At 36.2% G+C, this 72089-nt stretch overlaps 1 pseudogene; it reads left to right on the forward strand.

Annotated features, from left to right (window-relative positions):
- The first annotated feature begins 15961 nt into the window (after positions 1-15961).
- Positions 15962-33227, forward strand: LOC115509741 (annotated as a pseudogene).
- The last annotated feature ends 38862 nt before the right edge of the window (positions 33228-72089 follow it).

The following is a 72089-nucleotide window of genomic DNA, read 5'->3' on the forward strand; positions in this document are numbered from 1 at the left end:
TAATATTTAAGGCAGTAGAATTCAGATCTGCCTCTGGAGAAATACTTTATGCATTTATTTTCTATATTTCACTAAAACAAATTATAGCTTTAGCTTTTCACTCAGAACTCCCATTGGGAACAGTGTGCTTCATAGGAAAAAAAAATCTGGATGTATTTAGAGACAAAGCAAGAGGATGAAAACAAGGTCTGACAGTACAGTGAGCCAAACCCTGCCTTCACAGGCATTGTAAAGCCACCATTGCCGTCAGCATCGATGGAGCCCACTCCAGAGCCCTTTTTCAGGCAAGGTTCCTACAGAGGAGCATCTCCAAGGGAGGTTTGGGGAGCCTGCCCATGGCTTTTAGGAAGCCTGCAGCTTCTTTGTGCGATCTGAATAAAACTAAGGCTATCTAATTATGGAGTCAAATGTTTTGGTTAAATGACACACTCCTTGTTCTAATTATCACTTATCTCAAAGGGGAGAGCTTCACTTTACAAAGGGCAGGAAGAACAAGGTTAACTTCCCCTCCTAAAACTCTCCCTCCATTGATGAGAAAACACACAGCTGGAGTCTGTACCTCAGAAACTGGCACTTAAGGGCAGTGTTTATCAATGTAATTTGTTGCTTTTCTTAATCGAAATTCACTCAAAACTAATGGTTGAACTCAGAAAAAAGGAAAACCACGTAGTCAATAAAATTTAGATGATTTGTATGCTGGATGTTTGAGTTCTGGACCTAAGATACCTAGAAAGAAATTGTTAGTGAATCCCAAATTGGTCAGAGATTAAATACGAAAAAAAAATTGTTTTAAAAATGGAAAAACTGTTTAATACTTAATTAAATTATTTCTTATATGTCCTGATACAAATTAAGGCAGTAACACCTTAATGACTGTCTCTCACATGCTAATAAACATTACAGCTTCTATGAATAGATCCAAGGGCAGGCTGTACTTTTAATTCCAACCTTCAGCTAAGTAGCACCTTAAATGCTTTCCTGCATTATAATGATCTCCAATTCTTAAAAGTATTCTCTCCACCGCCAGCATGATTTTCACAAAGCTTATCTTCTATTCTAATTTGGCCAGGAGCAATAGGTTTCCTGTTTGAGTAGATTCTCCACTGCTTCCTCATTTTTAATTTTTTTCTGTAAACCTTCTGCAATTTTGAATTGGTTAAAACGTTTTTCTGAGACATCTCCTGATTCATTGCTTTATGAATCCTCATGACTTCTCCTGGATCAATGCATTATAAGCTTGGTAAAATTTTTGCCTTCTCTAAAAATAGATAATTACATCAATGTGCTATTTTCATATATAATTGGATGCTGTTAATATCCATTATTGCACCCCAGAGCCTATCTATCCTCGAGAAGTCTGCAAATCTACTCTCAACACAACAGCTTTTGCTCACATAGACCCAAGTGCTTACTAAATAGAGTCATTTTAATGTCCCCCCATCACTGCCAACTCATCATATTTGGAATCATTGTTGGATTCCATCATGTCATTAAATGTTCCTAATAATTATAGATTGTTTCATTTCTTTCAATGTTCATATCTCAATCTACGACAAATCATGTCTGTTTTGCTATAAGTGACCTTGATTGGCAAGGTCACAATTCAAAGCAGAGAAAGACAGTATGGAAAGTAGATAGGTCTGCCAGGATGGGACAGACACTTGAACACAAACAACTAGGGGTGAGAAGGAGGTCTAAGAGATGGTAGTATGTGGTATTCCGGAGTGTCTGGTGGCAGAAAATAAGCACGAATCCATGCAGGCATCAGCAAAACTCGCTAGGGAATCATATGGAGATGCCAAAGGATAAAGATAGTAATTGGCTATAGAGAGGCTGATAAGAAAAATGCCAAAAACAGTGCATATAGACTTCCTTCTAAAGAATATAGTATGAGAAGTGGGAGGGAGAATGATTTTCTAGTGGAGATAACTGACAAACACTGCATTAGCCATTTGATGAAGGTCAACAGTAATAAGTTGTTTTGATTTATGTACCCTTGATGTTTGTGCTTTTTCTCCTCGAGACTCTTTTTTTTTAATGTTTATTTATTTTGAAAGACAGAGAAAGAGTGCTCACACAAGTGAGTGGGGGAGGGGCAGAGAGAGAGGGAGAGAGGGAGAGAGAATTCCAAGCAGTTCTCCTCACTGTCAGTGTAGAGCCCAACACGGGGCTTGAACCCACAAACTGTGAGATCATGACCTGAGCTGAAATCAAGAGTCGGATGCTTCACCGAATGAGCCAACCAGGCACCCCTCTCCTCAAAATTTGTAACCCCTGTCTAACCATGAGGAAAACATCACACAAACCCAAATTGAACATTCTATAAAATATGTGACCAGTATTCCTCAAAACTTACAAAGTTATCAAAAAAAAACCCAAAAAACAAAAAGAATAAGAAACTATCATAGGGTAAAGGATCCAAAGGAGAGATGAAGACCAAATATAATGTGGTATTTTGGATGGAATCCTGGAACAGAGAAAGAACATTAGACAAAGGCTAAGGAAATCAATCTGAATTAATTATAGGTTTTAGTTAATAATAATGTGTCAATATTTCTTCATTAGTCATGATAAATGTATCAGGGGAAAAGTGAATGCAAAAATGCAGAAACTCTCTGTAATATTGGTGCAACTTTTCCATAAACCTTTAATTATCCCCAAATTTTTTAAAAATTAAAAATTATGTCGAGTTGAAAAATGCAGAGGAAATTGAGAAAAATATTCAAATAGATATCAGATGCACAGATCACAGAACAAAGATAAGAACATTGGGCTGAATGTTGGGGCAGTTGGCATAAGGTTGAGCAAGGGTTTTGGTTAGAGGACAGGAACCTTTTTTCAGCAATGGGCCAGACAATACTTTCAGCTTTGCAGAGCACATAGTGTCCTTCACATCTATGGAACTCTGCTGTTAGTAACATAATAGTAGCCTCATACAATTCATAAACAAATGGGCATGGGATGCCTGGATGGTTCTGTTGGTTAAGCGTTCAACTCTTGATTTTGGCTCAGGTCATGTTCTCACTCTCACGGTTTGTGAGTTCAAGCCCCGCATTGGGCTCTGTGCTGACTGCATGGAGCCTACTGGGGATTCTCTCTCTCCCTCTCTCTCTGCCCTCCCCCATTCAGTCTCTCTCTCTCTCTCTCTCTCTCTCTCTCTCAAAATAAATGAATAAACTTAAAAAATGGACATAACTGTTTAATAAAACTTTACTTACAAAAATAATAAGTGGGCTGGATTTCATTACCGGGTTGTGGTTTATTAGCCCCTGGTCTGTAAAGACAAAGGTAATTAAGGGTAGTAATTAATTGGGATAACAACAGAGAAAACAGGACAAGAACTTTGTCACTGGAACTGGAATTTAAAACAGGGCTTGATTAAATGAACACATGATCCTAATTACCTGAGCAGTGGTATGATTCAGAGTGATTTAAGAAACTACCTTTATTGTGGGTTGTCAGAGTTGTTGAATCGAACTCTTTAAATTCCCATGAAGACATGATCTGCTCCAGAGGCTGTACTAAGAGGACTAACAGGTGCAAAGTCTAGACCATTCTCTCTGACCAGTAGCCAGAAAACAGATTGCTCTATTTTGCTGACCAGGCTCAGTCCCACTTCCAGTCTATAGTCAACCACATTGATAAAACGCCATTATTTTCTACAAAATCTTTTTGGTTTATTTCTCAGAAATCACAACTCATTCTTTCCTGAAGGACACAAGACAGACAAGTGTTTGTCTTGTTTGCTTCTACAATTTAAGGATCTAAGAATGGGTCAATGCTCCCTCAAAGATTGAGTTGGTCTTTGCTCATTTTGTCTGAAAATGAAGGATTTATAGATTAAAAGCATCAACTTTTCTTTGGATTCCACAATCTCGAAAAAATAATAGACGTAAACATTCTTGCTACATTTCCTAGAAGTTTGACATACTTCAGGGCCAAGGTGGATAGAATTGAATGAGAACTGACAAAGATCAGAGAATGTTATTTCAGGGAAATAAAACAAATTGATTGAAGGTCAACATGTTGTCAGAACCCAGATAAATTCAGGCTGAACCCACAGTTTAGGATGTATTGGTCTGATTATTTTACCAAAAAGTTTTTAAAATTTTTATCCCCATGGTTTGCTTTTCATTTGCCCTTTTTGTTGTATTATACTCTCCTTTAAGGGCACTTGTAGACTTCTCCCCTCATCACTCTATCTGAGAAAACAGACAGTTGTTGTTATTTAGTATTACAAGACTGTACTGGAAAGGAGGGGCACTCACATGGTTTACGATCAGGAACTCTTTTTATTCCTCAAATGTCTTAAGGTTAAAATGGGAAAAGCTTACAGTGGTGGAAGGGTGGAGGGTTCAAAATAAAATGCATCTAGTAGAAGAAGGAAAGGTTACTAAATCCCGGAAAATATCAAGAAGTGGGTCATAGCACTTTCAGTGGGGTCAGCAATCTCCCAGGGTGTCTGCAAAACACTGGTAGAAACTTTCTAAAGAAAAGTTCGAAACTAGAATTCTAGCTGCTTTGCCAGGCTCTCAGCATTCTTATATCTATTTCTGAAAAACTCACTGGCCAGAGTTAGGGGGATGTGGATTCTAATTACAGATTAATTTCCAAGAAGCTGAGCATCCTTGTTTAAACCAATTTACACATTCTAGAGTTATCTTGCTTTATTAAGACATTTAAAAGTTTAAACTATATCAGTGATTTCTAATTGGACAGCATACTAGTATTAGTTAACATATCATGTAGTCAACAGCAGAAATCAAAACTTCAGCAAAAAATAAGATTTACTGGGTGAATATTAGAGTTGATCAACATTGCTGCAAAAGATACACAAACCATGGGAGGCGCATGAATAAGAGCAGCTCTGAGATTCTCACTAGCTGGAGTTTATGGATATTTTTTCCCCAACTCGCTGCAAATAGGATGACAGCCTCAGGCATCTTCAGTTTTTGGTTTATTCCATTCAGACTTCAAATTCTAGAGAATGAGAATCTAAATGGCCTCAGTAGGTCAATAGTCTACCATTAATTGAGTCAGCTATGACCAAAGGTACAGGATCGTGGTCCAGCCCTGCGAGAACCCAAATAAACTATTCTTCCCTACACTTAAAGATTCCTAAATTAACATGATTCTAGTATGATCCATCATCATGTACAACCATACATGCACTCACATCCCTTCTACTGGAGACAAGCCATTTTTTACTCCCAGTTCCTGAATTCACATTTGATGTTCTGCAGTCTCTGTTGTCGTCTACATTGCTGATAAACCATTTCAGATCTGTCTCCTTTTCATCCTTTTCAGCACCACTGCAGTTTTAATTCATGTATTTTATTTTTCTTCATACACAAACACATATGCTCCCAGGGTGACCATACCCCCAGCTTTACTGACCTATGTGTAAAGCATCTTCTTTGTCAGAGGTGAATTAGGATTAGATCTGTGTCTTAATTGTGGCTAGTGAGTGATGTGAAGACAAGTCCCAGAGGTTCCTTGGAAAAGTATCCTGCCTTTAGATACAGTGAATAAGTTATTTTATCTTTTACTCTGAGTGTTCCAGTGCCTAGATGTGAGGTTCAATGTGCTGAAAGCCATTGGCTTCCACCTGAATAGAAAGCTGATGTAGAGAGGTGAGAGAAGCAAGATGACCCAAGGGAAATGAAGCAAAGCCTGCTCTACTTCAAACTTTCCATTATGTGATTTACTTAAAATCATTTTATGTGACTTGCAGCTGAACAGATTCTAATTTGTACTCTAGTTTCTGACTCCAAAATATTTTAGTAATGCTTTTTCTTCCTCTATCTGTTTTGATCAAATTTACGTTTTCTGGATCTATGAAGAAAATAATATTTTCCTTTTATAAATATACCCTACAGATGATAGAGGAATACAAGAAACATGAATATTAACATATGTAATCTGTTTTTTTATGACAACCCTGAAGTTACAGTGTCCTTGAATTTGCAACCTGAGGTATGGATGTGATTTAATATCTCCACTACCCTTTCTATATTACACATGGATTCACGTGGCAACTTTACTTGCATGGAGAAGCCAGGGAAGACCTTAATATGAAGAATATGAAGTCTTGACTATTGAGATGGTAGAACAGGAGACAGCCAACAGGAACCACTCTTCTTCTGGATATTATTGTACGATACCCATCATATTTACTCTGGGTGGTCAGATTCAGTAACCTCAACAAATATTCCTTTTTCATGATTTCTCCATTTACATTAGGAGTTGCATAGGGGCACCTGAGTGGCTCAGTCAGTTAAGCATCCAGCTCTTGATTTCAGCTTAGGTCATGATCTCACAGTTCAAGGGTTTGAGCCTCAGGTCGGTCTTTGTGCTGAACAGTGTGGAGCCTGCTTGGAATTGTCTCTCTGTTTCCCTCTCTGTCCCTCTCCCATTTGTGTGCTCTTTCTCTTTCTCTCAAAGTAAATAAATAATAATAAAAAAGGAGTTACGTAAAGCCAAGTCACACTTTCAGTTACTCCAATTCAGAGAAACCATAATTCTCTTGCATAATAAAACCTTTAGTCTGGTACAACCCAAGGAATTTAAAATTTTCAAGGTGGACTATTAGCTATAATACTGATAGATACTTTGATCCCCTCTACCACTGCTCCTTTGTTCATAACACTGGGTTTATCTCTAGGGTATAGAAATAGATTATCTCTATGAGAAAAACAGCACCCTATCATCCAAATGTATTGTCCCCCAGCTTCCAATAGGCTTTTCTATTATTTTGAGTACCAGTTGCTTACAGCTGATGGATAGAAAATAAGACCAGTGAATCTCAGAAGCAACAGTCCCTTGTTTACTTCCTTTATTTTGAATTGGTTTCTTGGTTGGATGCAGAGTATAAAGCATTGAGTAATTTCATGGATGAATGATATTGACAGCGGCAGGGAAAGTAACTTCAAATCTAGATTAGGTGTCTATTTGGTGAGGACAAATCTTTGCTCCTTTCATGACAGAAAAGGTCACATGTAATCAACCTACTACCAGAGAGCTGCCTGGGCTCCTAATGCATGATGTCATATTATGGATTCAGACTTGGTCTCAGCAAAAGGGATGGCCAAGCCAAGCCTGGTGAGATGCAATTCCATATGGTTAAACCTACAGATCGATCCCATCTCTCCTCCTTTACCCACTTTGTTTCTTGGGCTTAATGTACCAACACTGGCCTGGTTGGGAAAGAAGGCTTATGGACATCCACAGAGGCTCATTCTGTCCTTCTGAATTTGGAGAGGCTATTTTGCAATAGTAGTCTTTTGGCTAAAGATACAAATATTTTAAAACTCTTTTCAGTACCTTTCAAGACATCTTCACTGAAAACCTTTGGTTCTGTTTTTAAGTCTTATCATTGCAAGCCAATAATTTTGTAGCACTGCTATAAGTCCATTCTTAGATCTTCAGACACATGCTCTTTCACCAAAACTCCATCTCACAAAATCCTCTAATATTGCTATTCAAAGTCCTTTATTAGATATCTGACTGAACTATCAGTCACTGTCTAAGAATCAGTATATATCTTGACCTGAGGCCATCTCAGGCAAAGTGAAAAACAAGGTGCAGTTTTTGAAGATCTGCCAATGGAAAGATTTTTTTTCTCCCTCATTTGATAACCCCTGAGAAGGGACTTAACACTGCTGCAAAACACATATGGCTAGGGCTACCATACTGTGTGATGCCATCCCTAAAGCAGGCTCAAATTTTTCATCTTCTTCAACTGGTCATTATACCATGAAGTCATAACGAATAAGAGGTGCACTGGGGTTGTGTTTGAGTAACTGTTTGAGGCTTTAGGTTCTTTTTGGAGCTATTTCTGAATGGAATGCTTTTGGGTGTGCTTAGTCAGAAGGTTCAGAAAACATCTGGTCTGTGTTGCCCTTTAAGTCCAATGGTCACATGCTCCCTTAGGACCAGGAGCTCTTTCTTAAGGAAAACAAACAAAACAAAAACAAACAAACAAGCAAACACAGGTCCTTGTTAAATAATTCCTGACCTCAGCGTTCTCAGTTTTACTACCCTGCTCTAAGTTCAGATCATGTGCCACGTAGTATTCTAGTCTGTTGCAGATATATTGAATATGAACTTACTAATACAGTACTTGGGGCAGAAAAACCAGATCAGTAGCCTATCTTAGGTGGAATATTAGTTAACTGTTTCTACATTTTAAAAAATCACCCGAAAATGTAGTGGATTAAAGCAACTACCACTTATCTCACAGTTTCTGTAGGTCAGGAACCTGGAAACAGTTTAATTGTGTCTGTTAGTTCAATGCCTTTTGTAAGACTGAATCAAGCTGTTGTTCAGGGTTACGGTCTCATCTGAAGGTTTGAATGGAGGGAGAATCTGCTTCCATGGTCACTCATGTAGTTGTTTCTAAGAGTCAGTTAATTGAAAGCTGTTGGACTATGGGTATTAGTTATTTTCTGGATGTTGGCCAGAAGCCTTCTTTAGTTCCTTGACAGGTGGATCTCTTCCAACAGCAGTTTGCAACAGTGTATCTGGCTTTATGAGAGTGAAAAGATGAGAGAGGAAGAAGAAAATCAGAAACATTTTCTGTAACTTAATCATGGGAGTGATATGCCTTCAATTTTGCAATATTCTATTTGTTAGAAGCATGTCACTAGATCCAGTACAGACTCAAGGGGATGGGATTAAAAAGGACTTAAAAAACCAGGAGGCAGGGATCATTGGGAACCATTCTAGAAGGTGTCTACCATAGATGAATGACCTCAATTAAATCATAAGACATTTTTGTTCATCTGACAAGTGGAAGAAGGGCATCTAGATATGGTTATCATCCAACTAAGCACAAGAGATATTAAGTGTTCTTTTTCATCAAAGAAGACATAGGCTGTGTCTTTCCTTTGTAGTGCATATCTCAGACCAGCCCAGATCAATATACCTCTAGGAACTTCGCTGAGGTTACTGTGTCCTATATTTGTTGTGAGATTTTTCTCCTGTCTACCATTATCCATAAATTTTTGAAAAGTCTGTCGGGAATTTACTACTCATGTTTACTTAGTTCTGTCAGGATTTCATCATTAACATAATAAACTAGTCTAATGTCTTGGAAGGCTCCAAGAGATTAACCTTTCTATAGCTTAGATTGTGGCAGTAATAAAGTGGCAAAACCTTATTGGCATAGTGTTCCCACAGCAGGTGAGAGAGCTTGGCTTTGTGTAGTCTCTATGTATTGGAAAAAAAAGAAAAATGTGTTTGCTAAGTCAATAACTGTATGCTAAGTACCAAAGGGCATATGTGGAGCAAGAGTCACAATTAAAGTCATTCCCTGCTTAAATTAATGATAAGAAGATTTATTAACTTAGACCCATCAGACTTCCCTTCAGGTCAAATCAGAAAATGCATCATTGCTGTTGAAGAAACGAGGAAAGGTAAAGCACTTTTGAAAGATTCCCTTAAGAAGGGTGGGGGGGGGGGAAATCTACTGGAGTTTAATAGTGTACAAGAATGAGATGGGAAAAATATCATATTTATAGTACAGAATTCATAAAATTTATGCCTCTTAATGTTTTTAAATTCCTTCCTTTACTTTTGGCCTTTCAGGGTCAGTTAACCTTACCCATGAGTAGCATGGAACTCAGTCTAGCATGGAACTGTAGCTGTTTCTTGAGCACAGAATATAGTATCTCAGGTGGGTTATTGTGTCTATTGTAATGTATTCTGTCTGATACAAATTTCAGACTTTTTCTTCTTCTTCAACACCTTCCAAATTGTCTGTAGATGTTGAACAACATATGAGAAAAAAATACATTTTCTTATGGATTGCTATTCAATTGCGGCAAGAGAGTTCAATATAAGATTGCAAGAAGATGCCACGTAAAGATTTTTGTAGGTGTGTTTCAGTTAATATTGCTACATGAAGAAACACTACAAGGTATTGTGGCGTAAAACAGTCACTTAATGATACGGATTCTATGGGTTAGAAATTTGTAAAAAGTCATGCTGAAGACAGAGTATCTCAACTCTCTGAGCTCTGAAGCCTCAGAAGGGCAGATTTCAAAGGCTGAATGTGATTTAAATATGGAAGCTGAAATCACCGGGATGCATCTCCACTCACCTGTTGAGAGGTTGATGATAGTTGTGGACCAGAACTTCTACACAAGGCTGTTGCATATGATCTTGCCACTTTCTCTAGTTTGAGCTTCCTTGTGACATAGTAGCAAGTTCTGAAAGCACGTATCTCAAGAGAGAGGAAGTGGAAGCTGCAGCTTTCCTAAGGCTGAGGGTTTGAGACCAGCATAGTCCAGATTTGGTGGGAGAGGATATGGACCCCATGTCTCAATGGTAGGAATGTCAAGGAGTTTGAGGGCCATATTTTTTTTAAATTTTTTTTAATGTTTATTTTTGAGACAGAGCATGAATGGGGGAGGGTCAGAGAGAGGGAGACACAGAATCTGAAGCAGGCTCCAGGTTCCGAGCTGTCAGCACAGAGCCCAACGTGGAGCTCAAACTCACAGACTGTGAGATCATGACCTGAGCCGAGGTCGGATGCTCAACAGACTGAGCCACCCAGGCACCCTGAGGGCCATATTTTTAAGCTGCTACTGGAAAGATATGATTCTTCAAATTTTCTGGCCCTTCTCTTATTTTGATTTTATTTATTTTTAAGAATCCAAAATTTCCTCAAAAATGTTCATATAAGAATCCCAGAGAATTTAATTTCTATAGTATTAACCCAACAGTTGTACTGAGTAAAGCTGTTTATTCAGCTGAGCCACATAAATTCCTTGAGTTTTCTTCATCTTGAGCTAAGAGTTTTTAGTTGTGACTTCATTGATTTCTTATTTTATCATTGTTCATAAGCCTGAACACTTCTCATCACCCCTTAGACAGGGTGCAGGGTTCAAATTTAAAATAATCTAGAAGCTGAAGCGCAAAATCAAAGTTGGAAAGAGCAGATTCTACCTATTCATAGGAAATTCCAGAGAATTGCTAATCCATACCGTAAAAATCTAAGGAAGGTGTTTCCAATGGTTCTAAACACCTACATGTTTCTGCAAAGCTTCCCTCTTTGTGGAAGAGAGGGAACAGTGAACAGAGAAGATATCATTATTGGCTAGCACCTAACTGAACCACCTACACTAGTGTGCCCTATATCAACATCTTTTATTCAAGGTATTGACAATTAGTTTCACAGGGACCCACAGAAACTGGTGCTGACTGATTTAGACAAGAGAGAATTTGTGCAATGTCATTGCAGGAGTTCATGAAATCAAAGGAAAAATGCACCAGGATCCTGGGCATCTCTGGGTTCATCAGCAGTGGAAGTGTCTGCATTTCTTCTTCTGAGGGTGCTGCCATTCAACTGACTCAGTTGCAGATACATCCAGTGGTCAAAATTCTTAAAAATTACTAGCTGTGTGTACTGTATAAAAATTACCCAGGGCATCATTTTATTTTCAGGGGAAATTCTCTTTTCCTCCCTTATTCTAAGGGTGAGAAATTACTACAGGGGCACATAAAGAACAGGAATAGAAAGTTTTGCTTGGGTTAGTAGTCAAACTTCTCTTTGGAGTTTAAAGAGCAGGAGCAAATGTCAGGCAAAGGTCCTCCTCCAGGAAAGTGGAATACTGCCAGTCCTAAGTTTAGTACCGCTGCTATCATATTTCTGCCAAATTCGGACTTGGGCTGAATCCAGAGGCTCCTTCTCTAATTGATGGGGTCTGGTGTGGTTCTTTATGTTCTTTGATTTACTTATCATCGGCTGTTCCCTAGTATGCATGCTTTTCCAGCCTCTGCTACATTGCTTATAGTGCTACCTATATACATGTAAGTGTTACATTCTCAGTGAAAAACAAATGAATTAATGGGGATAGGAAATTCAGAGAAATTAATTGCTGGGACATAATGGGGCTTTTTGTTTATTTTATTCTCTGTGTTTGTTGTAGCACCCCAAAATTAAGGGCTCCTTCAATACCAGGTTTTGTTACCTACATTAGGTTTCTGCCTCAGGACAGTATCCTTTATGTTTAATGGGTCAGCCAATGTAAGGACACCTGGAAGACAAAATACTGACCTTTCTATTGATAGGCCAATTTAATTAGTTCAGACTCTGCTTTCTTTTCATTTTAACTTCTTACTTACTTTAAAAGTTTATTTATTTATTTTGAAAGAGAGAGAGTAGGAGCAGGGGGGTGGGTGGTGGGCAGAGAAAACAGGAGAGAAAGAATCCCAAGCAGGCTCTGCACTGGCAGCTGAAGAGCCTGACTCAGGGCTCAGACTCAGGAACCAGGAGATCATGATGGAAACAGAAATCAAAAGTCAGAGGCTTCACCGACTGAGCCACCCAGGTGCCCCTAGACTCTTATTTCTATAGTGAATTATTTCTTTATCTTTTGATTTGTTTTTCCTTTCTTCGTTTAAGAAAGGCAGACTGCCACATGCAGTGCCTCATTTGGATGTGTCTGGAGTCTTGGCAGTTCGATTACCCTATGTTCTCCTACACATTGACCTTGAGAGCTCTTTTGGAAGGTTTAGCAGGGGAGCGCAGCTACTCATATACCTTTGATGGAAAAATGGTCCACCTCTACCAGGGAAGGTCGTCCTCTCTGAATGAGCATGCACACATCTTCAGGAGGGAGGCACATGGAGTCTTGAGGGAGGAAGGGGACCCCCGCCTGACCAGCCAGATCGCCGTCACACCCTATCTTGTTTGTTTTGTTTTGTTTTGTTTTTTAAATTTTTTTTTCAACGTTTATTTATTTTTGGGACAGAGAGAGACAGAGCATGAACGGGGGAGGGGCAGAGAGAGAGGGAGACACAGAATCAGAAACAGGCTCCAGGCTCTGAGCCATCAGCCCAGAGCCTGACGCGGGGCTCGAACTCACGGACCGCGAGATCGTGACCTGGCTGAAGTCGGACGTTTAACCGACTGCGCCACCCAGGCGCCCCTATTTTGTTTTGTTTTTTAATCAAAGTTGCTAAATAAAGTTAAATGGTTTTCCTTTTCCTTTATTTTCTGGATTGTATTATTCTCTTGATCATTGTTAGGTCATTCTTCAGCTCACAATGATTGGTTTCATGATTTTTTTAACCATTTGTTTCTGTTCTGAACATTTCGTTAGCAAAATCAATTATTCATATTCTATACCTTTGTTCACTGCTCACTGTGTCCTGATCATAGCTTCACGAATTTTTGAAGGGAATTTTAATGACTCTGCTGTAATATTTTAAAACTTTATTGAATTATAAGTTTCTTTACCTTCCCTGATTTACATAGTAACCACCTATCTATTATATTCTATAATCTTATCACCTATTTTTCCCCAATTTTCTTAAAGTCAATATATTTGAATAAGATTATAAAGTAGATAGTATATAAACTTCATTTTTATTTCCTTAACCGTATTTTTGTTTAAAAAATGTATCCATGGGGCACCTGGGTGGCTCAGGAGGTTAAGTATCTGACTTCGGCCAGGTCATGATCTCGTGGTTCATGCGTTCAAGCCCTACATCTGGCTCTGTACGGATAGCTCAGAGCCTGAAGCCTGCTTCAGATTCTGTGTGTGTCTTTCTCTCTCTTCCCTTCCTCCACTCTCTCTCTCTCTCTCTCTCTCAAAAAATGAATAAACATTAAAAAAAATTTAAATATATCCTTGCTTTTCGTCTATGTGACTGATTTGTGTGTATGTGTGTGTGTATTGTAAAATATATTAACAGACCACTCATTGGGATCTTTTTTTTTCTAATAACTTTTCTTTGAATAAAGACCCTTTTCATGACTGGCATGTTCTTCCCAAATAGAGTGAAATGATTTTTAATTTATCTACCATTTTTCCTCCCAGATGCTCTTGGAATGTTTCTCTCTGTTATTAAATGAAAGGATTTGTAGACAAAATTTTGCATCACCAATATGTTGATATGTCAGTGTATTTGGAGTCAAGTGGGATGGGTTGGAGGGAAGCCCAAGTATTGAGTCCTACTGCAAGAAGAATTCATTTTTGACACATTTTCTTCTCTCTTCCATGTTATTCTTCTACTCAATGCACACACTCAATTTGTTTGCCTGGGCTTCAAACTCTTGGCATCAGCTACAGCTATGTCACTTTTGCTTGTATCCCTGTCCACTACAGCTGAGAAGAACCCTGCTATACCAGGGAGAGGCACTGCTGTGCACCTGCTATCCCAATGCTGTGACCTCACCTGCCCATTGCCAGTTTGGAGCCGCTGGCTTAGTTTTCACTTGATCCGAGGCAGACAAAAACAAAACAAAACAAAACAAAACAAAACCCTTCAATGTTATATGCTCTTTATTTCTTTCATGATCCTCCTTCTTCCTTACATCCCTTTGACCTCTGGATTTTGGAATCTTTCTGGGTTCCTTTCTAGATCACTTCTTGCAACATCACAGTACTCTTTTCTTTCTCTCAGGACAGCAAAATTTCCTCTATTTTGAGATTTATTATCTGGATTCTCTTCTAATATGGCCTCATATATGTCATATTCAATAACAATTCTTTGACATTTAGTACACATTGATGGCACCATTTCCTGTTTCTGTTTATTATGCTTTTTCTCTCTGCTTATCTGTCTTTGTTGATCTTAGTCTGTATCTATAATAGTGATGGGGGTGAATGTGCTCAAGTTTCCATCGTTTACAGAGGTCTCTTGTCTTTTATTTTTTATTGTCTCCCTGCATAATTGTTAATTCTCACGGAGGAAAAAAAAAGAAAAAAGTGCATAGAGTTGGCGAGGTTTGCTTCTGGCCATCATGTTAGAGCAAGCAACCAGATCTAATCTTCATAATTTGTAACCAACATTCCCCTTAAGCCTTAGTCAGTCTCTGGAACAAACCCACATGTTCCGAGATTTATTCTAACACCCACAATCTTATGTCCTATTTCCCCTAACCATATCTTTTAGGAGTAAGCAACCACACCAAAGTGTTACTAGAAGAAGCATTTAGTTTTATAGAAGAGAGTTAAATTTTAAATGACAAATGAAGTAGATCTTAAACTATTTAAAAAGTGCTGAAGAAATGCCAGTATATTTAAACTGTGCAAAAAAGAAAATCTGTGTATTGTAACATGCACTTGGATTTTCAGTACATGAGGTTTAAGAGGAAAAAGAAGAAAGAGAGAAGAAAAAATGATTGCCTTATCCCACTCCCATGGCCCATCCCCTTGTGAAGAATCTTGTCCACCGTCCCTATCGCTCTTTAGCCTGTACCCTATTGCCTATCCTGAGGGGGCCTATTCTCTCCACTCCCATGTTCTCCTGTTGCCTGGCTCTGACTCTACAGAACCAGCTCCTACTTTGAGATATGAAAATTACATTGACAAATATCTGTTTTAAGGTAAAAATCTAATTAACTATTTACCTACCTCAACTTATTTAAATGATTCAAATCTTAATAGATCAACATATATTTACTGAGTACTGTTTTAAATGTTTTTTTTTTTTAATTTTTTTTTTCAACGTTTATTTATTTTTGGGACAGAGAGAGACAGAGCATGAACAGGGGAGGGGCAGAGAGAGAGGGAGACACAGAATCGGAAACAGGCTCCAGGCTCCGAGCCATCAGCCCAGAGCCTGACGCGGGGCTCGAACTCCCGGACCACGAGATCGTGACCTGGCTGAAGTCGGACGCTTAACCGACTGCGCCACCCAGGTGCCCCTAAATGTTTTTTATTTTATTTATTTTTTTTTAAATTTTTTTTTCAACGTTTATTTGTTTTTGGGACAGAGAGAGACAGAGCATGAACGGGGGAGGGGCAGAGAGAGAGGGAGACACAGAATCGGAAACAGGCTCCAGGCTCTGAGCCATCAGCCCAGAGCCCGACGCGGGGCTCGAACTCACGGACCGCGAGATCGTGACCTGGCTGAAGTCGGATGCTTAACCGACTGCGCCACCCAGGCGCCCCCCCTAAATGTTTTTTAAAAAGTTTATTTATTTTGAGAGAGAGAAAGAGAGTTCATGAGTGGGGGAGGGGAAAAGAGAGGGAGAGACAGAACCTCAAGCAGGCTCCGTGCTGTCAGCACAGAGCCTGATGCAGGGCTCAGACTCATGATCCATGAGATCACGACCTGAGCCAAAATCAAAAGTCCAACGCTTAACTAACTGAGCTACCCATACACCCCCCCCTGAGTGTTTTTAATATTTGAATCATTTTCTTAGGTATTTTGAGAATCAAGTTTATCCTACCATATTAGTTTACTAGTGCTGCTGTACCAAAGCAGTATAGACTGGGAGGCATAAATCACAGAAATTTATTTTTCTCATAGCTCTGGAGGCTAGAAGTTTGAGACCAAGGTGTTGTTAGAGTTACTTCTCTCTGAGAGCCCAGGAGGGAAGATCCTGCTCCAGCTCTCTCTTTGGCTTTTAGATGGCCATCTTTTCCCTGTGTCTTCACACTGTCTCCCTCTGTCCATATATGTCCATGTCCAAATTTCTTCTTCTTATATGGACACTAGTCATACTGGATTCGGACCCAGCCATATGGCCTCATTTTTACTTTAAGACTGAGATTTAATCACCTCTATAAAGATGCTATCTTCAAATACAGTCAAATTCTGAGGTACTAGGGATTAGGACTTCATCATATGAAATTTGAAACAGACACAATTAAGCTCATCACACGCTACATATTAATTATTTTATCTAGGAAAGACAGCTTAGTATATTGGTTAAGAACAAAGACTGTGGAACACTTCTGCCAATATTTGGATCTTGGATCTGATTACCTCTTAGCTGCGTTACTCAGACCAAGTTTTCCTATGCTTCAGGGTCTATATCTATAAATTTAGGGTAGTATTTAATTCATAAGCTTGTTTTTAGATTAAAGGCTAATACATGTAAAGTGCTTAGAAAGTACGTAACTTAGAGTATGTATTCAGTATGTTTTATATTTCTTTTTATAGTTAAATAAATAGCAGTAGATATGGCATATGACATATATAGCCATCGTGATGACTAAATCGGTCAAACACCTGATAGAGTAGTGGTTATGTCAGCTTTCTATTAAAATTTATTTTGACAAAAATAACCATTTGAAAAAGATGTAAACATTTGAGTAGAGCCACTCTAATCAGTTCTTAGTCAAAAGCACTTAAACTTAATAAACGGGTTCTAGTTATGGGTAAGATAGAGCATTTCTTCCGTCTCTCCCATTGGTAGAGCTATAAGCCTGAATAGAATGCATGGTGAAGCTATTTGAGGACTCTCAGAAGTAATTTGTAGCAAGCAGACTGGGGAAGAACAGAATCTGAAGTAGCACAGAGAAGTGGCTTTATCTTGTTCTCCATTTTAGTATTCACTTGCCCAGACTTGCAGGTCCCCAAATCTGGAAGCGTGTGCTGTTGAGAGCACTCCAGGACCTTCCCTCTGGTTCTGACTTGAGGAACAGGCAAGGGGTCTCCCAATATTCAGAGACAGTAGGATAAATCCCCATATTTTCGTTTTTCTTTTTCTTTTTTTCCTTTTTCTCCTCTTTCTCATCCCAGCCCCCAGGCAAATCCACTTGCAGGGATGGTGGTGACGCAACAGTGGAAACAAGGTGGCTTGCAGGCACCTATAACTCAAAATGAGGCAAACTTGCAAACTTCCTTTCCAGTTTGTGGAGCTGTGGTCCCCAGAGGAGGTTGAAGTAAACCACTACTGCTCTCCAGAGGGGGCAAATGTAATGCTTTATTATTAAAAAAAAAAAAAATGGATGGAGATTGTGATTTATCAGCTGGCACCAGAAATTTTCTGAGGAGGAATCAAACATCCCTTAAGATCATTTTTAAATAAACTGCTTAAAGAGACATTAAAACTCTGAGCATCCGAGTTAATTAGCAACTGTGATGATTTTTTTAAAAAATGAGAATTAAACAGGTTGTTTGGTCAGAGAGAAAGGAGAATAGAGGGGAAACTCTCTGAGAAGAGAGCAGAAGCCAGGGGGGCATCATTTGGGGAATAAGAATTGCTAAAATTTAAGCTGTTTGCACTTGAAATGTAAATCTTTCCATCTTCCTAAACCTTATAGTGATGTCCCTGTAAATGCCTATGTAAGTGGGTTTTATTTTATTTTGAGGTTGTGCAAGTTAAGGAAAGAGACACATCTTCTATCGATGACAATGATAGCAAGGAAATGAGAGGATTCTTAAATTAAACTAATCCAGCATAAAGAGCTCAGAGCCAGAGAAGCACATGGGAATGTAAACCTTCTTGGGGTTCTCAAAGTCTGGTGGAAGGCCGTGGGCTTTCCAATATTTGTAAAGAGTCGCATACATCTTCCAGGAATCATAAGGCTCTTGTGGCCATAGCTGATAAGTGGATGACACCTCAGTGTAGTTGCTCAGTATACCTGGACAGCACCAATACTTTCATAGGTTTGTAATTGTGTAGACTCTGGTCTTTCTTTAGAACCATACAATGGTTCTAAAGTGTTTCTTCTCGAGCTAGTAATCTCATTACCTCTCTCCTACTGTTAAGAAACCTTCTCAAAAAACTGGAAATAATGCTGGTAATAATATGTGGGCAGCGTGTCTTTTCAATGTTATTTAGGGGCAAAAGCCTTCTTAAGGATTGTCTAGGTGAATGAACTTTCTTCAATGCATTGCTTGTTCCTCAAAATGCCTGAACTCTGAAGTTACATTTAAATTGTGGCTTTTTGTTTGTTAGATATGAATAAAGTAAAAATCTGCCTGGCAGGAAAAAGATAACCTCAAAGTTTACAAGCCATTGTCCTGGAGGACAATAATTAGTTTGTATCTAACCCAAAAATCTTATCCTAAACGTTCCCTTTGTAAATTCCAAATAAATACATAACTCATCAAATCTCTTTGAATTGGTCTTGAAATCTTACTGGTTCCCTCAGTAATTAATGACCTCAATAAAATCTTGGACATATGTTCATTTAAAAACAACAACAACAACAACTCATGGGATGAGCCCAGTATTAGGATAAGCTTAATAGCAGAATGGAGACAACATAGGGAAGAGTTAATAAACTTAAAGATGGATCAGTAGAAATTATCTAATATGAACAATGAAGAAAAAAAACCCCTATTAACCCATGGACCCATAGGAACATACCAAAAGAACTAATGTATGTGTCATTGGAGGTCCAGAAGGAAAGGAAAATGAGTGAAATGCAGGGAGAAAAATGAAGAAATAATGGCAGAAAACTTTCCAAATGTGGATAAATCCATAAACTCTTAGGTTGAGTATTCTCATTGAACCACTAATAGAATAAACACAAAGAAATCCGTACTGATTTGCATGATAATCAAACTACTGTCTTAAAAGGAACAAGACAGCAAGAGAGGGGAGCCTGGGTGGCTCAGTCCATTAAGCATTTACTCAATCTCAGTTCAGGTGTTGCTCTCAGGGCTTGAGTTCAAGCCCTGTGTTGAGCTCTATGCTGGGCATGGAGCCTACTTAAAAAAAAAAAAAAAAAAAAAGAAAGAAAAAAAGGAACGAGAGAAATAATGTATTACCTATAGGGGAATAATGATTTTGTGGCAACAGATTTCTCATGGAGTCCAGGAGGAAGTCTCCATATTTGTAAGGTGCTGGAAGAAAACTACTATCAGTCCAAAATAATTACATCCAGTGAAAATATCCTTCAACAACAAAAATGATATAAAGACCTCTCAAAACTAGAGTATATGGGGTCAGCATAACTGCTGTGAAATTTTACTATGAAAAAGTTCTTTTGACACAAGGAAAATGATACCAGAGAGAAACTTGGGATATCAGGATGATCGAAGAGCAAGAAAAGATATAAATATTGATGTAAATAAAACAGACTATTAATATATTTTTGAATTTTTTAAATATCTCTTGCAGTTGAAACAAACAATTTTGAGATCACCTGATGAATTTTCACTGCATGTGGCTATAATACCTAAAACAATAACATAAGCAGAGAAGGAAAGGGACTTATATTGTGGTAAGATTTCTACATTATACTTGAAGTGGTAAAATAAGTAGACTGTTAAAAGTCAAGGAGTGGATTTAATGCTGAAGAAAGCCACTCAAAATACTATAAAAGGGGTTGAAGTCAATAACACAACTGATAAAATAATTTTTAAAATGTTTATAATATCTAAAAGAAGACAGGAAAGGAAAGGCATACAAATGAAAAACCGTGTCAATAAATAGAAAAGATATACTAAAACAACAAACTGAAACTGAAACTTAACTGCAAGCACGTTAAGTAATATAAGTCAAGCTACATCAATTAAACAAAAACACCACCAACAAAAACCCAGGGATTTTAAGAATGGTTAAACTGCTGTGAATCAACTATATACTTCTGAAACGAAGCTCACTTCGAATATAATGATAACTAGATTAAAAGTAAAAGAATAGGAAAAGACATACTGAATAAACACATATCAAAAGAAAATTGGAAGGCTTAGATTCATATCAACAAAATTTGACTTAAGAACAAACATTTACCCGAAATAAAGAGGGATGTTGCATAATGAGGAAAGGGCAAATTCACCAAGGAGACATAGCAATCCTAAAAGTGTATGTACCTGACATGAAAGTTTCAAATTATATGAAGCAAAAACTGACAGAATTTAAACGATCAATAGACAAATCCATAATTACAATTGGAGATTCAAGACTCTGCTTTCAGTAATAGACAGATATAAAATCAAGAAGAATATATTACAACTGAAATACAACATGAACCAACTAGGTCTGATTGGCATTTATAGAGTACTCCATTCAAGAACAGCAAAATGCATATTCTGTTCAAGTATGCAGTGGAACAGACACTAAGACCGTATTTTGGGTAATACTACAAACATATTTAAAAGATTTGAAATTGGGGCACCTGGGTGGCTCAGTTGGTTGAGTGCCCAACTCTTGGTTTTGACTCAGGTCATGGTCTCACGGTTTCATGAGTTCGAGCCCCATGTCTGGCTCAGTGCTGACAGTGCAGAGTATGCTTGGGATCCTTTCTTTCCCTCTCTACCTTTCTCCTACTCATGCTTTAATTAAAAAAAAAATTAAAAACATAAAAATAAAATATTTCAAATCATGCATGACCATAATGGATTTAAGCTCGGAATCAATAAGAGAGAGAAAAGCACATTCTCCAAACATTTGGAATTCATATCACACATTTCCACAAAACACACAGGTCAAGGAGATAGTCTCAAGGGAAATTAGAAAATTTTTTGAATTGAATAAAAACGTACATATCAAAATTTGGGGGATGCAGCTGAAACAGTGTTAAAGGAAATTTTACATCATCATATATTAATAATAATAAAGAATATTTTCGTACTCTCTCTAGCTTATTTCATATAGCATAATGATCTCAAAGCCTATCCATATTGTAGCAAATAGCAGGGTTTTCTTTGTCCTTTTTTATGCCTGAATGATATTCCTCTATCTATCTATTATCTATCTATCTATCTATCTATCTATCTATCTACCTACCTATATATCTCTATCTAGAGAATGTATATATCACTCTATATAGATAGATACATATATATAGAATGTACACTAGGGACTTGGAGGATGTTAAAAAAATAAGCATATACAACAAAATCTCTTCACACATAAATTTGAAAATTTATTTGAAATGGTCCAATTCCTCAAAAACCATAAACAAACAAAACTCACTCTAGATGAAGGAAATATTTTGAATAGTCCTAAAACATGTAAAGATATTAAATAGTAGTTAAAACTTTTCAAAAAAAGACATCTCCAAGCCCAGAGGATTACACTCAAAAATTCTACCAACATTTCAAGAAGTGATAACACCAATTCTTGATATCACTTCTAGTCAACAGAAGTGGAGGGAATACTTCCCAACTTAGTTTATAAGGTTAGCATTACCTGATACCAAAACCAGACAAAAATTTGTAAAACTTGTGGAGGGTTAAGAACTTTTGTGTTTCTATAGAGTTAGAGCTTTCTGAACTTTTTTTTTTTTTTCCTGTGGGTTAGGATGCTGGGCTATAAGCAACTCTTGGGTAATTAATTCACAACTGTATAGATAGGGAGGTGACTGGAGAGATTTATGAAACTCAGGACCTTGAAGATACCTTCTAGATCATAGAAACCAAAGATATGGTAGGGATGGAGAGAGTGGGCAGAGAGGCATATCTGGCCTTTGGACAGTTGTATTCACATTCTAAAAGGTTAGAGTGAGAACCCAGGATCCATTTCATTCCACCTTCAGAGAATAAGGTTTGTTTTCCCTTCTATTTGTAAGATAGATACCTCTTTCTCCTGTATTTAAGCAAAGAAAATCTTTTTTTTTTTTTTCCCCGTTTCTCATCTGAGATGCTGACTTTGTATGCATAGTACATTTGGTCTTGCTGTCATTGTGTTGCTCCAGGGGTAAAAACTGAGATGTAAGAATCCAGTTAATTTTTTGCTTTTTAAGTTAAAACAGATCATCTGCCTTTAATCTAGAATATCTCTTGTGCATGTTTATGATAAAAATTATTAAGGTGACTATTAAATCCCAATACAAAGAAAAGAATGCTCAGATGGGTCTCAGGCTGGCATTTCACTGCTCCAAAAAAGAATTGGCACATGTCACTTCTGCCCACTTTTCTATAGCTAGGACAAGTCATTTGGCCCTGAACAAACACAGTGAGGACCAGAAAGTACAGTACTATCATGTGTCTTAAAGGGGAAGGTTACAGAATTCTTTACTTAACAGTATTAATTTTTATCAAAACTCCTTTTTTATAAGGAAAAATGATGGGTCAAATTAATCCCTATCAACTTTCATAAATGAATTTGTTAAAAAAAATTTAAAGCAATATTTATTGAAAAATAATACACATTTCACTAAGTTGAGTAAAGTAACTAATGAGGTCAGTATCACTTCTACATGATAGGGTTGAAAGATGCAGTTGCTTTGAGTGGTCTAATTCTTGTAATGAAGCTCATTGCCAAGCCATAGTCAACTGAAGCTAAGTCAGTAGTTCTAAACTGGAAATTATTTTGCCTCCCCTGTACCCTGGGACATTTTGACAATGTCCGGTGACATTTAAAAATTTTTATGACTATAGGGGTTATGGGTATCTGGTGAGTATCTGATGGTAGAGGGAAATGATGTTACTAAATGTCATACAATTACAAGACAACCCCTCACAATAAAGAACTATCCAGTCCAAAGTATAAATAGTGCTGATGTTGAAAAATTGTGGTATAAGGTCTAGAAAAAGATAACCCGTTCACTTGCCTTGTCTCCATAAAAATATTTATGTTTCTAAAGTATAAATGTAAATAAAACTATACTAATAACTTTTATACAATTCATATATTCACAGCCAAAATGAAAAGACATACATGGACCCAAATTTATATGGTATCTGACTTACGCAAGGAAACTTTCCTTTGTTGACCCTGGCCTAGGACACAGAACCTATTAGATGATTCCTGAGTACCATATACTTGCTTGTGATAGTGTTCACTAGAAAGGTAATGAGAAATAGCATGTCATGGCAGCCACTCTCCCTCATAAGGACCATTATGACAATCTGATGATAAAAAACTCCATTTAACCCTTCTTGTTTCAGGAAATGACTGCTTTCAGAAAACCCTCTGCTCCTAACATTGAATGATCCTTCTTCTCTTGAAATATCTCAAACTGTTGATTGATCCCTACAGCCAAGGAAGGACCTCCAAATGTGCCTGAAGACAAATAAAAAGGTTTGCCACTTTAAAAATCCTACCTTAATAGAATATTTGCCAATCAGAGCCGGTCTAAGAAAGCCAGGTTCTTTTGTTTTTGTTTTTGTTTTTGCTTTACTCTTTCTCACACCTTTGAGTCATGCTAAAATGAAAGTGATAGCAGATGGAGTACCTTCCACAAGTTCATGAATAAATGGACTTTATTAATTTTTGCCTTGGACTTAATTTCATCTTTGGCAGTAATTAGATCACTGACTGTGAAATTATTCACTTATTGCCAGTAACCCTTGGAGTGTCTATCTTGCTCATCACTGTACCTGTTTCTTTGGAGAGAATATACTATCCTAAATGTTTTTGACTAAGCTTTGATATACTTTTTAAACCCTGCTTAGAAGAACAAGCTTCTTTCCCATTGGGACCATCCATCCCCTTTGATAAAGTTATCGACAATGATATAAATTAAAAAATGTGTATCCAGGAAGACAAGGCTAAATTAAGTAAACAGAGGGTAGAATTAGTAGGAAAAGTAATACAATGAATTTCATTAAGTGCATTACTTTCCCTAAAGTTATCCATGGTATGCTTTCATGAAAATTGTAGATGCAAAAATAGGCTCAAAGAACTTACAACTTGGTTAAAGAGATTAAAAAAAATATTTTTGGCAAAGAATATGCAAAGACATATAATAGATGTTTTTTCAGTGCTGTAACAACTATGTTTATATATAAGGGATAAGTATAAATGAGATAAAGATGACTATCCAAGAAGAATTCAAATAGTAGTTAACTTTAAACTTGTGATTTTATACTTACTTTATTTACTAATGTCGAATTAGGATTTTGCATTTTATTACCAGATCAGGATATCAACTGAGCCTAGGATTCAGATATAATAAGCAACTTTTATTATATGCCCCATGAATTTTGTTACTTTGTGGCAATCAATAGGACCATTCAAAAGTATTCTGGTTCTTTTCCTTCTAGGTATATAACAGAGTTACACTTTTCTTTTCCTTCTGAAAGTTTTCTGTTTGTTTTTTATGGGCTTAGGACTTGATTTGTCCAATGAAATGTGACCAGCAACCAGACATAGTTCTTTAAGAGTTAGACATAATTCACTAGGTCCTCATCTCCCTGCCTTAAGAGATCATGGAAGCAAAAATATTGATGGATTCATCAGTTTGATAACCTGAGTGGCAATAATAAATAAAGCTGTTCTGATTATCTATGTTGAATATATATCATGAACATGAAGTGAAACTTTACTTGGTCAATCTATTGAAATGTGGATTGTTGGTTACTGTAGCATGGCCAAGCCTATCCTGACACTTCTTCCTAAAGCAATCCATTTCTTCACAAGATAAAGGAAAAAAACACATACAAAGCAGCCCTGAGGAATGAAATGTATCTTCCATTTCTGAGTAATGGTTTTACAGTGTCACCTCAGTGAAATGTAATAGGGAAGTAACAATTCAAGTATGTTTCCCTATCCATCAATGAGAATAGACAATCCTGTTTAGGAATAAGAAACTTAACCTGAAGACTTTAAGGATAGCTTCTACTTGGGAAGAGCACAAAAAACCTCTTATAGAATCGTCATATCTTTAAAAATAAAATCTATGTAGACATACATATGGCTTCATTTTGTTTTTCTTTTTTTTTAATGTGAATTTTGAGGACTAGAGAAGAAAGTAAAATTAAAGAAACCATTTACAGGTCTGAAATGAAAAAAATTAACAGAAAATATAATCAATATATGACCTAGAAATACATAATCTGATGGACTAAAATAGACTTTTAATGTAGAATTGGGAAATTATAGTTCAAGTAACTGGAAGCTTTTGTATGAAAAAGAAAATAAGGATTGGATATCAAGTTGGATTGAAATAGAAGAGAAGGCAGAGTGTAAATCTGGTACTATAAAATATTTAGAAACAGGTCAAATATGGTAGAATAGTAACTGGTTTATGAATAATTGCAAACAAAGGCAATAATACATCTATGAGTATTGCACAGAGATCTCCTAAAAATCAACGTGTTTTTACTAGATCTTGTAATTAATAAAACTGAATATGCTACAGGGTTTCTTATTTGGAACTACAAGTACTTGTGAAGAGGTAGATGAGGAAGAAATCTTTCTCTTCCTGTACTTGCAAAGAATAATGAAGCAATTTTAGAAAGCACCCATTAGGGTCCACATTTATCAAACTTGGCAGGACTGACTAAATAGGTCTTACCTCAATAGCATGTTGAGATGAAGTAATAAAGAAACAAGAAGAAGAGATTTGTTGTTCAATTATTTAGACAGTCAATTTCAGGCATGTAAATTTAGTAAAGGCAGCAAATTCAGAGAATTCCTGTGTAGATAGGAAATGTAAATATATTGCATATTTACTCTTCTGCGTAAAGAAGATCATGTCCTAACAAATTAATAAAAGAATGACAACTTAGTAGAAATACATGTTGCAATGAAACCAAAACTATAGAAATAGTCTCAAACAGTAACAGTCAGGATGAATTGTATCATCTTGGAAATTGCTAGATGCAACCAGCCACATAAGACAGAGAAATTTTGAGGAATTCTTTAGGTCTAAGTATGGAATGGCTTACACCTGTATCAAAAAACCCATTAAATTCAGGTGTCATTTAATGTGAAATAAATATTAGATTTGTAAGGATTATAAATCTAATGGCAACAAGGAAGCAGAGACTGTGTTACAGTTCTCCTAAAGGTGATTGTTATTGAACAATAGGCATAGAACTGAGAAGTTTGGGAAAGTTTCCTAGATGATCTGTGTATATGGTTTCCCAATGATCTTCTTTCTGACCCCAATCACTTAGACATTATTAAAAAACAAAATAAGGGCACCTGGGTGGCTCAGTCGGTTAAGCATCCAGCTCTTGATCTTGGCTGAAGTCACGATCTCACATTTCATGAGACTGAACCCTGCATCAAGCTCTGCACTGACAGTGTGAAGCCTGCTTGGGATTCTCTCTCCTCCTCCCTCTCTACCCTTCCCCAGCTCGCTCTCTCTCTCTCTCTCTCTCTCTCAAAATAAATAAACAAACAAACAAATACACATTAAAAAAATTAACACAAACAAACAAAAGCCTCTGGTAACAAAGGGAACAAAAGAAATGTACTTATACTATATACACTTTTAAAAACCTATCAGAGAACTGAGGATTCAAATAAACCTAAAATACAGAAAACGATAAATATTTCATAAAGGAAAGAGACCTATGATGACTTATTTCATCCTTAGAAGAGTAGCAGAAAGCAGAAAGACCTCCAGATATGGAAACACAGAGATATCTACCAGATTTTAACATACTTTAGATGCCTTCTTGTTGACTTGTGTGATGATTTAGAATCCAAGCCTCCCCCAGCCACAAAAGTCTGCACCTTCCTTTCAGGTCTTTCCACTGGCCTGCACCAAATTCATGGGGTAGAAAGCCAGGTCTAAGAACAATTTCTCTGAAATACTTCAGTCCTTGACTGGCTGCAAGGCCACAGCCTCCAAAGACTGAGGGAGGGTCAGGATGAGTGATGAAAGCCAAAGCTGGTTCTTCAAAAAATCACTTAATAGTGACAACAAACCCCTGGCTTAACTGATCAAGGAAAATTACAAATTACTGATAATAGTAATCTAAGAATGGATCTGACTAAAGAGTTTATAAATATTAAAAGATAATAAGGAAATATTATGAAAAATATTGTGGTAATAAATTTACAGCATAGATTTCCTGAAGGACATATATTATCAGAAATAACTCTAGAAGAAATAGAAAAAATCAATAGTCCTCTATCAATTTTTTTAAGTTTATTTATTTTGAGAGAGAGAGACAGAGAGAGAGAGCACAGGGGAGGGACAGAAAGAATTATAAGCAGGATCTGCACTGTTAGTTCAGAGCCTAAGTCAGGGCTCAAACTCACAAACCAGGAGATCATGACCTGAGCTGAAATGAAGAGTCAGATGCTTAACCAACTGAGTCACCCAGGAACCCTAGTAGACCTCTATTAGTTTAAAAAATTAATTCACAGTTAAAAATCTTTCCACAAAGGAAACTACAGGCCCTGATTTCTTAAATGGTGAATTCTACCAAATGGCAAAGGGAAAACAAAACAAAACAAAATCAATCAAATAAACAAAGGTAATTCACCATGTATTATTTGAGAAAACAAAGTAGGAAGGAATAAGGAAGGACTTCCTTATTCATTTTTATGAGATTATTTTTACTCTGAAACTGAAACTGAGCAAAGACTTTATAAGAAAAGGAAAATGCAGACAAGTATCTCTTATAAATGTAGACATAGAAAGTATTAAAAATAGGATGTGTAAAAAAAATAATATACTGTGGCAAAGCAGGGTTTATGCCAGTAATGCAAGTTTGATTTAACCATTCAAAACTCTTGACAGTGTATTTCATCACATTAATGAGTAAAGAAAATCCAAATGATAATTTTAATAGGTGCAGAAAAATGCCTTTAAAAGAATTCAACAGCCATGGTAAAAATTCTCAAAACTACAAATAGAAGGAAACATTTTCTATGAAGGATTTCTACAAAAAATCTAAAGCTAATATGATTAATGAAATACATTGAATATTTTCCCCTTAAAATCAAGAACAACACAAGAAGGACTGCATTGCTCTTATTTAATATTGTTTTATTTATCCTAGCTATTGCAATAAGACAGATAAAAAAGGGCAGGAATATTATAAAGGATGAAGTAAAACTGTTAATATTTGTGGACACCATGATTATTTGTGTAGAAAACCCTATACAACCTATAAATAATTACAAGAACTAACAAGAAAATTATAGTTTCACAGGATTCAATATCAATATACAAAAATGTACTGTCTTTCTATAAACTAGCTAGAAAAAAGTTTAAAGTGGAATTTAAACATAATATAATTTATTTCAGGGAACCAAAGACTACTTTATATAAGTAAGCTATAGATTCAACAAAATCCCAACCAAAATCCCAGTGGTTTTTCTTTTTTTCCAGTAAGTGAGAGCTGATTTTAGAATGGATATTTAAAAGATCTTGAATAATCAAAAAGATCTTGAGAAAGAACAAAGTTTAGAACTTATACTACCTGACCTCAAAATTTGCTATAGTAAATAAAAGCAATGTGGTGTTTGAGTAAAGATTACAAGGTTTAATGACAAAGAAAAGAGAATGCAGAAATAGGTACTGATTTTTAACTAAGGCATGGAGTTAATATAATGAGAGAAGATTAAATGTTTTTACTAAATAATGCACAAAAAAAACCAGATTAAAAAATAAAATTCAATCCTTTCCTCACAGACACAAAAGTTAATTTGAGATGGGTAATAGACCTAAATGTAAGCCAGAGTTGTAAAACTTCTAGATGAAAACATAGAACACTATGTTTGTCATTCAGGGGTAAGTAAGCAAAGATTTCTCAAATAACCATGAAAGAAAGGAATTAATAAATTATACTTCAGCAAAATGCTTTATTTTTCAAAAAATGAATCAGGAAGCCACAAGACTTAAAAAAATCTTCTCAATAGTTATTTGACAAAGAACTCAAATCCAGATCATATAAAGAATTCTTAGGGGCACCTGGGTGGCTCAGTCTATTAAGCATCTGACTTACACTCAGGTCATGATCTCACAGTTCCTGAGTTCCAGCTCCAGGACAGGTTCTGTGCTGACAGCTCAGAGCCTGGAGCCTGCTACAGACTCTGTGTCTTCTCTCTCTGCCCTTCCCCAGCTCAAACTCTGTCTGTGTCTGTCTCTTTGTCTCTGAGAAATAAACAAACATTAAGAAAAAGAATTCCTAGAAATCAGCATATTATGGAAAATAATCTGAAAGACTCGAATGGACCTCAAAAGCATAGAGATATTATTAGTTGTCATAGAAATGCAAATTAAAACTACAATCAAATATTTAAGTGTATAGTAAATCAAATCATTTGCAAATAAGTTGAAAAATAAAATAGAAAGCACTTTCCGACTCATTTTATAACAAAACCTGACAAATACTTTGTAAGTAAAGAAATCACAGACTGATACTCCTCATGAATAAAGACACAGTAATCCTTAAAAAATTGGTAGCACATTTAATAATATGTAAAAGGGATAATATACCATGAACAAGAGGCATTCATCCCAGGAATATGAAGCTAATTTAACTTTTAAAAATCAAAGACATTACAAGGAAAAAAAAAAGGAGTAAAAGAAGACCATATGGATATCAACATAGATGCAGATAAAGGATTTGACAAAACTCAGTATCCATGATAAATACTCTCAGAAAAATATGAATAGCATCAACCTGGTCAAGAGAATCTGTATGAAATATAGAGCAAACATGATACTTACTTCCTAAAATACTGGAAGCTTACACTTAGGATCAAGAACGTGGCAAACTCACTCTTACCACTTCCAATTAATATTGTGCTGAAGTCTCTAGGGTGATAAAGCAAAGGCAAAAAGGCATACAAATTGGAGAAAGAAGAACAAACTGTCTATATTTGCAGACTCTATGACCACATAGAAAATCCTAAGGGTCCAAAAAATTATCAGAATTAAGTGAATATAGTATGTGTACAACACACAGAAATCCATTGTATTTCTATATACTAGTAATAAGCAATTAGAAATAAAGCTTAAAGAAACAATGCAATTGTAATAACATCTAAAATATGAAATACTTAGGAATAATTCTTTTAAATATGTATAATATATTTATACTGAATATCACAAAAGTTTGCTGAGCTAAATTAAAGAAGACACAAATAAATGGAAAGACATATGATATTTATTTATTGGAAGACTCTTGTTAAGGTGTTATTTTTTTGTTATTGCTAAGATGTCTTTCCAAACTGATCTATATATATGATGCAAGCTCAATCATAATCCTCATGGAGATTTTCCATTTAAATTGCCAAGGTCTTACTAACATTTTATGGATGGATACAATTTAGAATAGCTAAAACAGTTTTGAGAAAGAAGAACAAAATCAGACACTTAATATTAACTGATTTAAAGGTATACTATAAATCTATGCTAAGCAAGGCAATGTGATTTTAGCAAAGGGTAGATATGTACACCAATGGAAGAGAAAAATGTCCCGAGTTAGTCCTACACATAAATTTGTTCATAGATATATGTAAAAACAACTTGGTGAGTAATTTCAAAATATGGTGTTGAAAACTTGGCTATGAATATAGAACAAAATAACTTCAACTCTTAATACCATGCATATAAAACTTAAAATGAATCATAGACCTAAACATAAAAACCAAAATAAATAATAAATAAACAAACAAACCTTTTGGAAGAAAACTTAGTAGAAAATCTTTGCCACTTAGCATAGGCAAAAATTTCTTAGGTAATATGTGAAAAGTATGAACCATGAAAAATTAGTAAATTGTAATTTATCACAATTTAAACTTTAGTTCTTTTAAAAATACCATTAAGAAAATGAAATGATAAGCCACAGACTAGTAAGAAATATTTGCAACACACTTATTTGACAAAGATATTATATATAGATTTAATTTTTAAAAATTTCAATAATTAAAAGAATTTAAATAATTTTTAATATTTAGTTTTGAAAGAGAGCACAAGCAGAGGAAGGGCAAAGAGAGAGGGAGACACAGAATCTGAAGCAGGCTCCAGGCTCTGAGCTGTCAGCACAGAGTCCCACGTGGAGCTTGAACTCATGAACTGTGAGATCGTGACCTGAGCCAGTCAGATGCCCAACCAACTGAGCCACCCAGGCACCTCAAAAGATAGGATTTTTAAAAACAGCAAAATATTTTGAATGGACACTTCAAAAAAGATATATAAATGACCATTGAGCACATAAAAATTCCCAACATCATTGATCATCCAAGAAATGTAAACTAAAATACTTTGAGATATCTCTACACGCTCTCTAAAGTAATTAAACACTGACAATGCCAACTGTTGGTGAGGTTGTGTAGCAAATAGACTTTTCATTCATTGCCAGTAGGATTGTTAAACTGTCCAACCATTCTGGAAAGCAGTTTGACAGTTTTTTTTTTTAAGTAAAGTTACACTACATCTATTATGTAGCAGCAATTCCATGAATTTATCCAACAGAAAGGAAAATATATGTTCAAACAAAGACTCAATGGAATGTTCATAGATGCTTTATTCATAATAACTAGGAACTAGAAATAAACCATCATCAGTTTTGATGATTACCATCTTGATAATCATCAAGAATTGAACTGATGAATACATTGTGGTATATCAATATAATGGAATACCACATCAATTAAAGGGAACAGACTACTGGTTCTAATCAATATAATGAACGCAAAAAATTTCACATAGTGTATGATTCTATTTATATGATGTTTTAGAAGCAGAACAATTAAGACAATTGGTGGTTGCTTGGGACTAAAGATGAAGAAAGTTTCCTGTAAAAGAGCACAAGGGAACTTTGCAGGGTGATAGAAGAATTCTATATCGTGTTTATGTTTGGGATTAAATGATTATATGCATTTGTCAAAACTCATCAGCTCTTTCCTAGCTTCATCTACTGCGAGAATGAAGACCATTCTTAGTAATCAGGTTGTCGACTTTCCAGAAAGTGTCGACATCACTGAAGGGATGTGCTGTTATTATGAACTTCCCCAGAGGAACCCTGCAAAGGGACTTCAATCACATCAGTGTAGAACTCAGTCTGTTTGGAAAGAAAAAGAAGAGGCTTTGAATTAACAAACAGTGGGAAGATTGAAAAGAATTGGCTACTGTTCACACTATCTGTGGTCATGTACAGAATGTGATTGGGGCACCCGGGTGGCTCAGTTAGTTGAGCGTCTGACTGTTGTTTTCAGCTCAGGTCATGATCTCACAGTTTGTGGGATCGAGCCCCACATTGAGCTCTGTGCTGACAGCACCAAGCCTGCTCAGGATTCTCTTTCTCCCTCTCTCTGTCTCTGTCCCTTCCCTGGTCTCTCTCTTCTTTCTCAAAAAAACAAAACAAAACAAAAAACAACAACAAAAAAAAACACAAACATTAAACAACAACAACAAAAATATGACCAACGTTGTTATACTGAGTTTTCAGTATAAGATGAGGTCTGTGTATGCTCACTTCACCATCAACATTGTTGTTCAAGAGAGTGGTTTTCTTGTTGAAATCCAAAATTTCATGGGTGAAAAACAAATCTGCAGGGTTTGAATGAAGTCAGGTGTTGCTTGTTCATTATCTCAAGCCCAGAAAGATGAGTTAATTATTTTTTAATCTTTATTTATTTATTTTTGAGAGAGAGAGAGAGAGAGAGAGACAGAGTGTGAGCAGGGGAGGGGCAGAGAGAGAGGGAGACACAGAACTTGCACGAACTGCAAGATCATGACCTGAGCTGAAGTTGGATGCTTAACTGACTGAGCCACCCAGGCACTCCAACATGAGTTAATTCTTGAAGGACATGATACTGACCTTGTATCAAACTGAGCAACTTTGATTCAGCAAGTACAACAGTTAAAAATAAGGATATCAGGAAATTTTGGGATGGTATCTATGTTTTTGAAAAAGCAACAGTTCAGCATGCTGATGAGTAAGATCTAAGTTGCCCAGCTACAGAGATAGCAAGGTGCCAGATAATTTTTCAGACTAATTTGTGATAATTTAAAGAATTTAAAGCAATGAAAGTTATATTGATTTTGGGGGGGGGAAACCTTATCAAACCCTACATTTACATAGATTCATTTTATGTTTATACAAATTATACCTCAATAAATTTGATTTGAAAATATGTACATGTCTTGAGTCCCTGAGATCAGTCTTAATCTTGACCAGTCTTGACCGGTCTTCACCAGTCTTAATCTTCTGTCACCCCTTTTCTGTTTCTGACTTATACATGTTCTAATAATCTCTCAGATTCTTCAATACATTTCCATCTTTGAAACTTTGATTTATTTCTGTCTGCAGTCACTGATCATCTTCAGTTTTTCAACTCAGTTCAGTTCTGGCTTGTCTTTGAAAGCCTCACTTTGGAAAGTCAAATATGGTGGCCAATGGCTTCAGTTTAAATTTTGAGATATTAGATTCTGATGAAAATAGAGACTCATGTACCCAAGATGTGATTTGCAAGAATTCACTTAAAAAGTTCATGTGGCACTTATACCATGTGACTTATGGGAAGTAGTTTGATTTTTGCATTACTTCAAACTTTTGATGCATACCAGAATCACTTGGAGAACATGTTACAGTGATGGTGGTCTGCAGTAGGTGCTGAGATGTTGGTTTTTAACAAGTCTTCCCAGTGATTTGGATGCAGCTGGCTTTCTGACCAAACTTGAATTTGACCTGTTGGGGTGGAAAGTGTGCATGTGTGAGTGGTGGTCATGAAAGCTAGGGAGTATGGCACTCACTGAATTCATATCACAGCTCTGCCATTTTTAAGTTTGGATAAATTTGTAAATCATTTAAACTTTGAATATCAATTTCCTTTTTCATGGGAAAAATATTATTATTATTATTATTATTAAAAATTATTATTCCTGATATTTGCCGTATTGATTAAAGATATAATGTTTATTAGGCACCTGGAACTGTGCCAAGCATAGAGTGCACATTAGATGTCACTTCCTTCCTTTTTCAGTTTCTCTTAAAGACTGCATATGCATTCTTAAACCTTCTGCAGATAGTATCTACATTAAAAAATATTTTATTTTTTTATAGTTAGCCATAAATTTCAAGTTGTGGAAAAGTAAGGATTTGTCCTTTGCTGTCAGCAGTAACTCTTACTTGTTTTGCAATGAGAAGAATGTCTAATTTCAGTATCAATGGCTAAGGTTTAGGCTAGGGCAGGACTGAAAAAGACCTTTCCTTTCCTCTCCTGTCCTTTCCTTTTCCTTCCTCACTCCTTCCTTCTCTCAGTCCGTCCTTCCTTCTTGTTCTCCTCCTTTCCTTCCTTTGTCCATCCTTCTTTCCTATTAACTGGTCTTAATAGAGATTTGAACTGTGATATAAGCCTTCTTGTTTCCCACTCTCTTACCTAACTACAGAGAAGATTGACCGATGAAGCCACCTTTCTGTTTTTGGTGGCATAACATTACTCAGCTAAGGACCTCTCTCGAGGTATGGGTCAGGCCCTAAAAACAATTCATATAGATCATTTCATCCAGGCTGCATAGTTAGATATATTAAACCCACTAAAGTGATTCTTCACCACCAGAAAGTGAGTTTATAGTAGAGTTATGAATTCATCTTAAATTTCTCAATTCAGACTTTCCTTTGGCTTCCAAACACTTTTTAAAATGCTAGGGCAGAATATTGTTGCCATTTCTAAACTCAGATTTCATTTCAGTCACCCACAGGTGCTTGTTTATTTCCTATTTATTATTATTTGTTTTTGATTCAGGCTTATTTTTCAGAATCCAGGATCTGCACACACTATACCAGTCAAGTTTATCTCTCATCAGTCACTCTGCACACATCTTTTCTTCCCACCTCCCTGCTTTGAGTCATGCAGTTTCTCCAGGCTGGGACAATCTTTTTTGCCAGTTTAAATTCTTCCCATTACTCAATACCCTATTCAATCTCCACATTTCCTCTAGGAAACTTTCTTCAATTACTCTAACCTCTGAACTCCTGCTGTATTTATAGATGGATCACGTGCAGCGCTCTAATTACACACAGAATGTCAGAGCTGGAAGGGACCTTAGAAATCACAGAGAAGGAAACAGGGCACAGGATGCAGTCTGGAAAAAGTGGAAGGTCATGATCTTAGAGTGTGTGTAGGGAGACGATTTGGATGTGACACTGATATTATTTGTGATGGTAATGATGAGGGGGCAAGAGGCAGGGACCTAGGTGGGATTCAGTGTTGATAAGAGTAGCCAAGGTTAACCTCATACAGGAGGGAAAATGCGATAGATAGTTAAGCGGAGATGCACTGGTGTATTGGAGAGGAACACTGAGGTCTGGGTGCTCACCTGTATGCACTGCCAGCCTCAGTAACTCTCTGGAATGCTGGTGCCATCCGAACAGGTTCAGAATGATGCAAAAGCAGAAGGCAATGAAATACAAGCTCACTGGACATGATTACTCTTTCAAAAAAAAGTATTGCACAGCCAGATTTTTTCAAGTCAATCACTCCAATTTGTCAACCAATACTTATTGATAGATTATTGGAATATAATCAAATATAAAAAGTTGTAGGAGTGGGATTTCAAGGATAGGGAAAAACATAAGGAAAAAGCCATGGAGGATAAGATCATCTGGTGCAAAGAAAGACAGTGAAGCTAGCTCAGACTTGAAAGGGAATCCTGCCAATATGATATTAAATAGGCAACCCAAGGACTGGAAATGTATTTTTAGGCCAATAGAAATCCACTGATTGGAATTAACATAAGAGTGATAAAGATGAACAATTCATTTTATTCTGTGTAGACTGTGAATTAAAGGGGGCTAAGTGGAGATATCATTGATCCAGTACAAGTGAAGTGACATTTGACATTTCCTTCTGATTTTCCCATCACTTTTCTGGGTTTCTTCCCACCTCCCTGGTGCCACATTCTTAGTCTCCTGAGTATTCCCCCTGTTCTAATTCTCTGTCTATTATTATTTTTTCTTCCTTGCTCTACTCCTTCTACTCATTTCTAAGATTTAAAATGATAGAAACAAAATTTTAAAATTATATACATGCTAAAGATTCACTATTTTGTATAATTACACTTGGATTCACCTCACTACAGATTATTCATGTATACAACTGTCTCACAAACATATCCAGTTGCAAATTTCCATAGATGTCCTAATCTTTCATGGTACTTCTCCAACCTTGGGGTGCTCTTATTCTTTCAGTAACAACAACTGCCATCCAACAAGCAGAAAACAAAAAGTTATCTTTATTTCTCCCAGTTCTTGGTTGTTCATATCCAATAAATCAGCAACCCTTTCTCTAAAATATGTCTTCAATCTGTCCATGTTTCTCTACATTCTCTAATGTAAGTCCCTCTTATATTTGTCCTGTAGGGATTCAATAGCTTCATACCTATGCTTCCCCTATGACACCCCTGTAATACACTTTACACAATATTGCTAAGTGCTCTTACACAATACTATTTATCATTTTATAACCCTATGTAAAACTTTTCAACAGCTTCTCACTGCACTAAAGGTAAAACCCAGGCTCTCTACACTAACTTAAGAAGCTTACATGATCTGGTTTATTGTGTCTGTTTCATCCACATAGGCCTCCTTTCTGATTCTTGAACAACTAAGTTCTTTATTGTCTTAAGACTTTGGGATATGCTGTGTACTCTGTGCGCTCATCCTTTGATGTTTCTCATGGCTGACTTCTTCTCACACTTCAGGTCTCAATTAAAAACATCATCTTTTGGAGAGGGCATTTCTTTGTTAAGGTTGGCACCTCTCATGCCATACACACAGTTTTTCTCTATCATATTTTTCTGCTTTTCCCCTGCAAGACATTTATGCAAGTCTGCAATTATCTTAATTATTAATTTATATATAATCCGTTTCTCCTGATATAAACTTCATGAGCAAAGAAACTCCTCCGTTCTATATACAGGGGTATAAAACAGACCTTGACAAAAGAGCTGCCCCATAAATACTTGTTGAATGAATTAGGAAGCCACCAATTTCCATTTTAGAAGGAATCGTGCCAACAAAACTTCTGCAGATACAATAACAGCTAGAAACGCGAAGCTAAATATGAAAACAACAGAAGTGGCTTTGTACTTGTTTTATTTACTTCAATATGAATTACTTTGTGCTTAAAATGCCAGGCAAAACATTTACTAACTAATGCTGAGAGCTGCAGCTAAGTGGAAGAATATTGAAGGACCTACTATTGGGTGTCTTGAGGCTGAAAAGAAGAGGTTCAAGATACATCTTGTAGAAGTCACTTGCCAAATGTTAAACTGCAAAATTCTTTAAAGGGGAAGGTCCCATACTTAACCTAAAGAGGTCCAAGTACCTATAAGTTTTATTTACATTTCGGATGCAAATGAAGCACCTATTATTCAAAACTTATTGTGTTTATATCCTATTAAGTATCTTCTATGCCCAAATATTTTGGAAATCTTTATAGCCATGTGCCTGTCTTCTGTGGATGCTGAGGTGATATTCTGTGTGGAGGTTAAACCACACTACGAGGGACCAGAGACTCCTTGGAGACAGGCTGCCTACAGAACCATCTCCACCAGCAGACTAGACCCCTCTGACACTTTGACACTGTGTGGGTGAGGACATCTCTCTTCTCTTTCTGGGTCAGGCTGGGTATTGGAAGGGCCTAAGTGTAGACTGGCCTTACTACTGGCTTGATTTAAAAATGGTGGCAATAACCACATGCCTTGTTTCAAACATTGTATGCATAAGCTGTTGTCTCTGTTTAAACACAATTCTGAGATCAAAGCTATTTGTGTGTCCTTGCTCACATTGCGGTGTCACTTTGGTGGCTGCCAAAAATCACATATTGAATATTTGTCAAACTGCATTAAAATTGGGTATTTTTATGATAAGCAGACTCTAGCTCTGATAACACATGAAAAGTTTCTTGCAGTAGAAAAATTTTAACTCTTCTTTTTTCTCATTTAAAAACATGTTTATTGATAATACCAATTGTATATAAAAGTGGAGAAATATAATGAAGTCTTCTCTATTCATTTCCTAGGTTAAAGGATTGTCAATTTATACTCACTCTTATTTCATTTGTACCCTGACCAACATCCCTCCTCTTTACAAATAATTTTGAAGCAAATGCTAAATACCATTGTATTTCATCAGTAAACATTTCAGCAGTATATCTTAAAGGTAAACCTTGTTTTTAAAAAAAATTACAATACTATTGATCCACCTAAATACATTAACATTAATTTCTTATGTCAGGAAGTGTTAATTATGGTTTTAACATGGTTTTAAATGTAAGGAGGAGATTCTATCTGATGCAGAGCTCACAGAAATTTAGAAACAAAGATTTTCTTCCTCAGTGACCTTCTAAGCTTTATGTCTCTGTGTCAACAGAGGGATAATAAATGCTCACACTTATAATAATAAAAACTCAACCTTTTGTTATATAGTTGTGACTCCTCATTTCAGGAAAGAAAGGTTTATTTCCCAACTGTGTGGAAACATTTTAAACCCTGTTAGCTCTTGGAAAACAGTGGTTACCAATAGCTATTGAGTTTAATTGGATGAAACCATAGACGGTCACAAAAGTCCATGGGAATATGGAGTCCATGGAAGGAAGATATATACAAATTCATATGTTGTCAGTATGTCAGTAACTGGGTAAACGTCTTGAAACAAAACAGCACCCAGTTAAGCATTGTGAATTGTCAGAGGATAAAGTAATAAAGATGATATTCCAAAGTAGCAAGAGGAAAAAACACCCACAGAGACCATAATTTTTGTTTCTTTTAAATACCATCAAGAATCTAGAAAAGTGCTTGCCACACAGTGACTATTTAGTAATGTTTTTAATAGACTGACAAATTGAAAATATTTTTAAAGGGGCAGAAAACATGTGGGAAGTCACAAAACATTGACATTAAAGGCATGAGTCAATAATGCCTTGAGAACTGTTTTTTTAAAAAGTAAGAGGAATTTAAGTGAACTTTTTTTTTTTACTCTTGTTTTCAGTGTATGTTTCTATGCTTTTAATATATAAAAATATTAGTGTAGCTAACACCACAATCAGAATAGTTACATCACCCCAGAAGAACTCCTTCAAGGTATCCCTCCACACTTACACCCTTCTCTGTCTCTAACCACTGATCTACATTCTCAAATTGTAATTTTGTATTTTTGAGAATGATGTATAAAAGGAATCATACAGTATGTAACTTTTTGGGACTGCCATCTTATACTCAGGTCAATGCATCTGAGATTCAAGTTGTTGTGTGCATTAGTAGCTTTTTATCACTGAGTAGTATTTCAGTAGAGATATCCTTTATCAGGTTGAGAAATTTACCTTCCATTCCATTTGCTCAGAGTTTTAATCATGAATGATGTTGAATTTCATCAAATTCTTTTTCTGTACCACTGGATATGATGATGTAGTTTTTCTTTAAACTGGCAATATAGTGGATTGATTAATTTTCATATATTCAACCAGCCTTGCATTACTCAGATAAGATTCTCTTAGTTATGGTATATTATTCTTTTTCTGCACTGCTAGATTTGATTTTCAAATAGTTTCTTGGAAATTTTTGTGCCTAGATCCATGAGAAATAATAGTGTGTAGTTTTGTGGTATAAAAAAACACATATTTGTGTTTATGCAGAATTGGGACTTTCTGAATAAATTTTGCTGAAAACTTGGATTCTGGGCTAAAAGCAAGTCTTAGGAAGTTAATTTTTAATTATATGGAGAGTGAGAGCACCAGGGGGATTTACCTAACTCTGGAGGTAAATGTTTGCATTTTGAGGGAAAATGTCTCTATGAGAAACAAAGAGACAAAGTCTCTATGTTGTAAAATCTGAAGACCCCAGGGCTTTTCTGGCCCTGAAAGAGATGTATTAATGTGTTGTGTGTATCAGTAGTTCATTCTTTTTTAGGCTAAGTATTTTTACCTATCTTACAATTTGTTTATCCTTTCACCAGCTGAAGGTTACATGAGTTATTTTCTGTCTGGAATTATATGAATAAGTCTTTCTTCTTAATAGTTGGTTACTTAATCTGCCTTTTGTTGAAATGCGACTCATCTTATTTCATCCTTACATATGGTCATTCTGCACATTTCTTGAGAGGATTCATTGCTTTCATTCTGGGGTAGTTTTCCCCACTGTGATGACCTTGATTAAGATGTAACCATCTTCTCATCCTTTTTCCAGCTGAAGTTCCACATTACATTCTTTTTTCTGGTGTTCTTTTTCTAGTCTTGAAACTTCTAAGGTCTCTTGATCCCTTTCTCTCATTTGTTTAAAATGCATGCCCTTTCATGAACTCTGGGCTAAATGGGATACACTCAGGTCACTTTGCCTAGATACCTGATGCAGTGATGCTTGGACTGTGAGGTCCCTTGCTGGATGCTTCCAGAACTACACTCTAAGATGCATGTCATAGGTGTGGGATTTCCCAAGGTCCCCTGGGTTACACTGCTTCTTCCTTCCTCAAATTTTTAAGTGGGAATAGGATATAGGGTTTGCGCTTTCTGATATCTTCATTAATGTCTACAGTGACTTGCCCTTCACACACTATGCTTTAGTTTATGTTGGAAACTATACATGGCCTATTTATCTACATTTTGATTAAATTACAAGAAAGAGACAAAGTCTGTCTTGCATTTGGACCTGAGATTTTGGAACTTTAAAGCTATGTATATGCATGGTCATTGTCCACCATGAGGTAAAGTCAAATTCATATCCCTAACATTAAATGGGGTAGATCTTAAAATTAAATATATGAAAACATGTAATACTTTGTACATTATCCTGTCACAATGATGGATATCACAACTTGTGATAATATGTCTAAGATGTAATAACTACATATTCAAAATGTTTCTATATGGATAGGTCCATTTAAACCATACTGTAATCCTATAAGGTTGGACTAAATATTTAATGAAATATTAAATACGAATATTTTCATTGCTCTTTTACAAATCAGGGAATTGAGTTTGTGAATGGTGGAGCCTGGGTTCAGACACTGACATCTTGCTCCGGAGCCTGGGCTCATGGTCATTATCCATTAAGCTGTACCATCTTTGTAGATGGAATCATACCTGCATACAGATATCTCTTTGTGCTTCAAATCCACATTATCCATATTTAGACATATTAGTGAAGATGTGGATTGTGGGTAGTGATTGGCTTCTCTTCTTCTCTACAACCTCAGAAAGAATACTTTTTTTTTTTTTTAAAAGAATGATTCTTCTACTTGATAATGTCTGATGAATATCAGCAAACTTGGGGGGAAATGAGTGTTTGGCAGAAGATAACTGTTTGACTAGAAACTTTCTTTCCTTACTTTTGGTTTTATTTTCTTTTTTTTGTCATGAATACTTTTGTCCTGACCTAAAAATACCCACTTATCTAGACCTTATAATTTGTACAGTGTTGAGGTACTTGTTACTTGTGCCACGAGAACAATTGGGAATGCATGATTTTATTGATATTCAGGGCCTACTTCAAAGCATGAAGGAAAAGAGGAAAAGGGAAATGCCCATCAGATGTGAAAAGATCCACACCAGCATGTTAATAAGAAAGAGTGTGAGAGGCTGCAAAAGAGAAGGAAAAGCAGTTTTTGAACTTTCAGAGACTCAATCTCACTGACAGCAGAAAAGCATCTGCGCAACCAAGTAACCAACCAACCATAGTGATGGCACTATGTCTATCCTATTGTCAATGACGTAAAAACATTATTTATATCTAGTTTGGGTGATATTTTAAAATATTTTTTACTAAAAGCAAAAATACAACAGATCCCATCAACTTCTAATCAAAATCTGTGATTACCTAAATCATCTCCATCTTTTCCCCATTCTTCCTTCATGTATATCTGTAGCATTACTGTCTCCTAAGCTGGGAGGGAGAACACACTGTAAGGTACATGGCCCAGGCTTAAACTAGTTAGAATATTGTGTTCTCTCTGGTTTCACCTTGGACAAGTACCCTGGTCAGAGGCAAGAGATTCAATGGGACTGGTTCTGGTGATTCATGCCAAATCTGTCTGAAATAACTCAAGAATTAAAGGTGAAATCTATTACATTAACAGATAATTTATAAATAATGACAGTGAACTATTATATGTCAATAGTTATGGGAAATATCGTGTGTGGGAAATAGGGAGATGTTGACCAGAGGGTATAGAGTTGGAGTTATATAGGATGAATAAGTCTAGAGGCCTAATGTATAGTATGATGACTATAATTAACAATATTGTGTTAAAAACTGAAAATTTTCTAAAAGAATAGATTTCAGGTGCTTCTACTACACACACCAAAAATGGTAAATACATGAAGAGATAGATATGCTAATTAGCTTGACTGTAGTAATGATTTCACTATGTATATGTGCATCAAATTGTCATGTTGTATACTTTAAATATGTATAATTTTTATTTTATTTAAAAATTTTTAAACTTTTATTTTAAGTAGGCTCCATATCCAGCATGGCTTGAGAACTCACCACCTTGAGATGGTGGTGAGTCACATGCTCTACCAACTGAGCCAGCCAGACACCCCTACAATTTTATTTATTTATTTATTTATTTATTTATTTATTTATTTACTTATTTATTGTTTTATTGTCTTATTGTCTTATTGTTTTATGTTTTATGTTTTATTTTTTTAATTTTAATTTTATTTTTTAAATTTACATCCAAACTAGTTAGCATATAGTGATTATATAGCATACAGTGCAACAGTGATTTCAGGAGTAGATTCCTTAATGCTCATTACCCATTTATCCCATCCCCCCCCCCACAACCCCTCCAGTAACCCTCTGTTTGTTCTCCATATTTAAGAGTCTCTTCTGTTTAGTTCCCCTCCCTGTTTTTATATTATTTTTGTTTCCCTTCCCTTATGTTCATCTGTTCTGTGTCTCATATGAGTGAGTCCTCAAATGAGCGAGGTCATATAATGTTTGTCTTTCTCTGACTGGCTAATTTCACTTAGCATAATACCCTCTAGTTCCATCCACATAGTTGCAAATGGCAAGATTTCATTCTTTTTGACTGCCGAGTAATATTCCATTGTGTGTGTGTGTGTGTGTGTGTGTGTATATATATATATATATATATATATATATATATATATATATATATATATATCCGTACTTTGGCTATTGTTGATAGTGCTGCTATAAACATTGGGGTACATGTGCCCCTTGGAACAGCATACCTGTATCCCTTGGATAAATGCCTAGTAGTGCAGTTGCTGGGTCCTATGGTAGTTCTATTTTTAGGTTTTTTATTTAAATTTTTTTTAATGTTTATTTATTTTTTGAGAGAAAGAGGGACAGAGTGTGAGCGGGGGAGGGGCAGAGAGAGAAAGGGAGACACAGAATCCGAAGCAGGCTCCAGGCTCTGAGCTGTCAGCATAGAGCCTGATGTGGGGCTCGAACTCACAAGCTGTGAGATCAAGACCTGAGGCAAAGTCAGACGCTTAACTGAATGAGCCACCCAGGCGCCCCCTATTTTTAGTTTTTTGAGGAACCTCCAAGCTATTTTCCAGAGTGCCTGCACCAGATTGCATTCCCACCAGCCATGCAAAAGAGATCCTCTTTCTCCGCATCCTTGCCAATATCTGTTGTTGCCTGAGCTGTTGATGTTAGCCATTCTGTAGGTCTGAGGTGGCATCTCATTGTGGTTTTGATTTGTATTTCATGTGTTGGTTGGCCATCTGGATGTCTTCTTTGGAGAAGTGTCTATTCATGTCTTTTGCCCATTTCTTCACTGGATTATTTGTTTTTTGGGTGTTGAGTTTGATAAGTTCTTTATAGAGTTTGGATACTAACCCCTTATCTGATTTGTCATTTGCAAATACCTTCTCCGACAATTCTGTCGGTTACCTTTTAGTTTTGCTGATTGTTTCCTTCGCTGTGCAGAAGGTTTTTATTTTGATGAGGTCCCAATAGTTCATGTTTGGTTTTGTTTCCCTTGCCTCCAGAGACGTGTTGAGTAAGAAGTTGCTGTGGCCAAGATCAAAGAGGTTTTGCCTGCTTTCTCCTTGAGGATTTTGATGGCTTCCTGTTTTACATTCAGGTCTTTCATCCCTTTTGAGTTTATTTTTGTGTATGGTGTAAGAAAGTGGTTCAGGTTCATTCTTTTGCATGCCGCTGTCGTTTTCCCAGCACTACTTGCTGAAGAGACTGTCTTTATTCCTTTGGATATTCTTTCCTGCTTTGTCAAAGATTAGTTGGCCATACGTTTGTGGGTCCATTTCTGGGTTCTCTATTCTGTTCTATTGATCTGAGTGTCTACCATACTGTCTTGATAATTACAGCTTTGTAGTATGCCTTTAGTCCGGGATTGTGATGCTTCCTTCTTTGGTTTTCTTTTTCAAGATTGCCTTGGCTATTCGGGGTCTTTTCTGGTTCCATACAAATTTTAGGATTATTTGTGAAGAATGCTGGTGTTATTTTGATAGGTATTGCATTGACTATGTAGATTGCTTTGGGTAGTTCGACGTTATAACAATATTTGTTCTTCCCATCCAGGAGCATGGAATCTGTTTCCATCTTTTTGTGTCTTCTTCAATTTCTTCCATGAGCTTTCTATAGTCTTCAGTGTATAGATTTTTCACCTCTTTGGTTAGATCTATTCTTAGGTATTTTATGGGGTTTGGTGCAATTGTAAATGGGATCAATTCCTTGATTTCTCTTTCTGTGCATCATTGTTGGTGTATAGGAATGCAACTGATTTCTGAGTGTTGATTTTATATCCTGCCACTTTGCTGAATTCATGAATCAATTCTAGCAGTTATTGGTGGAATCTTTTGGGTTTTCCATATAGAGTATCATGTCTCTGCAAAGAGTGAAAATTTGACCTTCTCCTGGCCGATTTGGATGCCTTTTATTTCTTTGTGTTGTCTGATTGCAGAGGCTAAGACCTCCAGTACTATGTTGAATAACAGTGGCAAGAGTGGACATCCTGTCGTGTTCCTGACCTTAGGGGGGAAGCTCTCAGTTTTTCCCCATTGAGGATGATATTAGTTTTGGATCTTTCATATATGGCTTTTGTGATCTTGAGGTATGATCCTTCTATCCCTATTTTATTGTGGGTTTTGCTCAAGAAAGGATGCTGTATTTTGTCAAATGCCTTCTCTGCATCTATTGAGAGGATCATATGGTTCTTGTCCTTTCTTTTATTGATGTGATGAATCACGTGAATTGTTTTGCAGATATTGAACCAGCCCTGCATCCCAGGTAGAAATCCCGCTTGGTTGTGGTGAATAATTTTTTAATGTATTGTTGGATACAGTTGGTTAATATCTTGTTGAGGATTTTTGCATCCATGTTCATCAGGGAAATTGATCTATAGTTCTTTTTAGTGGGGTCTGTGTCTGGTTTTGGAATCAAGGTAATGCTGGCTTCATAGAAAGAGTTTGGAAGTTTTCCTTCCATTTCTATTTTTTGGAACAGCTTCAAGGGAATAGGTGTTAACTCTTCCTTAAATGTTTGGTAAAATTCCCCTGGAAAGCCATCTGGCCCTGGACTCTTGTTTTTTGGCAGATTTTTGATTGCTAATTCGATTTCTTTATTGGTTATGGGTCTGTTCAAATTTTCTATTTCTTCCTGTTTCAGTTTTGGTAGTGTATATTCTTCTAGGAATTTGTCCATTTCTTCTAGATGGACCATTTTATTGGCGTATAATTGCTCATAATATTCTCTTATTATTGTTTTTATTTTTGCTGTGTTGGTTGTGATCTCTCCTCTTTCATTCTTGATTTTATTTATTTGGGTCCTTTCCTATTTCTTTTTGATGATACTGTCTAGTGGTTTATCAATTATGTTAATTCTTTCAAAGAACCAGCTTCTGGTTTCATTGATATGTTCTACTGGTTTTTTTTTTTTTTTTTTTTTTTTGGTTTCAATAGCATTAATTTCTGTTCTAATCTTTGTTATTTCCTGTCTTCTTCTGTTTTTGGATTTTATTTGTTGTTCTTTTTCCAGCTCTTTAAGGCATAAGGTTTGGTTGTGTATCTGAGATCTTTCTTCTTTCATTAGGGAGGCCTGGATTGCTATATACTTTCCTGTTATGACCGCCTTTCCTGCGTGTCAGAGGTTTTGGGTTGTGGTGTTATCATTTTCATTGGCTTCTGTGAACTTTTTAATTTCCTCTTTAACTTCTTGTTTAGTAGGATTTTCTCTTTAGTAGGATGTTCTCTAGTCTCCAAGTATTTGTTACCTTTCTAAATTTTTTCTTGTGGTTGATTTCAAGTTTCATAGTGTTGTGGTGGAAATATGTACAGTATGATCTCAATCTTATTGTACTTTTTGAGGGCTGATTTGTGTCCTAGTATGTGGTCTATTCAGGAGAGCGTTCCATATGCCCTGGTGAAGAATGTATATCCCACTGCTTTAGGATGAAATGTTCTGAATACATCTGTTATGTCCATCTGTTCCAGTGTGTCCATTCAAAGCCATTGTTTCCTTGTTGATATTCTGTTTCAATGATCTGTCCATTGCTGTGAGTGGGGTGTTGAAGTCTCCTACTGTTATGGTATTACTATCGATGAGTTTCTTTATGTTTGTTATTAATTGATTTATATATTTGGTTGCCTTGACATTTGGTGCATAAATGTTTACAATTGTTAGGTCTTCTTGGTGGATAGACCCTTGATAATGATATAATGCCCTTCTGCATCTCTTGATACAGTCTTTATTTTAAAGTGTAGATTGTCTGATATAAGTATGGCTACTCTGGCTTTCTTTTGGTGACCATTAGCATGATAGATGGTTCTCCATCCCCTTATTTTCAATCTGAAGGTGTCTTTAGGTCTCAAGTGAGTCTCTTGTAAACAGCACATAGCTGGATCTTGTTTTCTTATCCATTCTGTTACCCTGTCTTTTGATTGGAGCATTGAGCCCATTGACGTTTAGAGTGAGTACTGAAAGATATGGATTTATTGCCATTATGTTTCTTGTAGACTTGGAGTTTCTGGTGGTGTTCTCGGGTCCTTTCTAGTCTTTGTTGCTTTTGGCCTTTTTTTTTTTTTTCATCTTTTCTCCCCTCAGAGAATCCCCCTTAAAATTTCTTTCAGGGCTGGTTTAGTTGTCACAAATTCCTTTAATTTTTGTTTGTCTGGGTAACTCTTTATCTCTCCTTCTATTTTGAATGACAGCCTTTCTGGATAAAGAATTCTTGGCTGCATATTTTTCTGATTCAGCACACCAAATATATCCTGCCACTCCTTTCTGGCCTGCCAGGTTTCTGTCGATTGGTCTGCTACAAGCCTGATCTGTCTTCCCTTGTAGGTTAAGGACTTTTTTTCCCTTGCTGCTTCCATGATTCTCTCCTTGCCTGAGTATGTTGTGAATTTGACTATGATATGCCTTGTTGATGGTTGGTTTTTGTTGATTCTAATGGGAGTCCTCTGTGCTTCCTGAATTTTGATGTCTGAGTCTTTCCCCAGGTTAGGAAAGTTTTCTGTTGTGATTTGCTCACATAACCCTTCTACCACTATTTCTCTCTCTTTCTCTTCTGGGACCCCTATGATTCTGATGTTGTGCCTTTTTATTGAGTCACTGATTTCTCTAATTCTTGAATTGTGCTCTTTTGCCTTAATCTCCCTCTTTTTTTTATGCTTTATTATTCTTCATACGTTTGTCCTGTATCATTGATTCTTTGTTCTGCTTCATCCATCCTTGCCGCTGCGGCCTCCATTTGAGATTGCAGCTCAGTTATAGCATTTTTTATTTCATCCTGTCTAGCTTTTACTTCTTTTATCTCTGTAGAAAGGGATTCTAGTCTATTTTTGACTCCAGCTAGTATTGTTATTATCATGATTCTAAATTCTGGTTCAGACATTGCTAGTATGTGTGTTGGTTAAGTCCCTGGCTGTTGTTTCTTCCTGCTCTTCCTTTTGGGGTGAATTCCTTCATTTAATCATTTTAAAGAGAGAGAAGGAATTGAGGTAAAAAAATTAAAATTAGAAAAATATTAAAATTAAAAAATTAAAAACTCACACGTATACACAAAAAATCGAATAAATGATGCTAGATCCTAGGTGTGTTTTGGTCTGGGTGTTCAAAGGGGCTTGATAGATTATAGGGAAAAAAAGGAAAGAAAAAACAAAGGAAATCGTTTGGAAATTTGAAAAAATGAATACACTGAAGTCGACTAAAATGAAATGAGGGAAGTAAAATAGAATTTGAGAAAATTTACACAAACATAAAAAGTATAGAAGAAAAAAATTAAAGTATTTTTAATAAGAATTGAAAATAAAAATGAATTTTTTCTTTCTGTATTCAAGAAAAAGAAAAGAAACAAAAAAGAGAAAAAAGAAAGAAGAAAAAAAGATAAGAAAGAAAATTGAACAGATGGCCTGGTGAACAGACTGAAATACTACTGAAATTACTTCGTTTTCCCCTAGAAGTCAAACTATGAAGCATTTTATAGTCCATAAACTAAGCAGGCGGAGAAACTTCTGTTCTTGAAGAGCAAAGTTGGCCCAGTTGGGCAAGGCTTAGTGTAACGGCTCTGTTCTCCACTATATGGCACTGCTTAGCTGATTGGGGTGGATTGTTGTGGAGCTTGTAGGTGCCTATGCGCATGCACGGGAGCGGTGAAAATGGCGTCACCCACCTACCCAGTCTCTAGTATCGGAACTCTGCTCTCCCCCATCAGCAATTGCACACCCGTCCTTTGTCTTCAGCTTCCGTCCACTCCCAGCTCTTACACAGCCTGTGACCAAGCCCCAGGCAGCACCTCCCTCCTGAGTTTTGTTTCAGATGCAGCTGTTTTTCCTGACCCCTTAGTTTTGAGGGACTGTGGCTTTGACCCGTTCTGCCCCTCTGCAGAGGGTCTCACCATGCAATGGCCGGGTGCCAGCCACACCCAGGAACGTTTGCTGGACCTGTGCTGCTGCTGATGCCCAGAGACTGTAGCCAGGTGCCAGCCCACCCCAGAAAGGTTTGCAAAATAGTGTAGCAGCAGCGTTTCAGGGACTATGGAAAATCACAACACACATCTGGCACCAGGCTTCACCCTTAACAACCTTATTCTAGCACCAGCAAATGAGGTTGTTCTTCCAGGTCCACTGGGGCTGTGCCTTTGGGGGCACACACAGCATCTACCGGGTGTCCTTCCATCAGGAGAACTGACTCCCCGTGTAGCCTGAAGAACTCTGGACCCCACTCTGCTCCTGGGGACTTGCCTTTCCCACCAGAGCACCACCAGGTATTGAGCTGCGGAGTTTCAGACTCTGCGCTCCCTCTGTTTATAGTCTTAATGGAATTTAAACCCTGTCCTTTCTCCTTTCTTCCTCTTTAGTTCAGTCCCTGTGGCTGTTTCCACTTTTCCACTTTCTCTCCAGCTGCTTTTGGGGGGTGCTTTTCCCAAATTCTGCCCCTGCCCACGCCCCATCTCCATCCTCTCTCCCCCCACCAAAGCAGCTCCCTGCCCTCCACGGCTTCTCTCTCCTCCAGTTCCCCTCTCTGCGCTGCACTGCGTACTTGCTGAATTCTGTGGTTCGGGATGTGCAAATTATTGTGTTAATCCTCAGATCAGTTTTCTAGGTGTGCAGGATGGTTTATTGTTGGTCTGGCTGTATTTCATGGATGTGAGACACACAGAAAACTTCCATGCTGTTTTGCCATCTTGGTTCTTCCCCTATTTTTTTTTTTTTAATTTATTTGTTTTTAGAGAAAGTGAGAGAGAGCTCAAGGGTACTTACGGGAGTTGGAGCAGACGGAGAGGGAGAGATAGAGAATTCCAAGCAGGCTCTGCACTGGCAGCATGAGCCCGATGTGGGGCTCAAACCCACAAACTGTGAGATCATGATCTGAGCCAAAATCAAGAGTTGGACGCTTAAATAACTGAGCCACCCAGGCACCCCACAATGTTTATTTTAAAAAAGGAAAGGGCTACATTCTGAATTAAGAGTAATGGAGAAGATACGCTGTGGTATTGAGTTAGAAATGGTTAAGGAGGGGGCTGCTTTAGCTAAGGTAGTCATTGAAAGTATCTCTAAAGAAGTGGTATTTGCTTGAGATTGAGTAGGGAGACAGCAATCATGTGAAGGTCTGAGGGTCTGTATCCACAGCGGGCATGGCAGCGAGGACAGAGGTGATGGTATCAGATAAACTCTTGATGCTAGAAAGGCCAGCAAGAATTTCAGTACAGCTGAAATATGGAGATTGAAGGAGTGAGGCAGACAACCTCCACAATGGGGGCTCCCGTGACAGTGGAAGCTGGCCTGGCACTCACCACTAAGCTGCCGTGTCCTTCTGCTGATCATAAGCAATTTCACAGAACAGCAACGTCAACAGCTTTTTTTCTGTGACCATAAATGGAGAAAGACAGAAACACAACTACTCCATAATTATATCTAATCACACATAGTTAGAGATCCAGAACAAGAAAATGGTTTTGGAAGGACTCAATGCATTATGTTCGTGACAAAGCACAATCTGTGATTGCCTACCTGCCACTGGTGGGATTATGGATTTTTTGTTTATTGACTGTATACCCTATATATATTTTTTCTTCAATAAGCCTTGCATAGAGAATGAGGAAAGTTGAAAAACCTATTTTCATTGTTTTCCCTTGATTTACTGTTTGTGTGTTGAAAAGATAGTCATATCTGCTCAGGTAGGCAAGGTCACTACTCATTAGCAATCTAGAACTATCTATGCAGTGAATTTATTCTATACAAAAACTTGATTTTTTTGATACTCCATTTTTATGGAAAAGTGATGATGAGAAGGCTAAAATTAGTGAGTCATTCAATAGTGTAATTTTGAATTATTAAACTAATGCATTAGTTACAATGATTCTAAGTGAATTAGGTCTTCCAATGTCAAAAGAAATCATATTGGATTCCTGTGGCATAATATTCAGAAATTTCTCAAATTATTTAATGATTTGTCTAACCTTGAATTCCACAATGATAGACATAACTCCATGTAAGACTACATTTCTGGTGTCTGGATATTGTCACTATCAAAGGGTATATGACAAAGACAATAGACAAAGGTAAGAGTGAATTGTTTTATTATTTAAAAAAAATCAGTTAGATTAATTTGATTCTGTCATAACATTACCCCTTGAGGTTGTGAACTGTGAGATGATTTAAAATTATAGCTGTTATCTAATGTCCCATAGCTCAATTTGTCTGTGCAGAATGAAAAATGAATGATACATGTGCCAGAGCAAAAAGGAATTATCAAGTTTGATGAAAGCCAGACAGAAATCATGTAATGTATCTGCTATACTGTGCTTTTACTCTTTTGTCCTTTATTTTATTTTCAGAGAAACTTGTTATCCTTTTTGCATGGTTTATTATTTCAGACATATTCATGACTGAATATGAAAAAGATTGGAATATTGTCCGGTGATGATCTTGTCTTTAGGGAAATTTAGCAGGTTTGATGCTATTTTGAGTATATATTCATATACAAGCTGAAAATCCATCAGTCCACCAATAAGTACTTAAAATTCTACTATATGCCCACGTGGATATATGGAAATCTATGTTTGGACTTTGGTAGAATACAAGGTTTGTTGTCATTCCCAGTTCTTATATCCCTTGTCCATCTCTCACTAAACAGTATGAACGGTGATATACTGAGTTTCTCATCCTCTTTTGTAGCCACCGGTCATAATATGACACAGTTCTAGACAATGACATTTACCAGGAGTTTCTAGAAAATCTTTTTCTTCCTAGTTATATACACCCTCCATCCAGGTGTGGAAATAGAAGGATGTCTGGGTCTGTGGTAGCCAGACATCATCCTATTGAAATCTCATATAAAGGGGCATACATGCGGAATAAAATCCATAAGGCATAGGATGGTAGAGAGGAAAGAGAGTAAAAACCTAAACCCCTGAGAGCATTGCTGAGACACTGAGCCACTGACAGCACAGCTTACCCCCAGACTCTTTTATGTGACAATGGTAAACTCTTATATAAGTCACAATTCATTGGTTTTTATTACTTAATCTAAATACTGTCTCAATTGGTATCCTTCCTTAATATTCATTTATTCAATAAATATTTGAGCATCTACTAAAAGCATGGCATTTTGCTTTTCCCTGTGTTTGTGGAAATCATTAATAGAACTTAGTCTTCGTTTAAGGAGTGCTTAAGAGAGTGCACGTTAATATGAAACTTTTCTCTAAGGATATGTGGACACAAAGAGATCCTATTACAGAAAAGGTAAATGTCCGTTGAAACCTGCAAGCTGACAAGTACCCAGGTGGGCAGAGAGGGAGTGGGGAACATTCCAGATAGAGAATAGCACGTGTTCTAGCATGAAAGTCCAGAACAGGAGGGAGCTTACCAAATTTTCAAAGTTAAAGAAAAAAAAAAAAAACCAATGTTATTAAATTAGACACAGATATAGTTTAGATGGCAAGATCGCATTCATTAAGTAGTAGGAAGTCATTCAGATTTAGTCTCAGTATAAATGACATGCAGAGTTAGAGGAGAATTGTGGTTGTAACTGGTGTCCTAAATGGAGGTAAATACTTATATTTACCTTCCTTCCTTAATAAGAATCTCTCAAAATGAGAGAAAAAAAGGAAAAATTAATATGCATTAATACAAGTTGTGATAATAGAAGAGATAGCATAACAACAGAATATTATAAAATAGGTATTACAATTCTATGCACCTAACTCTAATGTATATTAAGATTTTGCTTAACTTATTCTTAATATCTTCATGAATTTTATAAATTTCCTCATGAGTTTTCATTCTAGTAGACTGGAGATGTGGAGAGGTAGGTTTAACCTGCCAGTCAATACTAGTCTGAATGTAATATAAACATAAAAAAGTACACTAATCTTAAGTATACAACTCAAAAAAATTACAGCAAAATAAATATACTCATATAACCATGATGCAGGTAAAAAAATAGAATAATTGCAACACTCCAGCAACATCCCTTATGCTAACTTCCAGTAATTAACCCCACACCCTTATATGCACCCTCTGGTTTTGAACTTGAAGGAAAGCATACAATTTTTTTTACATTATTTTTAATATAGTAATAGCTAATTCATTTTTCTTGCTATATAATGTTCTAATTCTTATACTATAGCAGTTTGTTTATGCATCTTACAGTTGATGAGCACTTCAATTATTTCCACTAGTAGATTTCAGTTGTTTTTAGCAACTGGCTATTATAAACAAAGCTACTATTAATAATATTATATATGTGGGTCATTTTGCTAGGATTGCTGGGTTATAATGACTGAATGCCATCAACTTAGTAAAAACTACCAAACTATTTTCTAAAATGGTTTTACCAATTTAACCTCTCCAGGATGATTCAAGACTCTGGTAAATCCAGGTCTTTGTCAATGTTAAATTGTCAATCTTTTCCATTTTAGCCATTGTGAGATGTGTTTAGTAATATCTCAATGTGGTTTTAATTTGTATTTTCTTGATAACTAATGAGATTGAGCACCTTTTCACTTGACTCTTGTCCATTTGGATATATTCTTGTGTGGGACTCCTGTTCAAATATTTTGCTTATCTTCCTATGGGATCGTCCTATAAAGTTGTAGCTTTTTATTTCTTTTAATTAAAAAAAAATTTAATGTTTATTTTTGAAGGAGAGAGACACAGACTGTGAGTGGGGGAGGGGCAGACACACACACACACACACACACACACACACACACACACACAGAATCTGAAGCAGTCTCTAGGGCTGAACTGTCAGCACAGATCCCGAGGTGGGGCTGGAACTCACAAACCGGATCATGACCTGAGCCGAAGTCGGAGGCTCAACCAACTGAGCCACCCAGGCGCCCCCCCGTATTATATATTTTTTTTTTTAAAAGAGAGAGTGCACACGTGCATGAAAGCAGGGGAGGGACAGAGAGAGATGGAGACACAGAATCTAAAACAGGCTCCAGACTCTGAGCTGTCATCACAAAGCCCTCCTCGGGGCTTGAACTCACAAACCTTGAGATTGTGACCTGGGCTGAAGTCAGACACATAACCAACTGAGCCACCCAGGAGCCCCTGTAGCTTTTTGTTTTTAGTATTCTGGATAATAGTCCACTTTTGGTTATACATATTAGAGATATTTTCTTCCATCCAATTTTTCTTCCAAAATTTCTTGACTATTCTTAAAATTTTGCATTTAAATATTGTATTAGTTTATTGTTTTATACAATGGTGAAGAAAAATTAATCAAATAGCAACAACAAGATCTTGCTGGAATTGTGATTAATATTATATTAAGTATAAATCAATTTGGAGATAAGTTTCATTTTTATAACATTAAATTGTCCAGCTCATAAATTACTATATCCTTCCATTTCTTTATGTGTTCTTTAATTTCTCTCAGTAATGTTTTGTAATTCTTCACGTAGTGAATGTAAACATTTGAATATTTAAACATTAAAAAAAATTTTTTTAAATCTTTGATGCTACTTAAAATTGTATTAAGCTTTAAATTTTATATTCTAATTACTTGAATATAGTAATATTGTTAAAAATACTGTCTAATACTTTCTTCTAGATTTTTCTTTATTTTATATCTTTACATGATTATATTACCTGCAAATAATGTTTTTTTATTATTTCTTTTTCAGTCCTTATACCATGAATTTCTTTTCTTACCTTTTTGCATTAAAAATCCATTTTACAATAAAATGGTAAACGTTAATAAAATTAAAATTTCCAGTATATTAAATAGAAGTAGTGACAGCAAGCATATTGTCTCTTTTCTCATTTCCTAATCAATATTTAATATTGTGTTTTATTTGTAGATAGTTTTCATCATTTTAAAGACCTTCTCTTCTATCTTCAGTTTGTTAAAATTTTATTCTGAGTAAATTATTTCTGTCAATTTTGCTTACATTTATGTTTACTTTTATCAGATGATTTTTCTGAAGTAACTGATCTTTCTCCTTTATTCTGTGAATGTGATGAGGTGTGTTGATTGATACTATATTAAATTAGTCTTGGAATCAAACTATTTCTTTGTATATACTAGATTTGACTTGTAATGGGTTTTTGTTTCTATGGTTAATAGATAAATTAGTATTTAATTTTACTTTTTTGTTATACAACTGTCAGGTTTTATTATCAATACTATATTGAATTCATAAAAGAAATTAGCAAATATTTACTATTTTTTTGTTCACTGACAGAGTGGGAATTAATTTGGTATTGTATCTTTTTTTTTTAATGTTTATTTATTTTTGAAGGAGAGAGAGACAGTGCGAGTGAGGGGGGGCAGAGAGAGAGAGACAGAATTTGAAGCAGGCTCCAGGCTCTGAGCTGTCTGCACAGATCCTGAGGCAGGGCTCAAACTTACAAACCTGTTGCATCCATATGACTCCTGAAACAGAATGCTACAGGCACCAGTGACAGTCACAACAAAGTTTATTGCAATGGGAGGCAAGGCTGACCGATTGGGACTGACACTCTTGACCAGAGTGCGGCCTCGAACAGCCGGGGTACAGAGTTTTTATAGCTGACCACATCGTCTTATCATCACCTGGGAACAGAACAAGGAAATAGTTCCCAGATGCGGGTGGAAACGGTTCAGACATGCCCTTGCCCCAGTCCAATCAAACACTAATCCAGTTGATTTTCCTTGAACTTTTGTTCCCTTGATTGATAGGACAAGGCTGTTATCTCTTAACCTCCAGTGTTAAAACAAAGCTGTTGTTTCTCAAGGCTACAGGTTAGCCCTACACTACTATTTAACCATTATAAACCAGATCATGACCTATGCTGAAGTTGGAGGCTCAACCGACTGAGCCACCCAGGCCCCCCCCCCCCCCCCCCCCCCCGGCCCTGGCCCCCGTATAATACCTTTTTTTAAAAAGAAAGAGTGTGCACGTGCATGCAAGTGGGGGAGGGGCAGGAGGAGAGGGAGAGAAGGTATCTTAAGCAGGCTCTATGCTCAGCGTGGAGCCCACATGGGAACCTTGGGCTCAAAGCAGGGCTTGATCTCAGGACCATGAAATCATGACCTGAGCTGAAATCAAGAGTCAATCGCTTAACCAACTGACCCACCCAGGCAACCCAGTATTTTATCTATCATGATGTGAAATTCAGTGAAGCCATATAAGCCTTGAATTTTCCTTTTGAGAAAATTTCTAAATATAGATGAAGTTTTTAAAGTGCATATATGTCCTAGACTCTGGGTCTGGAGTTCTTTCTTGTCCAGCAAGAAAGCTGCAGGCAGGATTAAAATGTGAGAGATGGCTAATGTCTGGGAGAAGACAAGAGCCCTGATTAAGGCTCCTTCCTCTGTTTTTATTAGGATCAGAAGGATTACAAACATGGCGATGGACGTGCACAAAGAGACAACGGAACTGTGAACATTAACTCATGGATGTGAGGGAAAGGGGGTTTTGAAAATATGCGGAGTTAGGGGTTTGGGTTAATACAAAACAAAAATCCTGGCCCCTGGTGGAAGGTTGTTTACAGCAGACCTGAGGCACCACCTCTGTTTACCTAAACTGGCCTAGGGGAAAAGAAAGAGCAGGCTACCTCAGGGTCAACAAGGCACCTTTCTTTTGCTAATTAGCTCCACTCTGGGCAACCTCTTCCCTCAGCAGTCTATAGCCCTATTTTCCTGTTTACCTAATTTGCTCCTTCTTTCCAGTGAAAGCAGCTTTCTGCTATTGTACTAAATTGAGGGGTGTATCCGCACTGAATACCTAATCTTGTTTACCTCATATACCTTTGTTCTATATTGTCTATATTGGCCCCTTTGCCCCACCCTCCCTATATCTATTTACCTTATCTTGTTTACCCCAACTTGGGTGTGAGCATCCTATGACTTTCTAATTCTTTATGCCCTGTTAACGCATCAGTGCAGGCTCAGGGAATTCCTAACCTTATTCCCCACAGATATAGTCTTATACAGATTTTTAGTATTTTATTTATTATATCAAAATTGGTTAAGTTGTGTCCGTTTAATGTAAAATTTTAGATTTACTGGCCTAATTTGTAATATCATTTTGTTTGATTTTTTAATATTTGTAGAATCTATAGTGATATCTCCATTTGTTTCTGATATTGGTTATTTGTGCTTTTTCTCTCTTTTTTTAAATGTTTATTTATTTATTTTGAGAGACAGAGAGAGAAAGAGAGAGGGAGTGTGTGTGTGTGCACACGCGTGTGTGCCAGCATGGGGAGAGGCAGAGAGAGAGGAGAGAGAGAAGGCTCTGTACTGCCAGTGGAGAGCCCAACATGGAGCTTGATCCCACAAACAGTGAGATCATGACCTGAGCTGAAATTAAGAGCTGGTAGCTCAACAAACCGAGCCACTCAGGCACCCCTCTCTCTTTTTTTTTCTCGATTGCACTTGACATGAGTTTTACATTAGAGTTTTGAAAGGACTACTATTTTCTCTTTGCTGACTTTTTCTCATACACAGTATATTCATTTTCATTTCCATTAAATTCTGCCCTGATTTTTATTAGTTGTTTTCTTCTGCTGTGTTTGTATTTAATTTGATAACCTTCTTCTAAAGTTTTGAAATGGGCACTTATTTTTCAGTCTACCTTCTATTGAAATGTAGCTTTTGAAATAAATCTTTATACGGATTTACATTTTCTTCTGAGCGTGACTTTAGCTGCATGTCACTCATTTCAATATGTAGGATTTCCCTTGATAAAGAGTCCAAAGTTTTTTCTAATTCTTCTTGGGATACTCAGTTTGCTGATTTAACCCTAAAAGTATATTGCTCAAGTGTCCAAAATTGAAGATTTCCTTTTCATCTTTTTCTTATTCATTGCTAGTTGAATTCGATTCTATCTAGAGATCATACTCCAAACCATTTAAATTATCTGAAATATATTGAGAATTGCTATATGGGCCATCATTTAGTCACTTTTGGTAGATGTTCTATGCAAACTCGAATAGAGTGCTTGAATAGAGTGCTATTCTTCAGGTTGGAAAGAGGATGGATAGATAGATAGATAGATAGATAGATAGATAAACATCTGCCAATCAATGAGGTTCAGTTTGTTAATATCTATAAGTAGTTCAAATCTATATATTTCCTAATTTTGTTGTCTTGTTCTATTTGTTACTGAGTAAAATTCTAAAATCTCCCACTGATATTGTGACTTTTTTCTGATTTACCTTTTAATTATGTTGATTTTGTATTTGTGGAACCCCTCCCTTTTTATGATAATGCAGGTTCACAAAAGCATTCATGAAAGCTGAGTAACACAAAATGATTTTAATAATCAATCATAAATGATGATTGTTCTGTGACTTTCAGAAAATTTGGTCAAAACATTAATTAAAACTCTTATTGTAAATTATAACTGTATAAGGGGATGGACATAAAAGCAACATTCATGTTTCTGTAGTACAGTGTAATTTAAAACATTAAAAACATTGATTGATTAATTAAAGTTTTATATCTTTGTAAGAAAATGATTTAGGAGTACATTGAGATGTGAACACTGTTTTCCTTCTTTTCACTGTATGTTTTGTGATATAGAATAAACATCCTATCTATGTCTTGGTGAATTATCATACTCCTTTCTAAGCTTAGATGAGTTTCTAACATTTTATCCTTTGCACTTTCAATATCTCTAAATATTTTTGAGGGTTCTCTTAATGGGAATTTTTGTTGCCAACGTCACTTCCTCTGGGATGTTTTCATTCTTTTCCATCATGACCATGTTTCCCATTTATATCAATAAATTTGCATTCACCTAGTTCCTCTAGCAGAATATCTGCAATCAAACAGAGCACTGTCAACATTCCCATGGTCAGCTATTTTTTTCTATAACTCCATTTACATTCCATTCTTATATCACTTCCAGTCTTTATTACTTTATATTTCTTTGCTCTCCTTTTCCTTATGGGTCAATTTCTTCCTTTAATTATGTATTTTTGTAAAATGTCACTTGGGTTTATCACTTGGGGACAAGGAGGCAATACACTGCACACTTCGCTTTCTGCACACAAACTGAAAAACAGATGCACAATGACCAATCGCAGACAGACTTTCCAAGAAGTGATATGATTTGTCACTGATCATGATGTGCATTTGTTACTTAAGTAGTGATTCGTGGACTAAAGAGCTATAGAAGCAAAGTTTGTACTTTATGTAATTATTCACAGTTAATATGCCATGGTAACCGAAATTTGAACTGCAATGTTGGGAATATGGTGTTATTTAATTAAACTATGGTAACTGAAATTTGTGCATATGAAAGCCATGCAAAATGAGGATTGTTTCAATATGTTGTGGCCATGTTATTAGATACATTCAAATTCACTAATACTTAGAATAGTGAAATTCATGGAGATGGAAATTAGAATGGTGGTTGCCAGGGCCTGGCAGCAGGTGGGCAATGGAGGGTTATTATTTAATGGATGTGGAGTTTCAGTTTGGGAAGATGAAGAAGTTCTGGATGTGGATGGTGGTGATGGCTACACAGTGTGAATGTTCTTAATGCCACAGAACTGTACACATAAAAATGGTTAAAATGGTAGATTTTATGTTAACTGCAATTGAAAGAATTTTTTAAAACATTTTAAGAAAGAAAAAAAAAGTTGAGAGAATTACCCAAATAACATCAACATTTTTCAGAATAAATTCTAGAAAAAGATTATGTGAACTGGGAAAAATAATTGAGGAAATGAGAAAATAAAATTTCCCGAAATTGAGAAAAGACTCTGAGGGCCAACAATGATGAATTTGTATATACATATCCAGACATGTCATGAAAATTTTTCAGAAGATAATACGTAGTATAAAAATAAGAAATATATATATTCCAAAGTTAGAAAGCCAATTATCTAGAAAGAAACAGGATCAGAATGACATTGGACAGGAATTAGAAGTCAAGGGGCGAGGGGCACCTGGGTGGCTCAGTTGGTTAAATGTCTGACTTTGGCTCAGGTCACAATCTCATAGTTCATGGGTTTGACCCTGGCATCAGGCTCTATGCTGACAGCTCAGATCCTGGAGCCTGCTTCAGAAATCTGCTTCAGATTTCTCTCTCTCTGTCTCTCAAAAACAAAAAAAAAAAAAAAAAATGAATAAACAACACCACCAACAACAAAAATTAAAAAGAAGTCAAAGGGTGAAAGCCTTAAAATTGCAAGAGCCTCAAATTGCAAGAGCAAAATAAACACATTGTCAGACACTCAGAATTAACAGAAATGTTATCTCCCTTTATTCTTACTGGAAAACCAAAAATAAAAGGAACTATGTAATTGTTAGCTCACAGCAGAACCAAACTAAAAAGGAATCCACTAAGGAACAGGTCAGAAAATTCAAGAACAAGTAGGGTTAATCCAGGGAACAAGGAAAAGAACAAAAACAGCAAAAAATCTATAGGAAAGAAATCCAAATCACAGTTGTGTAGATGGCTTATGAAGAAATGTCCATGGGGGCGCCTGGGTGGCGCAGTCGGTTAAGCGTCCGACTTCAGCCAGGTCACGATCTCGCGCTCCGTGAGTTCGAGCCCCGCGTCAGGCTCTGGGCTGATGGCTCAGAGCCTGGAGCCTGCTTCCGATTCTGTGTCTCCCTCTCTCTCTGCCCCTCCCCCGTTCATGCTCTGTCTCTCTCTGCCCCAAAAATAAATAAACGTTGAAAGAAATGTCCATGTATAAATTGTTTAACAAATAATAGCATAATAAAACCTATAGATAAGAAAGGACAAGTGTATTCAAGTATATGTTTTTGGTGAAGAAACACATGACAGAAAGCTCACAGTCTAAATAGGAGACAAGGAAAATGTGATTTGGTTCTGAGAATTTGTTTATTTAAAATATTTTTTTAATGTTTATTTTTGAGAGAGAGATAGAGCATGAATTGGGGAGGGGCAGAGAGAGAGGGACACACAGAATCTGAAGCAGGCTCCAGGCTCTGAGCTGTCGGCACAGAGCCCAATGCAGGGCTCAAATTGTGAACCATGAGATCATGACCTGAGCCAAAGTCAGATGCTAAATCAATTGAGCCACCCAGGCACCCCAGTTCTGAGCATTTAAAGGATTATATTTGGTCTTGATGCTTGGAATGTTCTCCTTTTAGTTCCAGAAAGCTGGTGACTTAAGATGATAATATCTTATCTATGAATTCATTCACACTTCCTGGTCTTGTGAAAATATTTTCATTATCATAAGATTGAAAATGTAGCTTAGTCGTTTTCAATTTTAAAATCAAGAAAAGCAGACAAAAATCATGGTTATAAACACACACACACACACACACACACACACACACACACAAATATAAACTTGGCAAAAGAAAAAAATCAAATCTATTTGAGAGAGATTTTAAGAGTGAGAAAGAACAGGAAAAGTTATGGAGGGAAATCTAATACTGCCTTTCTTCATCATACATAGTGGAAAATACAATAGTATCTAAAGTTGTTGGATCAAGAAACAGAGATTTACATATACGTAAAATCAATTATATATACAGTGTGTGTGTGTATATATATATATATATATATATACACACACACATAACACAATTTGAGAAGAATGAAAAGGAAAGGAGCTGGTGTAAATGATAGATTTCCCATCATTCATAACATGGTGTCAATGGGTATCACTTATTTGTAAAAAACTAAGCTGTATGGGAATAAACATATTATAAAAAAGTAAAAGTAAGCCTCAAAACAACAACAACAACAACAAAACACTTTAAAGTGGTTTTTCTAAAGCGTGTGAACAGAGTGAATTTGGGACATGTAGTATAATTTCATAACTTGATGTACCTATATTATACAAAATTATATTAGCACTTGAATACAGTTCATTCTGGTGTTTTTTAAAAGTAAAATTTAAAAATGGTCATGAATAAGAAAAAAAAGGCAGAAGTATGCATGAAAAAATTAGTTTCAAAAGATTATTATCGCTTGCAATAATTGCTTTTGACAATAGAAAACAACACTTATGCTCAAGGTGATATTTTCACTGAGAGAACTATTTGAAATACATTTATTCTGTTCTCATTAATTCTGCCTCCCAATTAACTTACAATTTTGTGTTCTAGAAAGGTAGAGAAGTCAAAAGAGAGAGGCTCTGTATTAGTTCTTTTCTCTTCGTTTTCTTCCCTTGGCACAGAAAGCAAAATAACCAAAAAAGAAAAAAAAAGAAAAAGTTAAATCTTCACATGGAGCAAAAAGTAGAATTTGGATTAATATTTAAAGGAGAAAAACATTTTTTGTTTAGACTTACAAAAGTTAATTCTCTTTTTATCAAATTCCTCTGTTCTCTGAAATGTTCCATTTATCCAAAGTAATATAGTTTAAGTATTCAGAGAAGCATCCTCATTATGCAATATGCTATGATTTTTTAATGACTTCATGTTTTTACAGAAGTTTTAGGTTCACCAAAAAAGAAAAAAAAATTGAGAGGAAGGTACAGAGATTTTTCACATACTCTTACCCTCACACATGCATATCCTCCCTTGTTATCAATATCACTCACCAGAATGGTACATGTTTTTACCAACAATGAACCTACATAGACACATCATAATTACCCAAAGTCCATAGCTTACCTAAGGACTCACTCTTGATATAGTACATATAATAGGTTTGGACAAATGTATAATGTTATATATCTACCTTTATAATACCATACAGAGTATTTTCACTGCCCAAAACCATACCTCTGTGTTCTGCATAGTCCCTCCCCCCAACCCACCATTGGCAACCACTGATCTTTTTATTGTGTTCATAATTTGCCTATTCCAGAATGTCATATAGTTGGAATCATAAGCAGTATGAAGGCTTTTCAGATTGGCTTCTTTCACTTAGTAATATGCATTTAAGCTTCCTCCACGTCTTCTTATGGCTTAGTAGCTCATTTCTTTTTAACATTGGATAATATTCCACAGTCTGAGCATACACAGTTTATTCATCCATTCACCTACATTTGAAAGACATCTTAGTTGCTTCCAAGTTTGGGTAATTATGAGTAAAGCGTCTGTAAACATCCACATGTAAGTTTTTGTGGGAAAAGAAGTTTTCATCTCTTCTGGGTAAATACCAAAGAGTTTAATTACTAGATTGTAGGGTAAGAACATGTTTAGTTTTATAAGAAATTGCCAAACCCTCTTCCAAACTGGCTGTACTATTTTGCATTTCCCCTAGTGAATGGGAGTTGATATTGACCACATCCTTGCCTGTATTTGGTGTTGTCCATGTTCTGGATTTTGACTATTCTGTTAGGTGTGCAATAATATCTTACTGGTGTTTCAGTTTACATTTCCTTGATGGCAGCTGATGTGGGACTTCTTTTCATATGCTTATTTGCCATCTGTATTCCTTCTTTGATGACATATCTGTTAATGTTTTGGGCCCATTTTTTAATTGAGTTTATGTTCTCGTTGAGTTTTAAGATTTCTTTGTGTATTTTGGATAACAGTCCTTTTATCAGAGGTGTCTTTTGTAAATATTTTGGCCCCTTCTGTAGCTTGTTTTCTAATTCTCCTGATATTGTCTTTCACAGAGAAGAAAATTTTAATTTTAATGAAGTCCAACTTATCAATTATTACTTTCATGCATCATGTCTTTGGTAATATTTCTAAAAAGGCATCATATACCCAAAGTCATTTGGGTTTTCTCCTATGTCATCTTCTAGAAGTTTTATAGTTTTGTGTTTTACATTTATGTCTATGATCCATTTTGAGTTAATTTTTGTGAAGGATGTAAGGTTCATCTTTAGAGTCATGGTTTTTGGTTTTGTTTTGTTTTGTTTTGTTTTGCATGCGGATATCCAGTTGTTCTGGCACCTTATCTTGAAGATTATCTTTGCTCCATTGCATTGCCTTCGTTCTTTTATCAAAGATTAGTTGGTTGTATTTACAGGTGTCTATTTCTGGGCTCTCTATAATGCTCATTGATCTATTATTTTACCAATACCTCACTGTCTTGATTTCTGTAGCTTTATGGTAAGTCTTGAAATAGTGTCAATCTTTCAACTTTGTTCTTCTCCCTCAATATTGTCTTGGCTATTCTGGGTCTTTTGCCTCTCCACATAAACTTTAGAATCAGTTTCTCAATATTCACAAAATAACTTGCTGGAATTTTGCTTGGAATTGCATTGAATCTATAGATCAAATTTGGGAGACCTGATATCTTGTCAATATAGAGTCTTCCTATCTATGAACATGCAATATTTCTCCATTTCTTTAATTATTCTTTGATTTCATTCATTACTGTAATTTTTTATAGTTTTCCTCCTATAGATCTTGTATATATTTTGTTAGGTTTAGACCTAAGTATTTCCCTTTTTTTGGTGGTAAATTATATTGTGTTTTTAAATTTATAATTCCACTTGTTCAGTTTTGGTGTATAAGGAAGCAATTGATTGTTAAAATTTAGTTTTCATCCTGCAACCTTGCTATAATTGCTTATTAGTTCTAGTTCTGTTTTTTTTTTTTTTCTTTATCACTCCTTTTGGCTTTCTACATAGAGAAAAAATTCATCTGCAAACAGAGATAGTTTTGGGTTTTTTTTCCCAATCTGTTTACTTTTTTTACCTTAAAAAAATTTTTTTTTACATTTATTTTATTTTTGAGAGTCAGAGAGAGACAGAGCACAAGTGGGGGAGGGGCAGAGACAGAAGGAGACAGAATTCAAAGCAGGCTCCAGGCTCTGAGCTGTCATCACAGAGCCTGACGTGGGGCTCAAACTGACAAACCATGAGATCAAGACCTGAGCCAAGTCGGAGGCTCAACCGACTGAGCCACCCAGGTGCCCCGAGACTGACAAGTTTTAAAGGCATGGTTTAAGCATATTTAACAACTTTCTTAGAACAAAGAAAAAGAAAATTTTTCAAAAGGAAATCCCCTTCCTTTTTGAGATCAAAGACACCAGTAGCTTAAAAAAATTTTTTTAATGTTTATTTATTTTTGAGAGAGAGAGTGAGAGAGTGCACTTGGGCCCACGCGAGCAGGACAGGGGCAGAGACAGAGGGAGAAATAGAATCTGAAGCAGGCTCCAGGCTCTGAGCTATCAGCACAGAGCCCGACATGGGGCTCGAACCCATGAGCTGTGAGATCATGACCTGAGCTGAAGTTGTAAGCTTAACTGACTGAGCCACCCAGGAACCCCACAATCTGTTTATTTTTTTATTTCTTCTTCTTGCCTTACTGAATTAGCAAGGATTTCCAGTATGATGTTGAAAGGAGTGATGAGATAAGATTTCCTTGCCTTGTACATGATCTTAGTGGGAAAGTTTTGAGTTTCTCACCAGTAAGTATGTTAGCTGTAGGTTGTAGATAATCTCTATTAAGTTGAGAACGTTCACATCTATTGCTAGTTTATTCAGGGTTTTTTGTTTTTTGTTTTTTTTTTTTTAATCAAGAATGGATGTGAGATTTTGTCAAATACTTTTTCTGCATCTATTGACATGAACTTGTGACTTTTCTTTTTTAGTTTGTGATGTGATGGATATTTTTAGTTGTTTTTGAAATTTGAAGCAGTCTTGCATGCAAGGGATGAGTCCTACTTTAATTCTTTTTATAATTTTTTGGATTAAATGTGCCAATATTTTGTGGAGAGTTTCTGCATCCATGTTGATGAAATACTCATGATGCTAATGTGTGAACAAAGACATCTTTGTACTTGTTGCCTGCAGACACTCAGAAAGATCACTAGAGACATTCACACTGCAAACAAGGAAAATCTCTTTGATTGCCAGTGCTTGACCTTATTCCATCTGAAGATGCTTCAAACCTGACATCCAGAGATTTTATCAGTTTAACCCAGAAACTGAATTTATAATTTGCTCAGATGATTAACCTTTGTTTTTCTTTTATTTACATAGAAATGCCTCTCATTAAATTACCAGATTGTTCACATCATACAGAGACCTAATTTAGATGAAAACTCACCTCTAACACTGTCTTTTGAAATAAAACATCCGCATATTCATCCTGTCCTAAGTACTTATGAGGATATGTGATTGTTAATACATTATGTTGTGCCTATGTAAATAACTTAAGAAAATCCATTGAAACCCTATGATTTATTTAACTGATTAAATCATGGCTCTGGGAATCTCTGCTCTAGGGAATTTTCTAACCCTTTATTACTGTTCTCCTTATAGTCATCATATTAACATCTCTAGTGCCTTGTGTATTCTCAAAGGTTTTAAATGCCTGTTGGCACCCAGTCACATGCTAAATGATATCCATCAGGATCAGACAAATGGGTGAAATCAACAATAACCATACAAAAGATGAAGACGGTGACCACATGGCTCTCCAGACTGATGATTCAACTAATGAAAAACAGCAAATGTGTGATTCTTTAGCCTTGACTACGTCAAGGGTGGTAACAGAATCATGCCATAATGGTTGGTCATTCTCTCAGTCAGCAGACTGGGGGAATTGTTAAAATAAAAAACAAATGGAGACTAGTTTTGAAAATTCCCTGAGCAGATAAAACCAGTTTAGTCATATAAGCTAAACTGTATTTAGCTTATTTTGCAAGGCTAACTTGACCTGGGTCATTTCTCATTTATGCCTCTGGAAATTCTAAGCAGAACTTGAAATATTTTCCAAGGTTGATATGAGGTGGTTACCAATGTGAGGTGGTGACCAATTCCCTATTTAAGAGAATTCTAATATCATATCTAATATCATGACCAATCATTGTGAAGAATAAACAGTTACTGCTGCTGCTGCTGCTGCTTTCTCATTATATAAGTTGCTTTATAACAACATACCCCTCAGCCTCATACCTTGTTTAACTAGTTTAAGTGATTTTGATGTATGCAAAATAAATTTTTGACTGATTACCACTTCAGTGATTCATTGGTTTTACTTTTGCCATTGATTTTTGAACCTATTTCTGAATACTGTCCTCAGGAACAGCATTCCCTGAGCTTCCTGGATCTGTGGTTTGTGTCTGACATTAATTAGGGGAAATCCTCAGTCATTATTATTTCAAATCTTTCTTCTGTTCCTTTCTCTTTCTCTCCTGAGATTCCTGTTACATGTGTGTTATACATATTGAGGTTGCTCCCAGTCCTTGGATACTCTGTTCTGGTTTTATTTATTTATTTATTTTTAGTCTTTGTTCTGTTTGCTTTTCAGTTCTCAAGAGTTCTATTGATATATCCTCTAATCAGAGATTCTTTCCTCAACCATGTCTAGTCTATTAATAGGCCTATCAAATGTGTTCTTCATTTCTGTTACAGTGTTTTTGATCTCTAGCATTTCTTTTTGTTCTTTCTTAGGATTTCTGTCTCTGCTTGCATTGCCCTTCTGTTCTTGTTTCCTATTTTACCCATGATAGCCCTTAGCATATCAATCATAGTTGTTTTAAATTTCCCTTCTGATAAATACAACATAAATACAACATCCCGTCTGCCATGTCTAGTTCTGATGCTTGCTCTGTCTCTTCAAATTGTGATTTTTGCCTTCTGATATGCCTTGTAATTTTTTTCTTCGATAGCCAGACATGATGTACCAGGTAAAAAGAACTGCTGTAAATAGGCTTTTAGTAATGTTGTGGTGAGATGTGGGAGGAGGGGAAGTGTTCTATAGTCCTATGATTAGGTAAGTTTATGCTTCTGGACTGTAAACTTCACAAGTGTTCTCAGATTTTGTTTTGTTTTTGTTTTTGTTTTTTTCTCTTAGGTGGGACAAGATGGCTAGGGATGGTTGGGGTTGTGTACTTCTCTTTCCCAGGTCACTTAGACTCTGACAATACCATCATAGCTTAGGCTCTGATTACCTAACTACTCTTCCTTGAGGACGGGCCTTGAGAAGAAGAGCTCTGGCATATTTCAGAGTGGTTCCTTTCCCCCTTCCCCTGCCAGAAGCAGGAGAGGATTTTGCTCATTCTATTTTTATGGCAACCTGGTCAAGTTTCTGGAGGTCAATCTCATAATATTGTGGAGTACCCCTCAATAGCTGGGTCCCTCAGAGTTGTCTGTACTGAGCCTCTAGCAATTCTTTGGTTATGGATCTGGTTTCCTACCTGGGCTCTGGTTCTTGGAGGTTTCCATTTGTGAGTCTCTGCTCTGGGGAGCCACCCCAGCCTGTCCCGCTTGGTGGTCTGTCTCTTGTCCTGGGGGCAACAGTTGGCCCTGTGTCATCTGTTTTCTTATGGATCCTAGAAGAGGAGTTGATTTTTCAATTTATTCAGTTTCTTATTTGTTGTTCAGACAGAGTGGAGGCTTCCAAGCTTCTTACATGTGGAACTAGAAAAAAAAAGTAAACTACATTGTATTTTTTTAATATTAAAAATATTCTAGTTACTGAGAATTCTTTGGGTAGGAGTTGGGTAGGGAAAACTGTGTTTTAACAAAATTATCTATTTTAAAGGCAACCTACATTGTTTATCTGCTACATAATATGTATTATTATGGAATTATGTATTTAAGGAAGTAAAATACTAATCTCTTCACTTTCTTATAGAAATCATCGGAAAATATCATGTGCTGCCTGAGAAATGTAAGTGGAATGGCATTGCCATAGGTTTTTTACTGCTCAAAATGATTTTTATTTTATTCTTGCCTGGATCTCTTTAACCTAAATTCATTACACCATTCTCAAAAAAATGCTTAAAATTTCTAATTACACAATTTTATTTTGGATTTTATAAAGCCATCTTTTTTTGGTAGCACATTCTGCATTTGCAATAAGCATAGTTTTTTTTTTAACTAATTTTTATAATAACTGCCATTTAGGCCATTAGTATATCCATCTGATGAGATAGCCATCTTACAAAAGTAAAAACAAGAATGCATACAATAGTGTAAAAGAATTTATTTAATCTACCTTCCCCCTCCCTCCATCCTTCTGAACTCATATCTAGTCTTTCCCTCTCTCTCTCCAGTCTTGTTACTATAGTTACTGTGGCCTTTTCGCTGTGTCCTGAATAGGCCAAGCAAAATACTCTGCATTGCTATTCCCTGCACTTTGGAACTCTGCCCCAGATACACAAGTCGCTCACTCCCCATCCCTTCCTCATATCTCTTAGTCAGTGACACTTTTCTGATCACCTTCTTCACATTGGCCCTACCCAACAATACATATTCACCAGATCTTTCTACTCCTTGTCTTCCTTAACCTGCTCTAATTTTCTTCACAGCACTTAACTCCTGATATTATATATTTGTTTTACTGACTGTCACTTCCTTTCCATCCCCATGCTACCTTCATTGGTCTACTGCTTTGTGAAATGACTAAAATCCACTGCTTTGTGAAATGAAGGAAGTTCCTCAGTTTACCCCTTTTCCTTCATCTATGATCCATTCCCCTTTCCCACTCCTTATCCCTTCTCTGTCTTTCCTAACTGATCGGATTACATCGGTGATCCCAAGCAAGGAGCATGAAAATAGGAACCAGAGTACATTTGGGTTACAACAAAAATAGTTTCCTGAACAAAAATCACAAGGACAAATAATTGACCTTCCCCTAGCCCATAAAAACACCATCCTGGTATTAATCTGGAAGTCATGTGCTCATTGTGAAGCTCCATAGACATCAGCTGAATGCACATTTAAATTCTATTTAACCTCTGTTGCAGTCATTGAAATAATTTTCTTTTGATAGCTCTGTATTTGTGCCTTAAACTGTTGGGCATAATAGGGGCTCAATAAATATTTGTTAAAGAAATATTTGTTTATATCTTTCCTAATTTGATGATAATATCCATATGGTTATAAGCAACGTTTTTAATGCTTATATTATGTTATTTCATTAACTTTTTCTTTCCTACAGCATAATTTTAATAGTTAAATATTTTTCCATTGGGGGCATATCACAATTTCTTCAGCCAGTTTCTCTTATTTAGATACTTTTACTATTATGAGCAATGCCCCAGTGAATGGCATGTAGCTGAAATTTTGCATAATGCCCTGCATAATCACCTTCCTGAGGCAAAAACCTGTCTAGATACCATGTGTGTGCATGTGTGTGTGTGTGTGTGTGTGTGTGTGTGTGTTCATACTATCTTCTAAAGCAGTTGAGTCTAGTAGGCCTTACATATAAGGTACAGTTTAGCTACTATGTTTTATTTAATATTTAAATGTGTGAAAGTCCTATCACTATCTACTTCAAACATTATTAGTGGGAAAATGCGTTTTTGGTCAACTAAAACCTGATAACAGTTTTATAAATTCTTCTCTGCCATTAGACTGCTCCAATACCTACCCTATATGGTAAAAAATTGTAACAATAATTCCCCTCTTTAGCCTATAACCTACCCCATTTTTTATCCATGTTTGTCTGTTTCTGTTAGTAAAAAGAAAACAAACTGAAAGAACAACCAAAAGCCCCACCACTTTTAGCTTATTTCTGCAATTAAAGTGTTAATTGCTAAAACAACAACAACAACAACAACAACAAACAAAACAGCAACAAAGAAAACATTTCTTTTAAAGAGTAATTTCTAGGAGTGTAATACTGCTTCAAAGAGTATCATTTGGATAAACGTTCACCACCTGACTTCTCAAATGACTGTCTTAGTTTATTCTTTTGCATGTACATATACGATGCTCATTTTCCCTCACTTTGATAACACTATTTATTATCCTTATTTTTAACATTTTTAATGGCATTTATTTTTTATTATAATTTTTATTTATTTGATCATTTTTGAGGTTCATTCATGCTGCTAGACATATATCAGTCTTTCCTAAACTGTGTACTTAATTTCTATTTAGAGAATCCATCTTTTGTGTATTATATTTGTCTGTTCAGGCATCCATAACAAAATACCATAGATGAGGTGGCTTAAACGACAGACACTTATCTTCTCACAATTCTTGAAGCTGGTAGCCTAAGATCAAGATGCCAGCAGTGTTAGTTTCTGGGGAGGCTTCTATTCTAGGCTTACAGACTGATGCTCACTGTGCCTTCACATGACTTTTCCTCTGTGCATTCATGAAGAGAAAAATATCTAATGTGTCTTTCTCTTTTCATAAGAACACCCGTCCTATGGGATGAGAGTCTCATCTGTGTGTCCTCTTACAATCTTAGTTATCTCCTTAAAGGCCCTATCTCCAAACACAGTCACTTTGGGGCTTAGGGGTTCATCATATGGATTTGGGGGGTATACAATTCAATCCATAGCACATATCTGTATTTTCTAATGGCAATTCTGTCCTTAATGTTTTAATTTCAATATTTAATCTAGCTAAGAACTTTTTTATGTAATGTGTTTAGTTCACCAGCTAATTTTTTTGTCCCAATATCTATAATTGAACAACACTGAATTTTTCCACTATTATAAAAGCCATCTAATCATTAAATTTTCTATCATTCCCATATGTATTCCTTATATTCCTTTTATTTAATTGATCTATTGATTCCTATAGAACCGATGTCTTGTTTCAATTATTATTGTAATACAGCTCTTAAAAGTCTTTCTCAGGGCGCCTGGGTGGCTAAGTCCATTAAGCATCTGACTCTTGATTTCAGCTCAGGTCATGATCTCACAGTTGTTGAGTTCAATCCCCACGTCTGGGCTCTGTGCTGACAGCATGGAGCCTGCTTGGGATTCTTTCTCTCTCCCTCTTTCTCTGCCTCTACCCCACTTGCTCTCTCTCCCTCAAAATAAATAAATAAACTTTATTTTTAAAAGATCTTTATCATTATTTTTTGACTTTCTTCTTTTTAATCCTTTACTGTTCCAGATGAACACTTGAATTTAATTAGATTTCATCTCACTACAATTTAAAATAGATTTTTTTTAAAGAAGAGCAACATGTTCTTATCATAGAAATAAAGGAAAAATAAAGAAGAAATATTTCTACATGTATCTATGTAATCTAATTCTACATGTACCCACATATCTATGTATCTACCTATCTTCCCAAATTGGATTTTTATGTAGGCTGAATCCTTTCCAAG

Source organism: Lynx canadensis, chromosome A3, assembly GCF_007474595.2.
Source record: "Lynx canadensis isolate LIC74 chromosome A3, mLynCan4.pri.v2, whole genome shotgun sequence".
In the NCBI taxonomy this organism is placed as follows: Eukaryota; Metazoa; Chordata; class Mammalia; order Carnivora; family Felidae; genus Lynx; species Lynx canadensis.